Source organism: Talpa occidentalis, unplaced genomic scaffold (genome assembly GCF_014898055.3).
Source record: "Talpa occidentalis isolate TD23 unplaced genomic scaffold, MPIMG_talOcc4v2.1 talOcc4.9, whole genome shotgun sequence".
Lineage (NCBI taxonomy): Eukaryota > Metazoa > Chordata > Mammalia > Eulipotyphla > Talpidae > Talpa > Talpa occidentalis.
Window position 1 is genome coordinate 74584445 of NW_023605305.1, and position 72089 is coordinate 74656533.

General features: G+C 38.9%; 2 protein-coding genes and 1 pseudogene across 2 annotated transcripts; all 3 read left to right on the plus strand.

Annotated features, from left to right (window-relative positions):
- Window positions 1–12773: 12773 nt before the first annotated feature.
- Window positions 12774–13337, plus strand: LOC119236240 (protein transport protein Sec61 subunit beta). Its single transcript, XM_037499976.2, has one exon. The coding sequence runs from the start codon at window positions 12863–12865 to the stop codon at window positions 13151–13153; it is 291 nt and encodes a 96-aa protein (XP_037355873.1). The 5' UTR covers window positions 12774–12862; the 3' UTR covers window positions 13154–13337.
- Window positions 13338–16729: 3392 nt separating this feature from the next.
- Window positions 16730–27398, plus strand: LOC119236830 (cell division control protein 42 homolog; annotated as a pseudogene).
- Window positions 27399–28796: 1398 nt separating this feature from the next.
- Window positions 28797–55967, plus strand: FCRL3 (Fc receptor like 3). Its single transcript, XM_054691545.1, has 13 exons — window positions 28797–28827; window positions 30528–30770; window positions 31223–31477; window positions 31673–31990; window positions 32622–32906; window positions 33136–33414; window positions 39399–39674; window positions 39822–39932; window positions 46473–46500; window positions 54011–54123; window positions 54322–54390; window positions 54987–55018; window positions 55103–55967. Exons 1-13 carry the CDS (start codon window positions 28797–28799, stop codon window positions 55244–55246), a joined length of 2184 nt encoding a protein of 727 aa, XP_054547520.1. The 3' UTR covers window positions 55247–55967.
- Window positions 55968–72089: the final 16122 nt, after the last annotated feature.

Here is a 72089-nt window from a genome sequence, read left to right on the forward strand (position 1 = left end):
GCTGGGAGATGGAGGATAAAAGGCAACTCTGGCAAACTGCCTGAAGAGGAAAGTTGCCATAAAAGAGGACAAGAAGAGAGGAAAGCTCAGAACCCTGCTACCTTCCCCCACCCACAGAGTCAGAACTCTCTGACCAACAGAAAGGAGGAAAAAAAAAAAACAAGAACAAACTACAGATCAAGTGGGACAATGAGTAGAAAGGAACTATTTTAGGCACCCACACCTCGTGAACGGGAACTGTGGAGAACCATGCAGGAATCGCCACGGAGGTGAGCAAAGGGCTCCCAGTGCCATTAGAGGAAGATAAGGACTCCTTGGACACCTACATATAGCCCAAGTCCACCTGGTAAGCTTGTGCAGAAAAGCTGCATGCTCAAAAAGCATACACAGATTGCGGCTGCCCAGGGCCCTGTGCCTGCAATCTAGGTTTGTGGGGAGATGCGAGGGACCCTTCACTAAGGTGAATGTCCCTCACTGAGTAATCAGAAACCAGGCACCCTGACATGGGAGCAGGGTGCAAAAAGCGCCATTACTGAGGACACTGAGCTGGGCTACAGCCCATGTCCTATACCTGAGGGCTTCAGAACTGAGACTCAGGGCACAAAATTTGGGGCATGGGATCCCCACAACAGCAGGGCACAGGGCAGACACAGCAACCCCATGCCATTGAGGTGCTCCACGCCATGCGCACTCTGTTCCCCAGACCCAGGGGGCAAAAAACAATTCTGGAAGGACACAAGGAAAGATCTCTAGCACCACCTAGCGACCAGAACAAAATCACCAACATCCTGATAGTTGGAAACCAGGGATTCCCCCAAATACCCTCAGGCTCTGAGAGAGGTGGGCCACGCAAATGGGGGTAAGAGGGAAAATAAGGTGTGTAGCAAGACCCCATTCTGGAACTGAGAGCCAGGAGCAGGATCTGAGGCATGGGATGCACCATAGCAGTGGGCACTACACAGGGTGATAGACAGCGTTTTGGATCTGATAGCCCTGAAACTGAGACCTAGAGTGCAGAATTCAGGGCACAGGATCCATACAGCTGTAGGCACAGCACCAGGTGAACATAGGGCTGACACAGCACCCAGCTTGAATAAGAGCCCCTGGGTTGAGATGCTTCCCTTCACCCCCCCCTCCATTTCTCAGAGAACCACTGGGAAAAAGTACAGGTCAGCAAGTACTGGCCTCTGGCACCACCTTGTGACCAGAACAAAATCACCAACTAGCTGATTCCCTGTTGGAACTGAGTAAATACAGAGGGAGGGAACTGCAAGGGACAGTGTCCAGCAAAACAGCATCAACACCCTGGTGAAGTTTTGGCTTACCAATGCTGGTTGCAGTCTGGTAAACAATTTCCGACAACCTTAAAGGAGAACTTCAAAGACATGCCCACCAACACCAGCTGCACAACGTCCCAACTCACAGAACTAATTAAAAATCAAACAACAGGGAGAAGAAAAAATATAAATAACCAAGAAAGCCCACAGTAGAAGCACACACTACAAAAAGAAATACAGTCACCAGAGCTCAACAATGACATGGAAGAACTTCTTGGCCTATCAGATAGAGAATTAATGATCATCATGATTAAAAAGCAGAAAGAAAACAAAAAGGAAAAAAATGATTTGAGACAAATAATCACTGAACTGAAGAATGAAATTGAGACCTTAAGAAAGGGAAGAAAAGAAATGCAGGAGAGTAAAAGATTACTAGAGGAGATAAAGAACTCTGGGAAAAACAATGAAAACAGAATTGATGAAATGGAAGAACGGATCAATACTATCAAAGATACAGAAATAAAAAGAGGCAAAAGAGAAAAGGAGAGAGAAGTGTAAATGAAGAAGTATGATGATACTCTTAGACAATTATCAGACTCCATGAAGAGAGGAAATGTAAGAGTTATAGGCATTCCAGAAGGTGAGGAGAGAGACAAAGGAACTGAGAAATTATTCAAGGAGATAATTGAAGAAAACTTCCCAAGCATGAAAAAGGAGACAAATATAGACATACAAGAAGTGAGAAGAACTCTCAATTACCATAATGAAAAGAAAATTACAGCAACACACATAATTGTAAAGCTTCCAAGAGTCCAAGATAAGGAAACAGTAATGAAAATAGCAAGGGGGAAGAAACAGATAACTTATAAGGGAAAACCAATCAAGTTAACTTCAGACTTCTCTGAAGAAACATTACGGGCAAGAAGAAAATGGAGTAACATTTCCAGCACACTTCAAGACAGCAAATGCCAACCAAGAATACTTTACCCTGCAAAGCTCTCCTTCCTCTATGAAGAAAAAATATGGACCCTCTCAGAAACAGAAACTCCAGAAATTCATTACAACTAAACCCCCACTACAAAAAATTCTACAAGAAGCCCTAAATCCAAAACCAACAGAGGAATGAACAAGAAGAACAGAATAAAGCAAGGAATAAAATCACAAAAATGACCAAAAACTGGCAAATACAGATGCCAACATATCATTATTAACTCTAAATGTAAATGGATTAAATTCACCAATAAAAGACACAGAGCAGCAGGCTAGATTAAAAACAAAATCCAATCTTCTGCTGTTTCCAGGAAACACATTTAACCACAAAAGATAAACAATAGTCTGAAAGTAAAAGGTTGGAAAACAATCCTACAAGCAAATGGACCAAAAAATAAGGCAGGAACAGGCATACTTATATCAGATGAAATAGATTTCAAATTAAAAAAGATAAAAAGAGACATAGACAGACACTACATTATGATCAAGGGGACAATACATCAGGAAGATATAACACTCATCAACATATACTTGCAAATGAAGGGGCACCAAAATATATCAGACAATTATTATCAACTCTGAAAAGAGACATTAAAGAAAATACATATATAGTGGGAGACTTCAACACCCCACTCTCACCAATGGACAGATCAAGAAGACAAAAAAATAAACAAAGACACTAGAGCCCTAAATAAAGACATAGAGCTCATGGACTTAACAGACATCTATAGGACACTGCACCCAAAAAAGTCCAAGTACACATTTTTCTCAAGTGTAAGTGGATCATTCTCCAAAATCAATCACATACTGGACCACAAGACAAACATCAACAGATACATGAAGATCAAAATCATTCCAACTATCTTCTCTGATCATAGAGGCATCACACTAGAAATAAATCACGAAAAGAAAACAAGGAACCCTCCCACTTCATGGAGAACCTTCTCCACTTCATGGAGATTGAAATCCACTCTACTGGAAGACCACTGGACTAATGAGGAGATCAAAGAAGAAATTAAAAAATACTTTGAGTTGAGGGGGCGGAGCAACATGGCGGCGAGGAGACGCTGCGAGTAAGATCTCCCATTAAAAAAAGTTAATAGGGAGGAAAAGCTGCAGGTCCCAGTGAGAACCGGGACACGGAAGATAAACGGGTGACGCCAGCAAACTGCCCGAAGAAGAAAGTGGCCATAAAAGAGGACCAGAAGGGAGGGAAGCGCAGAACCCTGCTCCCCTCCCCCGCCCACAGAGGCAGCACTCTCCGACCCGCAGAGAGGAGGAAAACAACAAACCAAAACGGCCAACAAGAACAAACTACGCAGCAAGCGGGACTGTGAGTGGAAAGGAACTATTTCAGCCACCACACCCCATGAACAGGAGCTGTGGAGAACCCTGCAGGATCCCCCGCAGAGGTGAGCTCCGGGCGCCATTAAAGAGGAGACCCCGCCCCCGGGGAGGAGACCAGCACCAGCACACAGCCCCGGGCTGCCCGGTAAACCTGCTCGGAAAAGCGGCGCGCTGGAAAAGCAGGCGCGGAGCGCGGTCAGGATTGCGCGGAAAAGCGGCGCGCTGGAAAACCAAGTGCGGATCGGAATCGGGATCGCTCGCGGAAAAGCAGTGCAGTTGAAAAGCAAACGCGGATCCAGATCGCAGCTGCCCAGGTCCCTGCGCCTGCGACCTAGACTTGCGGGGAGACGCGCGGAGGCCCTCACTGAGTGAGCAGGAATCAGGCGCCCAGGCACGGGAGCGGGATTCAAAAGGCACCATTCCCGCGCCACTGAACTGGGCTACAGCCTGAGTCCTGGAACTGAGGGCTTTGGAACTGACACCCGGGACACGAAATTAGGGGCGTGGGTTCCCCACGACGGTGGGGCACAAGGCAGACACAGCACCCCAAAGCCGTTGAGGTTTACCCTACCATTCCCGCTCTATTTCCTGTCCCACGGGGTGGAAAATCAGCTCCCCAAGGGCTCCAGGAGAGATCTCTGGCGCCACCTAGCGACTTGAAGCCAGCAGAGGCGCCTAGAGGAGCCAGTGGCCAGCTGGGGAGTTAGCCCACGCCGGGCCCCTTCCGACCAGTAGTCTGAGCCCACAGGGGGAGCGAGCACCCACAGCCGGGGCAGACCAGGCGCGCAGAAGAGTGTGCCTGAGACCGGACGTGCAGGGAGTGTGTCCCACATCACCATCGTAGAACAGGGACATTTCTTCAGTAAAGACTACCTGCAGAAGGCTTCCTCAGGAGCCAGAGGTGAGCGGGGGAAGTTCGCCCACGCCAGACCCCATCTGGCCTGCAGTCCAAGCCCAGAGGGGGAGCAGGCCCCACCGCTGGGGCAGACCAGGCGCACAGGGGAGTGTGTCCCCACATCGGCATTTTAGAACAGGGACCTTTCTCCAGTAAAGACTGCTTGAAACTGACAGATGACTCCTGGAGGAACCAGAGGAGAGCAGAGAAGCTCACCCAAGATGCCGACAAGTCCCAACTACACAGTGTCCCAACGCATACGGCAAATTAGAAAACAGACAGTAGGGAGGAGAAGAACCACATGCAACCTAGCAACTCCCCAGGGAAAAAGCACACCACAAAAAGAAAAGCAGCCCCCAGATTGCAACGACAGTAACTTGGAAGAACTTCTGAGCCTTCCAGAAAGAGAATTTAAAATTGCCATGATTAAAAAACTGACAGAAGTCATAAAGGAAAACAATGATAAGGGAAAAATAATCAACGATCAGAAGAATGCAATTGAGTCCCTAGAGAGGGAAAACAATGGTCAGAAGAATGAAATTGAGTCCCTAAAGAGGGAAGTAAAAGAAATGCAGGGGATCAAAGAATTAATGGAAGAACTAAAGAATTCTGGGAAAAGCAATGAAAGCAGAATAGATGAAATGGAAGAACGAATAAGTAATCTTGAAGACACAGAAATAAAAAGAATCAAAACAGAAAAGGAAAGAGAAGTACGAAGGAAAAAGAACGAAGAAAGACTTTGGGAACTATCTGACTCCATGAGGAAAGGAAATATAAGAGTTATAGGAATACCAGAAGGAGAGGAGAGAGATGTAGGAACAGAGAAAATATTCAAAGAGATAATGAAGAGAACTTCCCAAATGTGAAGAAGGAGCTGAAAATTGATATACAAGAAGCAAGAAGAACACCAAACTTCCACGACGAAAGGAAAAATACAGCAAGACACATAATAGTAAAGCTCCCAAGAATCCAGGACAAGGAAAAAATAATGAAGCTGGCAAGAGGGAAGAAACAGATAACATTCAAAGGAAAGCCAATCAGGCTGACATCAGACTTCTCCGAAGAAACACTACGGGCAAGGAGAGAGTGGAGGGACATAGTCAACAGACTCCAAGAAAACAGATGCCAACCAAGAATTCTCTATCCCGCAAAGCTCTCCTTCCTCTTTGAAGAAAGAATATGGACCTTCCCAGACAAACAGAAACTCCGGAATTTCATTACAACTAAACCCTCACTCCAAAAAATACTACAAGGAGTCCTAAAGTCAGAACCTCAGAGGGACGAATAACAATGAAAGAAGGCCAAAAAAAAAAAAGTTATTAAAAGAATAAATAAATAAAATCAAAGGAAAGACAAACACAATGGCAAATACAGATGCTAACATATCAATATTAACTCTAAATGTAAATGGACTAAACTCTTCAATAAAAAGACACAGAGTTGCAGCCTGGATTAAGAAACAAAACCCAACCTTTTGCTGTCTCCAGGAAACACATTTAGCTACAAAAGATAAAAATAGGCTCAAAGTTAAAGGATGGAAAACAATCCTACAAGCAAATGGACCAAAAAAGAAAGCAGGAACAGCTATACTTATATCAGATAAAACAGATTTCAAACTCAAAAAGATAAAAAGAGACCCCAATGGTCACTACATTATGATCAAGGGGACAATACTTCAAGAAGAAATAACACTCATTAACATATACTCACCAAACGAAGGAGCACCAAAATATATCAGACAACTGTTGTCCTCTCTGAAAACAGACATCAGAGAAAACACATACATAGTGAGAGACTTCAACACACCACTATCAACAATGGATAGATCAACAAGACAAAAAATAAGTAAAGAAACCAAAGCTCTAAATAAGGACCTAGAGCAATTGGGCTTAACAGACATCTATAGAACACTAAACCCCCAAAAAACGGAGTACACATTTTTCTCAAGCGCACACGGATCATTCTCCAGGATCGATCACATACTGGGGCACAAGACAAACATCAACAGATACACCAAGATTGAAATCATATCAACCATCTTTTCTGACCATGAAGGCATCAAACTAGAAATAAACCATAAAAAGAAGGCAAGGAACTTTCCTACCTCATGGAGATTAAAAACCACACTACTGGAAGACCACTGGACTAATGAGGAGATCAAAGAAGAAATTAAAAAATTCTTTGAATTGAACGACAAGGAGGACACCAATATCCTAAATGTATGGGATGCAGCAAAAGCAGTAATAAGAGGAAAATACATAGCAATAGAAGCTCACATCAAAAAACAAGAAAGAACTCAAAGAAACAACCTAATCTCGAAGCTCAAAGATCTAGAAAAAGAACAACAAAAAAACCCCAAAACCAGTAGAAGAAAAGAAATAATAAAAACAAAAGCAGAAATAAATGAAATTGAAACTAAAAAAACAATCCAAAAGATCAATGAAACCAAGAGCTGGTTCTTTGAAAAAATCAATAAAATAGACAAACCCCTAGCCAGGCTCACAAAGGAAAAAAGGGAGAAAGCACAAATAAACAGGATCATCAATGAAAGAGGAGAAATCACAACGGACACAGCAGAAATCAAAAGAATAATCAGTAACTACTATGAACAGTTATATGGAAACAAGTTTAACAATCTAGAGGAGATGGACAAATTCCTACAACTCTACAATCACCCAAAGCTAGATAAAGAAGAAATGGAACACCTAAACAGACCAATTACAAGCAGCGAAATTGAAATGGTAATCAAAAACCTCCCCAAAAACAAAAGCCCAGGACCTGATGGATTTACAGATGAATTCTACCAAACATTCAGAGACGAATTAGTGCCTATCCTTCACAAACTCTTCCAAAAAATTGAGAAGGAAGGGACAATACCAAACACGTTCTATGAAGCCAACATTACACTAATACCAAAACCGAACAAGGACAACACAAAAAAGGAAAACTACAGGCCAATCTCCCTAATGAACACTGATGCAAAAATCCTCAATAAAATTTTAGCTATCAGAATCCAACAATGTATCCAAAAGATAATTCACCACGACCAAGTAGGATTCATTCCAGGGACACAAGGATGGTTTAACATCCGAAAATGGATCAACGTTATCCAACACATCAACAAAAAGAAATATAAAAACCATATGATAATATCAATAGATGCTGAGAAAGCTTTCGACAAAGTGCAACACCCATTCATGATAAAAGCCTTGAAATTCTTGGGATACAAGGAACATACCTCAACATCATAAAGGCCATCTATGACAAGCCAACAGCCAGTATCATTCTCAATGGTGAAAAGCTGAAAGCAATTCCATTAAGATCTGGAACAAGACAAGGATGTCCACTCTCACCACTGCTTTTCAATATAATACTGGAAGTCCTAGCCAGAGCAATAAGACAAGAGAAAGACATCCAAGGAATCCAAATAGGAAAAGAAGAAGTCAAACTATCACTATTTGCAGATGATATGATAATATACATAGAGAACCCCAAAAAGTCCACAGAAAAACTAATTCAACTCATCAATCAGTTCAGTAAAGTGGCAGGATACAAAATCAACACGCAAAAGTCAGTAGCCTTCCTATACACAACAAACAAATCTGAAGAAGAAGAAATCAAAAAAACCATCCCTTTTTTATTGAAACAAAAAAAATCAAATATTTGGGAATAAATCTAACAAAAGAGGTAAAGGACCTATACAAAGAAAACTATAAAACACTGTTAAAGAAATAGAAGAAGACACAAAGAAATGGAAAGACATCCCCTGCTCATGGATTGGAAGAATAAACATTATTAAAATGGCCATCCTCCCAAAAGCAATATACAGATTCAATGCTATTCCAATCAAAATTTCAATGTCATTCTTCAAAGAAATAGAACAATTATTGATGAAATTCATATGGAATCACAAAAAACCCCGAATAGCCAAAGCTCTCCTGAAAAAAAAAGAAGGGAATGGAGGCATCACACTCCCAGACTTCAAAATCTACTACAAAGCCATAATCATCAAAACTGCATGGTATTGGAACAAGAACAGACATACAGACCAATGGAATCGAATAGAAAATCCAGAAATAAACCCACAGATTTATGGTCAACTAATCTTTGACAAAGGAGCAAAGACTATGCATTGGAGCAAAGAAAGTTTGTTCAATAAATGGTGCTGGGAAAACTGGGTCGCTACATGCAAAAGAATGAAGCTTGACCACTACCTCACACCATACACAAAAATCAACTCAAAATGGATTAAAGAACTAGACATAAGACCTGAAACCATAAAATATATAGAAGGAAATATAGGCGAAACACTACGTGATTTGCACATCAAAGACATCTTTACAGACACATCACCCAAAGCAGTGATAGTGAAGGCAGAGATAAACAGCTGGGACTACATCAAATTAAAGAGCTTCTGCACAGCAAAAGAGACAATAACAAAAACAAAGACAAACCCCACCAACTGGGAGAACATTTTTGCACCCAACACTAATGATAAAGGACTGATCACAAAAATCTGCAAAGAGCTGATGAGACTCAACAACAACAAAGAAAATAATCCAGTCAAAAAATGGGCAGAAGAGCTAAAAAGAAACTTCTCTGAAGAGGAAATGAAAATGGCCAACAGGCATATGAAAAAATGTTCAACATCACTTGTCATCAGGGAAATGCAAATCAAAACTACCATGAGATACCATCTTACACCAGTGAGAATGGCACATATTAAAAAAACTAGCAACAACAAATGTTGGCGAGGGTGTGGAGAAAAAGGAACTCTTCTGCACTGTTGGTGGGAGTGCAAACTGGTCCAACCACTGTGGAGAGCTGTGTGGAGATTTCTGGACCTACTAAACATAGAGCTTCCATATGATCCAGCAATTCCACTCCTAGGTATTTACCCAAAGGACACAGAAACATCAATTCCAAAGAACACCTGCACCCCTATGTTTATAGCAGCACTGTTTACAATAGCTAAGCTTTGGAAACAACCCAAATGCCCAAAAATAGATGACTGGATCAAGAAGATGTGGTACATATATACCATGGAATATTACTCAGCATTCAAAAAAGATAAACACATGCAATTTGCAGCAACATGGATGGCACTGGAAGGGATCATGCTCAGCGAAATAAGCCAAAAAGAAAAAGAAAAATACCGGATGGTCTCACTCATAGCAGGAATCTAGAAAACTTAAATAAGGGACCAGGAAAACGAATAACTATAAGAAAGTGAAAATCAAAATCAACAAAAAACTACGAACCAGAGACACTTTTAAGGGGGCGGGGGTGGGAGGGGAGAGATTGGGGTCAGAATGGGGGGGGGCTGCAATTGTATGGGGAATATAAAAATAAAATTTATTATTAAAATAAAAAAAATACTTTGAGTTGAATGACAAGGAGGACACCGCTTTCCAGAATGCATGGGATGCAGCAAAATCAATAATAAGAGGAAAATATATAGCAATACAGGCTCACATCAAGAAACAAGAAAGAATGCAAAGAAACAACCTAATCTCACATCTCAAAGAGCTAGAAAAAGAACAACAACAAAAAGCCAGTAGAAGAGAGAAAATAATAAAAATCAAAGGAGAAATAAACGAAATAGAAATTAAAAATCAATCCAAAAGATCAATGAAACCCAAAGTTGGTTCTTTGAAAAAATAAACAAAATAGACAAACCACTAGCCAGACTCACAAATTAAAAAACAGGAGAAAACACATATAAATAGGATTATAAATGAAAGAGGAGAAATCACAAGACTCAGCAGAAATCATAAGAATAATCAGAGATTACTATGAACACTATATGCAAACAATTCAACAAGCTAAAAGAGATGGACAAATTCCTAGAATGATTTTATCATCCAAAGCTGGACAAAGAAGAAATAGAACAACTAAACAGACCAATTACAAGCAGCAAAATTGAGGCAGTAATCAAAGCACACTCCAAAAACAAAAGTCCAGACCCAGACGGCTTCACAAATGGATTCTACCACATGTTCAGCAATGAATTAGTTCCTATCCTACACAAACTCTTTCAAAAAATTGAAAAAGAAGGAATACTACCAAATACATTCTACAAAGCCAGTGTTACACTAATACCAAAACCAAACAAAGATAGCACAAAAAAGAAAATTACTAGCCAATCTCCCTAATGAACACAGATGCAAAATCCTCAACAAAATCCTTGCCAACAGAATCCAACAATGCATCAAAGGGATAGTACACCACGATCAAGTGGGATTCACCCAGGGGCACAAGGATGGTTCAACATATGAAAATTGATCAGTGTAATCCAACACATTAATAAAAAGAAAAAGAAAAACCATATGATCATATCAATAGATGCTGAGAAAGCATTCGACAAAGCCCAACATCCATTTATGATGAAGGCCGTTGAAATTCTCAGGATAGAAGGAACGTACCTTAACATGATAAAAGCCATATACAACAAACCCACGCCAACATTATTCTCAATGGCGAAAAGCTAAAGGCCTTTCCTTTAAGATCAGGAACAAGACAAGGATGTCCTCTCTCACCACTGCTCTACAATATAATACTGGAGGTTCTAGCAAGGGCAATAAGACAAGACAAAGACATAAAGGAATCCAAACAGGGAAAGAAGAAGTAAAACTATCACTATTTGCATATGATATGATGATATACATAGAGAACCCTAAAAACTCCACAGAAATACTACTCAAAATAATCAGCCAATTCAGTAAAGTAGCAGGATACAAAATCAACACACAAACATGAGTATCCTTCCTATACACAAACAATCAATCTGAAGAAGAAGAAATCAAGAAAACCATCCCTTTTATAATTGAAACAAAAAAAATAAAATATTTGGGAATAAACCTAACAAAAGGGTGAAAGACCTCTACAAAGAACATTATAAAACACTGTTAAAAGAAATTGAAGAAGACACAAAGAAATGGAAAGATCCCCTGCTCATGGCTTGGAAGAATTAACATTATCAAAATGGCCATCCTCCCAAGAGCAATATACAGATTCAATGCTATTCCAATAAAAATCTCAATGACATTCTTCAAAGAAATAGAACAAATAGTGATGAAATTCATATGGAACCACAAAAAACCATGAATAGCCAAAGCCCTACTGATGAAAACAAAGAAGAAAGGAGGTAGCACACTTTCAAACTTCAAGCTATACTACAAAGCCATAATAATTAAACAGTTTGGTATTGGAACCAAAGCAGACACACAGACCAATGGAACCGAATAGAGACCCCAGAAATAAAGCCACACTTATATGAACAACTAATCTTTGACAAAGGAGCAAAGAATATGCAATGGAAAACATGAACAGTTTGTTCAATAGATGGTGCTGGGAAAACTGGACTTCCACATGCAAAAAATGAAACTAGACCACTACCTCTCACCATGCACAAAAATCAATTCAAAATGGATAAAAGAACTGGACATAAGACCTGAAACCATAAAATATAGAGAAGAAAATATAGGTAGAACACTACAAGACATACATCTCAGAAACATCTTTAAAGATTCATCACCCAAAGCAGTGATAGTGAAGGCAAAGATAAACACCTGGGATTACATCAAACTGAAAAGCTTCTGTACAGCAAAAGAGACATTAACCAAAACAGAGAGACACCCCGCTGACTGGGAAAAATATCTTTGCACTCCATTCAACTGTGAAGGGGCTGCTCACAAAGATATACAAAGAACTCACAGGGCTCGACAAAAACAAAATAAACAATCCAGTCAAGAAATGGGCAGAAGAACTCAAAAGACATTTCTCCAAAGAGGAAATGCAAATGGCCAACAGGCATATGAAAAAATGTTCAACATCCCTTATAATCAGGGAAATGCAAATCAAAACCACACTTAGATACCACCTTACACCAGTAAGAATGGCACATATTAAATATACAATTAACAACAAATGTTGGCAAGGATGTGGTGAAAAAGGAACTCTCCTACATTGCTGGTGGGAGTGCAAACTGGTCCAGCCACTATGGAAAGCTGTCTGGAGGTTACTCAGTCTACTAAAAATGGAGCTACCAAATTTTTCTCGTCTGACCATGGCCATACCGTCCTTTTGATAGGAATTGGGCCTGTGAAGGACGCCATGATCTCAAGAAAGGAAAAGGAATATCTTTAGTTTCCATAGAGTAATATATCAAGTCATTTGTAGCAAAATCTGTACAGGCATCTATTAGGACAACCCAGGCGTCCCCGGAGCCAACGAGGACCCTGCCAGCGGGTCTGGGGCGGGACCTGAATAGTTTCTCCAGGCCCGATACATTGAGGGCTGCAGCAGTTTCCGGCCAGTCTTCTCAGCTTTCTGCCACCCCACTGCTTCCAGCATGCCTGGTCCAACCCCCAGTGGCACTAACGTTGGCTCCTCAGGGCGCTCTCCTAGCAAAGCAGTGGCCGCCCGCGCCGCGGGATCCACGGTCCGGCAGAGGAAAAATGCCAGCTGCGGAACAAGGAGCGCAGGCCGCACGACCTCAGCAGGCACTGGGGGAATGTGGCGATTCTACACAGAAGATTCGCCTGGGCTCAAAGTTGGCCCCGTTCCAGTATTGGTTATGAGTCTTCTGTTCATCGCTTCTGTATTTATGTTGCACATTTGGGGCAAGTACACTCGTTCATAGATTCAGCTCCATCCATCTGTCTGTCATCTGAAGAAGAAAGGAAAAAAAACCAACATATCTTGGACCAAAAGCATAGTGATTTTCTGTTCATGAGAAATTTTCTGTAAGCTTATTGTTTTACAGGGAACTTAACAAGAATTGATTTTGAAGAATCAATTTTTTTCTATGGCTAATGAATTTTAATTCATTTATAAAAAAAAAAAAAATGGAGCTACCACACAACCCAGCAATTCCACTACTAGGAAGCTACCCAAAGGACATAAAAACATTGATTCAAAAGAGCACCAGTACCCCTATGTTTATTGCAGCACTATTTACAATAGGTAAAACCTGGAAACAACCCAAATGCCCCAAAATAGATGACTGGATCAAGAAGATGTGGCATATATACACAATGGAATATTATTCAGCAATCAAAAAAGGTAAACTCATGCCACTCGCAGCAACGTGGATGGAGCTAGAAGGAATTACTGCTCAGTGAAATAAGCCAGAAGGAAAAAGAAAAATATCAGATGGTTTCATACTTATAACAGGAATATAGGGAAACCAAATAAGACATCAGTGTAAAAAGAGTAATAACAGTATAAAACACAACAAAGCAAAAACAGACAATTATAAATCAGAGACATACTGCAGGGTAGGAGGAGGAGAGGGATCAGAGGAAGAGGGAGGAAGACTGGGGACTGTGGAGATGGTGCACGGGTGGCTTGAGGAAGGAAATTCTAGGGGGACTCAATCTGAGGGGATGGGAGGAAGCAAATATTGTTTAAAAATTAAAAAAAATTAGAAAGGAAAAAAATAAATAAAATAAAAAATCTTCCATTAGAAACTTCAAATGCAGAGAGCTTTACTGTAATTCTATCAAATATTTTGACAGAAATAGTGCCAAATTTACACAAACATTTGCAGTATTCATAAACAGTAGTACCCTACAAGTCATTTTATGAGGCAATTAAAATTTTAATCAGATTACCCTTTGTTATAAAAATTTGTGTACTTCTTTGTAGATTTCTAGGAATTTTATCTCCTTTCTCTTTCTGTTGCCAAAAGTAGCTATTGGGGTTCCCAGAAGTCACCCTCCTTCATGAGCTCCTTTTCAGGGGCCAACATTCCTCATGGAGTTCACCTCACTACACCACTAGTGGGCAGTGGTGTATAATTTTCCCGCAAGATTTAGAAAACACTATTAATTAAATAATATCAATGCCATTGGACATCACAAGTTAAAAAATATTTCTAATTACATTTTTCATTTCAAGTTAAGTACAATAAGCAAATGAGAGGTTCCACAATGAAATTAAATAGTAACATCAGGTTCTCCAATAGTAGAATTGTAATCCTGAGATCCTGTACTACTGTAAACTTCTCTTTTAATATCCATGGGAAGAAATTGAGTTTGATGATTAAACTCTCTTATAAGAAAAATACCAGCTATGTTAAAATAAAAATAAAGCCTTAAATCAAATTATTTTTTGTGAGTTAAAACTACAGGCATTTAAGTAACCCCTCACCCTAATTTCTTAATTCTCCTCATTCTCACTGTGCATGGAGCTGAGATTGTTTAGCAATTACTATCTGAACTGCCTCATGGAGGTTGTATTGGTTCAGTGCCAAGATTCTCATGAGCCACAGTTTTAATGAGTTCGAAGAATTAATATGACATGAAATATGATCACCTTCCTCATTTACTCCTGCTCATGGAGCCCTTCACAACTCTCCTGAGACCCCTGATAAAGGTCGTGTGCCTTTTGCTTATCAATATTCTTGGGTGCAATCCCTTCTTTATAGAAACATACACTGGGCTATAAACAAAGACACCAGAAGCTGAGTTCATGCAGCAAACCATGGGCCCTTAAGGCACAAGCCTTTTGAGCAAGCTCAGTGAAGTTAAAAAGGTGATCGGATAAAACCCTCTTCGATACACAATATGCCTGGTTTTCTTGCCAATAATGCCCAAGTCTGAATGTCATAGGGCCCCTCCTAAAAGCCTAACCTTGTGAATATATGGCCCTCACTTTTTTGTTCCTGTGTTTTTACTTCTGATACATTTAATCCATGTCCCAATTGTTCTCAAAATTCTAGACCTACTGTACCCCAGTTCTTGTATAAATAAAAAAATTCTAGACCTAATCCGACCTTTGGTGCAGGGGAAGGTCTGTGCCTGTACGTAGACCTCTCTACCAGCAGATTTGTAGCCAAGGTGATGGGTCCTTTTTTAGTTGGGTGATGCTCATCTCAGTTATGAATGCCTCACTTCTTCCTCCCTGACATTTTCCAATATGGTGAGCTATTTTACTTCTCCCAGGATGGAGTGATTTAAGGAACAGAGGGGTACAGAATTGGAGTTGCATACACATAGAAGAATATCAGTGTCCCCCAACACAATCACTCATTTAATTTATTACACAAATTAAAAGTGATTCTTTTCAATTAAGTTTTCCAGATTTAGCAAGTAAAACCATGTGACACATTTGAATTTCAGATAATTTATTACATTGTAGCATATCCCAAACAATGTATAAGACATAGTTATAATAAAAATTATTTGTTTATTTCCTGACATTCAAATTTAACTGGGAGCCCTGTATTGTATCTACACTTAGTGTCAGATATTGTGCAAGGTGCAGAGATAATAATGTGAACATGACATAGCACCTGCCTTATAGAGATAGAGAGGGAGATAGAAATTCCATTATTTTTGGCAGACAATAACATACAAAAAACTTCAGACTAACAGAAAATAACTAGAAAAATGGCAACACCAAATTCTTCCTGGTCAATATTTACTATAAATGTAAATGTATTAAACTCTATGATTAAAAGATGAAAAGTAGTGACTGAATTTTAAAAAAGGACCCACCTAAACCCTATTTACAAGAGCCTCACTTTACTTTTTTAAAATCAAGTATTTACTTTCTTATATCATTGTTCTCCCCTCGGGTGTCGTCCTTATAGTTCCCTGACTACAGTAGCCCTCCTAAACCTCACCATAGTCTCTTGTGCTCTTCCCTGCCCTCCCTTGATCCCTCTTCTCTTGTTCCCCTTGCTGTTTGCTTCAAGTCTATGGTCAGCTTGCAAGTTTTGTCCTTTTCCTGACTCTTTGTTCGGTTTTCATATGCTCCACCTATAAGTGAAACCACTCAATATTTTTCTTTTTCCTTCTGACTTATTTCACCTAGCACACTCCCTTCCAGGTCCATCCATGTTGCTGCAAATAGCATGAGTTTATCTTCTTGGATGGTTGAGTAGTATTCCATTGTGTATATATGCCATATCGCGATCCATTCATCTGTTTTGGGGCATTCAGGTTGTTTTCATACCTTAGCAGTGTAAGAGAGTTCCTTTCTCTCCACATCCTCTCCAGCATTTGTTGTTTCCAGCCTTTTTGATATGGGCCATTCTCACCAGTGTGAGGTGGTATCTCATTGTGGTTTTGAGTGGCATTTCTCTGATAATTAGTGATGCTGAACATTTGTCTCTGTTGGCCATTTGCATTTCTTCTTGGGAGAAGTGTCTTTTCAGCTTTTCTGCCCATTTTTTGACTGGGTTGTTTGCTTTGTTTCTGTTGAGTTGTATATGCTCTTTGATATCAGTGTCTTATCAGGTATGTGGTGTGCAAATACTTTCTGCCATTCTATAGGATGTCTCTTTGTTTTGGTTACTGTCTCTTTTGCTATACAGAAGGTCTTTAGTTTAATGTAGTCCCAGCTGTTTATCTTCTTCTTTGTTTTCCTTGCTTCTGGAGACGAGTCCTCAAAGATGTTTCTGAGGTATATGTCATGGAGAGTTTTGCTTATTTTTTTTAATCTATTTTATGGTTTCAGGTCTTACATTCAACTCTTTTATCCATTTTGAGCTGGTTTTTGGGTATGGTGTGAGACAATACTCTAGTTGCATTCTTTTGCATGTGGTGGTCATTTTTCCCAGCACCATCTTTTTATCGAAAAGACTTTCATTGTACCAGTGTATACTCTTTGCTCCTTTGTTAGAATAGTTGACCATATGTGTGTGGCTTTATTTCTGGGCTTTCAGGTCAATCTCATTGGTCTGTATGTCTGTTTTTCTTCCAGTACCATGTTGGTTTTATTATTATGGCTGTGTAGTTCAGTTTGAAGTCTGGGAGTATAATAGGTCTTTTGTCCTCACTTTAAGTCAAGGAAGATTTGGCTATTCAAGGTTTTTTTGTGATTCCATCTGACTTTCAGCAGTACTTGCTCCATTTCTTTGAAGAATGCCATTGAGATTTTTATTGGCATTGCTTTGAATCTGTAAATTGCTTTTACTAGGATGGCCATTTTGAGAATGGTAATTATTCTGATCCATGAGCAGGGGATGATTTTCCATTTTTTGTGTGTCTTCATCTATTTCTTTTATGTGTTTCATAACTTTCTTTGTATTGACCTCCTTTGTCAGGTTTATTCCTGAGTATTTATTTTTTTACAATAGTAAGTGGGATGTTTTTCTTAATTTTTTCTTCTCCAGACTGATTGTTTGCTAATAGGAAGGGTACTGATTTTTGTGTATTGATCTTGTAACCTGCAACTTTGGTAAACAGGTTTGTTATTTTAATTAGTTTTTCTGGGTTCTCTTTATATATTATCATATTATCTGTAAATAATGGTAGTTTTACTTCTTTCCCCATTTGGATTCCTTATATGTATTTCACTTGGATTATTTAAGTTTTCTATTTATTTTTAAATCAAATTTGAGTGATTGTATAGTTCCAGGAATTTTTCCATCTCCTCTAGATTGTTGAACTTGTTTGCATGCAAATGTTCATAGTAATCTCTTTTTAGCCTCTGGGTTTCTGCTGTGTCTATTTTAATTTTTCCTCTTCCATTTATGATCCTATTTATTTTAGTTTTCTCCATTCTGTTCTTTGTGAGCCTAGCTAGTGGTTTCTCTATTTTGCTTACTTTTTTCAAAGAAACAGTTTTTGATTTCATTGATCTTTGGGATTGTCTTTTTTATTTCTATTTCATTTATTTCTGCTTTAATTGGTATTATTTCCTTTCTTCCACTGGCCTTTAGAGTTTTCTATTTTATTGTTGATCTTTTTCTAGTTTTTTTTTGAGTTGGAAGATTAGGTTATTTCTATGAGTTTTTTCTTATTTCTTGATGTGGGCCTGTATTGGTATATACTTCCCTCTTATTACTGCTTTTGCTGTGTCCCATACATTATGGAAGATTTTGTTCTCATTTTCATTCATGTGAAAGTATTTTTTAATTTTTAATTCCTTCTTTGATTTCTTCATTAATTCAGTGGTCTTTCAGTAGTGTGTTATTTAGTCTCCATGTAATGGGGGGGTTCCTTTCTTTTTTTTTTTTTTAAAGATTTATTTATTTATGCATATAAGAGCTGGGATGTAGGTCAGAGATGCGGGGGGTGAGAGGATTCACCAGAAACAGAGTGGGGAGCAGAACAGACAAATCTACTAAAATACACTGCTTAGAGGAGCAGCGGGGGAGACAGGAGAGGTCTGCTGTGCCATGTGGGTCACCTCCCTGGCCTGGGATCGGATTCATGCTGCAGTGGCAGCAGATAGCTTCATTATGCTGCATCTTAACTGCTTGCACCACCAGGGAGGCCCTTGTAGTTGATTTCTAGTTTGATACCTTTATGGTCAGAGAAGATACTTGGTATGATTACAATTTTCATATACTTGCTGATGTGTGTCTTGTGATCCAGTATGTGGTTGATCCTACAGAAGATTCATGTGCACTCTAGAAAAATGTGTATTCAGTTTTTTGGGGGTGCAGTATCCTATTGATGCCTGTTAGAACTTTATTTAGGGCTATAGTGTCTTTGCTTATTTTTTGTTTCATTGATCTGTCCATTGGTGAGGGTGGGATTTGAAGTCTACTACAACATGTGTACTTTCTCTAATGTCTATTTTCAGAGATGATAGTAATTGTCTAATGTATTTTGGTGCTCCTTCATTGGGTGAGTCGTATTGATGAGTGTTATGTTTCCTTGGTCATATATAGGGTTTATTTATGTCTCCTGTCACCCCTTTTAGCTTGAAATTTATTTTATTTGATGTAAGTATGGCTGTCTCTGCCTTCTTTGGGGGACCATTTGCTTGTAGAATTGCTTTCTAACCCTTCATTTTCAATCAATGTTTATCTTCAGAGCCTAGGTGTGTTTCCTGGAGATAGCAGAAGGTTAGATTCTCTTTTCTAATCCAACATACTAGTCTGTGCCTTTTGATTGGTGAGTTTAATCCTTTATATTTAGGGTGATTATTGATACATGGAAGCCTGCCATTGCCATTTTGTTCACAATTTTATGGTTCTATTCTTTACCTTTCTTGGTTCTACCTGTTCATTCCTCTGTTGGTCTGGATTTTAAGGCTTCTTATAATATTTCTTTTTTTTTTTTTTTCTATTCCCATTGTATCTTTTTTTTTTTTAATATTAAATTTTATTTTTATATTCCCCCATACAATTGCAAACGCCCAATTCTGACCCCAATCCTTTCCCCCGCCCCCCAAAAAGTGTCTCTGGTTCATAGTTTTTTGTTGATTTTGATTTTCACTTTCTTATATTCATTTTCCTGGTCCCTTATTTAAGTTTTCTAGATTCCTGCTATGAGTGAGACCATCCGGTATTTTTCTTTTTCTTTTTGGCTTATTTCACTGAGCATGATCCCTTCCAGTGCCATCCATGTTGCTGCAAATTGCATGTGTTTATCTTTTTTGAATGCTGAGTAATATTCCATGGTATATATGTACCACATCTTCTTGATCCAGTCATCTATTTTTGGGCATTTGGGTTGTTTCCAAAGCTTAGCTATTGTAAACAGTGCTGCTATAAACATAGGAGTGCAGGTGTTCTTTGGAATTGATGTTTCTGTGTCCTTTGGGTAAATCCCTAGGAGTGGAATGGCTGGATCATATGGAAGCTCTATGTTTAGTAGGTCCAGAAATCTCCACACAGCAGCTCCATAGTGGTTGGACCAGTTTGCACTCCCACCAACAGTGCACAAGAGTTCCTTTTTCTCCACATCCTCGCCAACATTTGTTGTTGCTAGTTTTTTTAATATGTGCCATTCTCACTGGTGTAAGATGGTATCTCATGGTAGTTTTGATTTGCATTTCCCTGATTACAAGTGATGTTGAACATTTTTTCATATGTCTGTTGGCCATTTGCATTTCCTCTTCAGAGAAGTTTCTTTTTAGCTCTTCTGCCCATTTTTTGACTGGATTATTTTCTTTGTTGTTGCTGAGTCTCATCAGCTCTTTGCAGATTTTTGTGATCAGTCCTTTATCATTAGTGTTGGGTGCAAAAATGTTCTCCCAGTTGGTGGGGTTTCTCTTTGTTTTGGTTATTGTCTCTTTTGCTGTGCAGAAGCTCTTTAATTTGATGTAGTCCCAGCTGTTTATCTTTCTCTTCACTATCACTGCTTTGGGTGATGTGTCTGTAAAGATGTCTTTGATGTGCAAATCCCGTAGTGTTTTGCCTATATTTCCTTCTATGTATTTTATGGTTTCAGGTCTTATGTCTAGTTCTTTAATCCATTTTGAGTTGATTTTTGTGTATGGTGTGAGGTAGTGGTCAAGCTTCATTCTTTTGCATGTAGCGACCCAGTTTTCCCAGCACCATTTATTGAACAAACTTTCTTTGCTCCAATGCATAGTCTTTGCTCCTTTGTCAAAGATTAGTTGACCATAAATCTGTGGGTTTATTTCTGGATTTTCTATTCGATTCCATTGGTCTGTATGTCTGTTCTTGTTCCAATACCATGCAGTTTTGATGATTATGGCTTTGTAGTATAGTTTGAAGTCTGGGTGTGTGATGCCTCCATTTCCTTCTTTTTTTTTCAGTAGAGCTTTGGCTATTCGGGGTTTTTGGTGATTCCATATGAATTTCATCAATAATTGTTCTATTTCTTTGAAGAATGCCATTGAGATTTTGATTGGAATAGCATTGAATCTGTATATTGCTTTTGGTAGGACTTATAATATTTCTTGGGGTGGGGATTTAGTAGTAGTGAGTTTCTGAAGATTTTGTTTGTCTGGGAATGTCCTTGTTTTTCCCTCATATATATTATTACCTTCTCTTATTGCCCAGTGTTTCTTTAGAGAAGTCTGATGTCAGCCTAATCAGTTTTCCTTTATAGGTTATCCGTTTCTTCCCCTTAGACAGGTTCATTATTTTTTCTTAGTCTTGGACTCTTTGAAGCTTTATTACTACGTGTTTTGTTCTAGTTTTCCTTTCATTGTGATAAGTTTACATCTTTCTAGCATTCCATATGTCTATTTTCATTTCCCTCTTAAGGTTTGGGAGGTTATCTTCAATTATTTCCTTGAACAGATTTTTGGTTCCTTTCTCTCTCTCTCTCTCTTCCTGGGATTACTATAACTCTTGTATTTCCTTTCCTCATGGTGTCAGATAATTCTCAAAGTGTTTATTCTTTTCCCTTTGTATCTCTGTTTCCTTTTCTTTTTTGATTTTTTTAAAACTTTTTTTAAAAAATTAATTTATTTATACAAGCACTGGGTACAGTCAGAAGCGTGGGAGGGTGAGAGAATTCACCCAGCCAGAGTGGGGAGCAGAGCAGGCAGAAGGACTGAAGTACACTGCTGAGGGGAGCAGCGGGCAGCAGGAGAGGTCTGCGCGCCATGTGGGACCCTTACCCGGTGGCCGGGGATCAGCCGGGGATTGAACCGGAGCTGCAGAGTCTGCAGGCAGCTTCGCAACCCAGCGCTCAACTGCTGAGCCACCAGGGAGGCCCTCTTTTTTGATTCTTTTTGTATCTTTTGTATCTTCAGGAATACTGATTCAGGGACTCCCCTGGTGACGCAGCAGTTGAGTGCTGGGCTGTGAAGCTGCCTGCAGCCTCTGCAGCGCTGGTTTGATCCCTGAACGCCTTCGAGGGTCCCACATGGTGCGACAGACCTCTCCTGCTGCCCGCTGCTCCCCTTAGTAGTGTATTGCGTCAGTCTGCCTGTTCTGTTCCCGGCTCTGGCTCTGGTGAGTTCTCTCACCCTCCCGCACTTCTGACTGTACCTAGTGCTTATACAAATAAATAAATCTTAAAAAAAAATTCTCATTCATTCTTCCATATCATCTATTCTATTTTCATAGCTCTTTCCAGAATTTTTTAGCTTCTCTATTGATCTTTCAACACCCTGCAATACCTTTATTTTCTTATTTATAGCTTCAGTCTTATTTGCCTGCTTGTTTATTATGTTTCTCATAGCTTTCTTCTCCTTTTCTACATTTTCTCTTATGTCTTCAAGGTTTATTTTTTTAATTTTTGCATGCAAGATCTGGGGTGTAGGTCAGAGGTGTGGGGCATGAGAGGATTCAGCAGAGACAGAGTGCAGAGCAGAACAGGCAGATCTACTGCAATACACTGCTGAGGGGAGCAGTGGGCAAGCCAGGAGAGGTCTGCTGACTCATGTGGATCACCTTCATGGCTGGGGATTGAACTCATGCTGCAGTGGCTGCTGATAGTTTTACAGTGTTGAGACTTAACCCTGTGTAGCACCTGGGAGGGCCTTCAAGTTTTTTTTAATTATGGCAATTTTGAATTCTTCACTTGTCAGGCAGAGAAATTTTTCCCTGTCCATATTGCTGGGTTTTGGAGATTGATTTCCTTAAGTGCTATATTTTTCCTAGGAGGACTTGCTTGATCATTCCTATTTTTCTTTCTCCCCATTGTCTGTTCTTGGGTTTGCTCTACCAGGTGTGTTTTATTCAGGTGCATGTCCAGGCTGCGGGGGCCAGTGGGTCTCTATCTGAGCAAGCTGCTGGCAGAATATCATGGGTGGTTGTGCAGCCTCTGGGTACATTGCATTACTCCTTGACTTGGTAATGGCTGGGACTGGCAGAGTCCTAGTGAGGTTCCAGAGAACTCTGTTGATCTGGGAGTGGCAGATGACTACTCACCTTGAAAGTCATGAGTTCTCTATGCATTCTTTGTCCCACCCCTGTGGTGCATCCCACCTCTCACCTGATTGGTTTTGGGATGGTTGACTCCTGTGGAGAAGACCCTCACTTTAGATTTGAAAATACACATAGGCTGAAAATAAAGGGGTGGAAAAGCTATCCTATGGTAATTAAAAGAGAGCAGAGGGCCTCCCCGGTGGTGCAGCGAATTGAGCGCAGCACTGTGAAGCTGTCCACAACCTCTGCAGTGTGGGTTTGATTTCTGCTGGCCAGGGAGATACCCACATGGCACGGCAGACCTCTCCTGTCTCGCCCACTGCTCCCCTCAGCAGTGCTTTCGGTCCGTTTGCCTGTTCTGCTCCCTGTTCTGTCTCTGGTGAATCCTCTCACCCTCCCATGCCTCTGGCCTGTACCCCAGCTCTTGTATAAATACATAAATGTTAAAAAAAAGAGAGAGAGGGCCTCTCCAGTGGTGCAGTGGTTGAGCGCTGGGTTGCAAAGCTGCCCGCAGCCTCTGCAGTGCTGGTTTGATCCCCGACCTCCGGGTGAGGGTCCCACATGGTGCACAGACATCTCCTGCCGCCCACTGCTCCCCTCAGCAGTGTACCTTAGTCCTTCTGCCTGTTCTGCTCCCTGCTCTGCCTCTGGTGAATTCTCTCACCCTCCCGTGCTTCAGACTGTACCCAGTGCTTCTATAAATAAATAAATAAATAAATAAATAAATAAATAAATAAATAAATCTTTTAAAAAAAAGAGAGAGCAGAAACTTTAAGTCAAAAACTATCAAAATGTATAAAAGAAGACATTTTATAATGCTAAGAAGGCTAATGTACTAGGAAGATAATTAGAAATATGTATGTACCAAACATCATAGCACCTTAATATGTAATGTAAACATTAACAGAATTGAAAGGATAAGGAGAAATAGACAGCAACACAACAACAATAAGAGTCCAATACCCCCATTAATTGACAGAAAATCCAGACAAGACATCAACATGAAAGCAAAGTAATTAGACCTAACAGATTTAATACAAAACATTCTACTCAACAGCAACAACAACAACAGAATACACATTCTTCTCCAGCACACACAGAGGTTTCTATAGGATACATCATGTTAGGTCAAAGAAAAATCTTAAGGAATTTAAGAATGGTATCACAACATTATATTTTTCTGATCAAAATGAAATGAAACTGGAAATCAAAGAGAGAAAGAAAACTGGAAAATTCACAAATATGTGAAAATTGAGCAGCACACAATTGAACAACAATTGGGTCACAGAAGCAACCAGAAAGGACTGGGACAAAATAAAAATAGATTGGACAAATGAAAGCAATAATATGACTACCAAAACTTATGGGCTGTAACAAAAGCAGCAGTAAGAGGAACATTCAGAGTGATAAATGTCTACATTATAAAAGGGAAAGACCTTAAATAAATAAATAACATAATTACACACTTCAAGGAACTAGAGAAAGAGTAATAAACTAGGTTGTCAGAAGGAAGGGGAAAAAAAGATTAGAACAGAAATAAATGAACTTGAGTCTAACAAAACAACAGAAAAACTGATAAAATTTAGAATTGTTCTTTTAATGATGACAATCTCTTTTTTGGTTAGAATCTTATTTTATTTATTTTTAAAATGTTTTTTATTTTATATATTTTTAACATACATCTTCATTTTTGTATAATGTATGCCTTCTCATCTTGTTTATATTCCCCATGAGATTCCTACCACCCATTCACCCATGCACCATCACCGTTCCTTGTGCTCATCCCATCCCTGTTTACTCCTACTCCCTTCTTCCCCCCTGCAGAATGTCTCCAGTTTATAGTTGCTTGTTGATTTTTATTTCCACTTTTTTATAATGATTTTTCCCCTCTGATCCCTTATTTTGATCCTCTACATTCCTCCTATAAGTGAAACCACCTGGTATTTTTCTTTTTCTTTCTGGCTTATTTCACTGAGCATAATGCCTTCCAGCTTCATCCATTTTGCTGCAAATGGCATGAGTTTATCTTTTTTGATTGCTGAGTAGTATTCCACTGTGTATATACCACATCTTAATCTGCTCATCTGTTTTTGGGCATTTGTGTTGTTTCCATATCTTTGCTATTGTAAATAGTGCTGCAATAAACAGGTGTGCAGGTGTCCTTTTGAATTAATGTTTTTGTGTCCTTTGGGTAGATACCTAGGAGTGGAATTGCTGGATTATATGGAAGCTCCATTTTTAGCAGCTATAGGAACCTCTAAACAGCTTTCCATAGTGGTTGGACCAGTTGACATTCCACCAGCAGTGTAGGGGAGTTCCTTTTTCTCCACATTCTTGCCAACATTTGTTGTTGCCAGTTTTTTGATATGTGTCTTTATCACTGGTGTCAGGTGGTCTTTCTTTGTGGTTTTGATTTTCATTTCCCTGATTATGAGTGATGTTGAACATTTTTTCATATTATGCATTCTTTCATATTTTTTCAGTGCATATGTTGGCCATTTGCATTTCCTTTTTGGGGAAGTGTTTTTTTTTAGTTCTTCTGCCCATTTTTTGACTGGGTTATTTACTTTGTTTTGGTTGAGTTTCATCGCTCTTTGTAGATATTTGTGATCAGTCCCTTATCATCAGTATTGTGTGCAAAATTTTTCTCCCAAGTAGTAGGGCGTCTCTTTGTTTTTGTTAATGTCTCTTGCTGTACAGAAGCTCTCTAATTTGATGTAGTCCCAGCTGTTTATCTTTTCTTTCACTATCTTTGCTTTGGGTGATGTGTCTTTAAAGATGTTACTGAGGTGTATGTAATGTAGTGTTTCACTTATTTTTTCTTCGATATGTTTTATGGTTACAGGTCTTATGTCTAGTTCTTTAATCCATTTTGAGTTGGTTTTTGTACATGGTGTGAAGTACTAGTCTAGCTTCATTTTTTTGCATGTAGCAGTCCAGTTTTCACAACACCATTTATTGAACAAACTGTCTTCGTTTCATTGCATATTCTTTGCTCCTTTGTGATGACAATCTCTTAATATAATAATAAAAGAGAAAAATCACATAAAGAAAATCAGAAATGAGTAAAGAGACATTGCATTTGACATAATAAAAATAAAAAGGATCTAAAGAGGCTGTTATAAAAATTATACCACATACAAACTGAATAATTCAAAAGAAATAGATAAATTCCTAGAAATATACAGCCTATCAAGACTAAATCAGAAAGAAACCAAAAGCCTATGCAGACCTATAAGTAGTATGGCATAAAAGTCAGTAATCAAAAAAACTATTAACAAAGAAAAGCTCAAGATCATATGCATTCAGTGATTAATTCTACCAAACATTTCAAGAAGAATTAGCACAATTTCTCTCAAACTCCCCTAAAAAATCGAAGAGGAGGGAACACTTCCAAATATATTTTTGAGTCCAGATAACAGTATCAGAGATTCCACACAAAAACTAAAAACCTTTAAAAAGAAGGAAATTCTGTAATAGACAACAACATGGATGAAACTTGTTGGACATTATGTAAAATCCAAATACTGCATGATTCCACTTATATGTGTTGTCTAAAATTGTCAAGTTCACAGAATCAGAAAATGATTTCCATGTGTCAAGGAAGGAGGAAGTAGGGGATTTCTAATCAAAGGGCATTAAGTTTCAGTTAAGCAACACTAAGCTGTTATGCAACTTTGTATCTATACTCAACAATAATGTGTAGTCAAAATTTGTGTAAGTTGATACTACAATGTCTCAGTGGAGAAGCTGAGATCATCCTCAAATCTGAAATATCTGTAAAGGATATATAAAACTCAGTGATGCAATTAAGTTCATCTTTATGGGCAACAGTATTGTTAAAACATGTCTCTCCACATCCTACACAAACAAGTTTCCATCTGAATATGTACCAACTGCTTTTGATAGCTATGTAGTCAGTTGTGATTGATAGAAACTCATACACTTTTCAAGTTTTTGATACTGCAGGCCAAGGGGATTATGACAGATTACAAATACCAAGTTATCCACAAACAGATCTATTTCTAGTCTTTCCATCGTCATTTGAAAATGTGAAAGAAAGTGAGTGCCTGCCATAAATTACCATGGTGATTTCTTGCTTGTTGGAACCCAAATTTATCTCAGAGATGACCCTTCTACTTCTGAAATATTTGCTAGGAACAAACAGAAGCTCATCAGTCCATAGACCAGACCGGAGTGTGAAGATCTGGATCCAGACCTGAAGGCTGCCAAGTGTATGGGGTGTTCCACATGCACACAGAAAGGAGTAAAGACTGTAACTGAGGAAACCCTATTGGCTGATCTGGAGCCTCCAGAAATGAAGAAGCACCACAGATGTGTGTGGCTGTGAACATCTCTCCAGACAACAGCTGATATTGGCATCAAATAACTAAAAGCAAGGTTTATCAAACTAAAGTTTAAAAATTAAAATTCGATTTTGCAATACTGACAACTTCCCTGCACTAACTCACATGCACCATTGAGATAAAACCCATAGATATGACCCTCTTCCCCTCTCAACACTAGTTAATTTTGAATAACTGTGTATTTTTAGAAAAGTGATCAGTACTAGTTTTTGTTTTGATGTTTCAAAGTATACATATATATTTAAAAACAAGGTATGTTTATGAAGACTCTGCAACAGACTCTGACTGTTGGAAGTTTTTTTTTTTTTTTTTTTGTAAGCAAATGCCTGATTTAAGCTTTGATCAATGGGGCATCCACTTCACAGATGATTATTTCAAAGGAACACATTGCCAGTGTCAGTCCCAACCCCAACACCCTCAGTCACCCAGTCTCCTTGGTGTTAGAGATCTTTGATAATTGACCATTTGGGTTGATAGTTTTTTCTCTTCCCATGCTTAAAATTTCCTCTCTTATGTTTTAAAGACACCAATAAAGAGGGAGTCTGTGAAATGTTAGGACCTTACCTTTTTCCCCAGAGGCCTCTGTCCTAGTCCAACCCACACAGACACACATGACCTTGCTGTGTGGCCCCAGGTGTGCCTTGTGCTTTCTAAGGCTTGTGAACCATAAACCTTATTTTCAAAGCTTCCTGAGGGTCACTTCTGAGAAGGACTTGCAATTATAATAAAAACCGCGGGGTCAGGGCAGTCACAACTTTGGCACAAAACAGTTTTCCCTTTGCACGCTTGTTCATTTATCTCCTAGGTTGAACAGACCTGTGTGGGACTTAGGGCAGCCCTTCTTACTAATCAGCAAATTTCTGTTTTGCCTTTTCAGTAGCTTCATGCCCATTTATGTAAAGCTGTCAAAGCCTTTTGTATCTGCTTTGCCACTTTGACCTGGTGACTCACACCATAAATGTGGCAGAACCCTATACTCCTAGTCAGGAGACTCAAGAGGAACCAGAGATTTGTGTGAATTCAAGGTGATGAAGGGGGTTTCCATTTGAAAAATGAAGAAAAGGCAATCTGAATACTAGCAAATTCTCAGCTAGTATTTTCAAAGAATCTGGGTACAGCTTTGGAGATACTTCTCCTGAGAAACCTGAACTGTTGGAAGATGATCACCAACATCTAAAATTGCAAAGCTGCCAGGGCTGAAACATCAAAGCTTGGAGGAAAGTGGCCAATCAGAACCCAAGGCAAAATCAGATTCTTTTACTTCCCCTTTTAATTAGGCAAACTTCAGGGGTCACCACCTTCCTTTCAAACTTCCTGGTTGGGAAAGAAGTCCTGCTTTTGGCACGAAAGACTCTCCCTGCCCTGGGGCAGGCCAGGCCCCCATGCTGCTGTGGCTGCTGCTGTTGGTCCTGGGTGAGTACATGGGTTGGACTGGGATAGAGGCCTCTGTTCCTCATGTTGCTCACAGGAAAGCCAAGGAGTTCATCTCTACTTGCTATTGGGGTTCAGAGAGAGCTCAATATGGGAAATGAGGGTACTGGGTCCCAGGAAAACCAAAAACCTCCAAATACAACCCTCAGCACAAGCTAAGTATGCACTCATGGCTTTTCATCCATTTCTTTCTTCATCTCATAGGAAGATTGGATTTTTCTTTCTGCCAAACCATAGCTCTAAAATTCCTCAGATAAAATTCCAAGTTTGGAAGTGACTCCCTTCCTGAGATTTCAAGCCAATATTTAACCAGAGATACAAAAATATAGGAGGAACAACTCCTAAGAAATGGGAGAAGATGAATCATTTTTCCAAGTCCTCCTCTGTCTCTGTACCATGAGGTCAGTGGGGGGAGCATGGAACAAGAATGAAGCAATAAGCTGCTAGGTATAGAATAGCAGAGAGATGAGCCAAGGTTGTAGACTTCAGTCATGACATTTTTATAAAATAACTAATAAGTATTTTTGCTTGTTTTGGGACTCTGGCAGCTGTAGATCAGGAGCAAAGAAGTAGGAAGGAAAAGCTAAAGAAGTGGTTATAACTGGATTGTTGGAAAATTTCTCAGGGAGTAATGGAAAGGATTTGTGAAATACTGTTGTGTGCTAATCTTTAAATTTTGGTCCTTTCACAGCTCCTGGAATAGGACAATCAGGTCAGTTCCCCTTATCTCCATTCCTCCTGCTCTCAGGGCACTGGTCTCTGAGGCAGCACAGACTGTCGCTGTAAAAAAGGGCTGCAGGGATGTGCTAACATCAGTGGTGTTGCATCTCTGAGGTCACTCCTGTTGCGATGGTGGGTAGCGGATCCTCTTCTGATTTCTGTTTTTAGTCCTGTCCCTGGTCCACCTCAGGGTAGAGGGAAAAAGCATTTGCATAGTAAAGGGCTGAGGCAGAAGCAAAGAACCTCAGATCTGATCTGTATTCCCTAAGACTTCTCTCTGAATGCCCAAACCTGTGCCAATATCAAAGGATACAGAAATAGCTCCTATTCACAGAGGAATATCTACAGAAAATCCATATTCATCTCCAAAAGGATCTCATGTCATTGCCAACATCTAGTCCCATCAGTCAGTTGCAATTCTCTCCACAAATATGAGTCCTCAAGTCTCCCTTATCCCTTTATTCAAATTCTTTAAATTCCTCAGTTATTGATGGTTTCCAACTTAGATGGAGAGAATTTTGTGCCTTTCCCCACAAAATAGCCAATGAGACAAGATTTAAATGTAGTGAAAGTGAAAAAAATCTTGTTCATGAAATATTAACAACCAAGTAGGAAGTGATTTTTCAGAATCTAGAAACTGCCTCTGAAGTATCTACATCCCAGCCTCACCTCTCCTTTGACAGGAATGCAGAGCACAAAGACATTTCACAATCAGCCCACCCCTAGATGCCCTTAGCATGTTTGCCCCTACAAATCATATCTCCAGAGCTTCTCTGAGCCCACATCAGGGAACTAAGACCTGTCCCCCATGACACCCACCTTCCCACATTTGGGTTGTCTCAGGCATTTCCCAGGATGTTTCTGTCCTAAATGGAATTAGTCCAGGAAAATTCCTAGTGCAGATTGGGCCCACCCTTGTTCTCTGCCCACCTTCCACTGACCTTTTTCTATTTCCTGTGCAGGAAAAGCTCCAAAGGCTTTTCTTCTTCTCAACCCTCCATGGTCCACTGCCTTCAAAGGAGAGAGCGTGACCCTCACATGCAGTGTGCCCCATTCTCCAGCCCAAGGAGTCGTACTTTGGTATCGTAACAATGATTTGTTGAAAAATAGAGATAAAGAGTTCAGAATAAGAAAGTCTGGATTTTACAAATGCAAGACCCAACAATCTTCCCTCAGCGACTCTGAGTATGTGGAATTCTCATCTGGTGAGGAGAGAAGGGGATCTCTGGAATGAAGCCCTGGGCAGCGGGTCTGAGGGCTGGGTTAGTGCGGGGAGCTCTGAAAGAGCTGTAAACAAACAAGAGGATTTTCAATGAAAATTAGGAAACAGGATAGCTTTGGGATGATACATTTTCCATCTTCTCTGTCCAGAGAAGTGTGGGTTACCCAGAAGTCACCAGGCAAAAAGGGACTCAGTTCACAGAAAGCTTCGGTATAAAATTCCTCTTTCGTTAAAAGATATGTATAGGTATTAAGGATATTTCCTGGAAATTAGTTTACTCTACTAGGACAAAGGAGAATTGAGCACTGTGGTCACACGGGACTGTTATTGGACACCACTTGCAGGCACAGACAGGACTGTAGCTCCTTCCTTGTGGGCAGGAACAGGATCCTGAAGGAAGAAACAGCCAGGGCAAATGAGTGTGTTCCTTTGCAGACTCGCTGATCCTGCAGGCTCCATACCTCGTCTTTGAAGGAGAGGATCTAATTCTGAGATGCCAGGTGAAGGAAAAGAAAACCAATGAAATAATATACTATAAAGATGGAGAAACACTTGGTACTTCTAATAACTTGGAGTTCATACTAAAATCAGTCCCCCCAGGCAATGGCAAGTACCATTGTGGAGTTCATATAAAGGGGTGGTTTTCACCTAAATATGAAGAGTCAAAACATCTACTGATCAAAGTTCAAGGTAATGGGACACTTCCGTGGACAACAGGGCTCAGCAGGAAAACAGGGCAAGGTGGTTGAGGGAGAGAGTTTGCCAGAGGAAATCCCACGGAAAGCCTTTTATGACCCTGCCACGGGAGGGAGACAGAAGGTGGCTCTGTCTTCAAGGGGCCTGCAGCTCTTTACTCATGCCAAGAACATAGGTGCTTCTGTTTAGGAGCCCTAAGGACTGTGTGTTTCTTCTCTCTAGAGCTGTTTGCACATCCTGTGCTAAGAACCAGCCCTTCCCGACCCACAGAGGGGAGCCCAGTGACCTTGAAATGCGAGACTCAGCTGCATCCACAGAGATTAGGCATTCAGCTTCAATTCAGTTTCTTCAAAGCAAATCAGACCCTGGGGTCAGGCTGGAGCAGCTCCCCAGAGCTTCAGATCCCCACCGTGTGGAGTGAAGACACTGGCTCTTACTCTTGCTGGGCACAGACTGAGACACACAGAGTCCAGAAGAGAAGCTTCAGATCCCTGATTCAAGTGCAGAGTGAGTATCCCTGGAGCTCCTCCAGGGTCGAAGGAGGGAGGGCAGAACAATGTTGTCTCCTGCTACTCTGGACAGTAATGATCATGTGCAGTCTTTGGAGGTGCTGCCATTTGCTGACCTAAACATACGATAAAATAATTGGAAAAGAGGAAGATAAATATAAATTGAAACAGTCAGATAAGAACATAGGGGGATGGAGGTGAACCTAGAAAAAAGTCTTAGAGTACAGGAAAGGAGGGTTGAATTCTGAGTAAAGGTCACTTCAGAATAGAAGTGACACTCTCGGTGTTTCTCTTATATTGTGGTCCATCAGTGCATCACAGATTCCCTAGAGAGGAATGTCTGTAAAAGGTGAGTGCCATGCACATTAAGTTTAAGTTTAAGTTGCATCAAAGTCCTGATGCCTACATTCCCCAAGATGGAATTGTGTTTCTGGAATTGTCCCCATGGGGGGGGGGTGTTGCTCCCTTCATAATAATATAGACAATTATTTTTTATTTTTTTCTGCCTGATTTGGACACATGCCTATTCCACTTGCTGCCTTTGACTTACCCATGGCAGTTTCAACTTTCTCCTTGACTTTGAAGTCCCTGTTATCAGGACCCTCACCTGTCACCTTGTGCCCTCCCAGGAGTTCCCGTGTCTGATGTGAGTCTAGTGGTCTGGCCTCCCCAGGGACAGCTGATTGAAGGAGGAAAACTGGTCCTTGTCTGCTCAGTGGCTAAAGGTACAGGGACCATCACATTCTCCTGGCACAAAGAGGGCACATCAAGTCTGGGGAGAAAGACTCAGCATTCCCTGTCAGCTGAGCTGCAGATCCCTTCTGTGACGGAGCACCATGCGGGGAGGTACTACTGTTCAGCTGACAACATCGATGGCCCTATACTCAGCAAATGGATTACAGTCACACTCAAAAGTAAGTTCCCATTTCTGTTAGGCTTGGCTCAGAAGTCAGTGATAGGTTCTCTGTCAGCTAACCAAGAAATGAAAAGAGTGCAAAATAAGTTGAAGACACCTTATTTCTCATGAATAGGACTGAGAAATGATGAAAAATTCAGGATTACTCCTGTTTGTAAGTTCCTTAAGAAAGGTTTTGAATTTGTCATGGCATCAGAGTTTTCAGACAGCCTCTTTTACTCCCCCAGTTCCAGCATCCCGCCCTGTCCTCACGCTCAGGACTCCTGGGGCCCAGATTGTGGTGGGGGACCTGGTGGAGCTTCACTGTGAGGCCCAGAGGGGGTCTCCCCCGATCCTGTACCGGTTTTATCATGAGGATGTCATCCTGGGAAACAGCTCAGCCCTCTCTGGAGGAGGCGTGTCCTTCAACCTTTTTCCGACCCCAGAACATTCTGGAAGCTACTCCTGTGAGGCTGACAATGGCCTGGGAGCCCAGCGCAGTGACAGAGTGACTGTCAACATTCTAGGTGAGTAGGGGACACCCAAAGCAGTTATAGCCAAGAACAGGCTTTGTCTTCACTCAAACAGCTCTTTTGGGCTGTTTGCTGGTGTGATAGCCCGGCCAACTCCCAGGAGTTGGGACTCTTCCTTCTAACTATACACTCGGCAACTTAGGCAATTTCTTTGTTTCCTCTGGCATTGCCATCAATAGTGTCAGAGTCCACACAGTCTTTCTCTTAGAGGCACAAAAACTTTCTAGAATACCAGCTATGCAATGGCTCCACAATTTCTGACAAGGAATCATCATATAGAACACTTTATTGAAAAGTGACCAGATCATTCCTTGGCAAGGCTTTCTGCTCTACTCCCATCCAGTGAAATCCCTGCTCAACTCTGTGTAACTAGACAGAGTTTATGGACACCCACAGCCATGGGAACACAGCTTTCTTATTGTAAGGTGGAGGCCAGGGCAGGGATGGGGCAGAAAAGGGGAACTTGAAACTGCTGCCACCTGCATCCCTGAACTGGCTAGAGCCAGGCCTAATAAGCAGCAATAAAAGAACAACCAGTTCTGAGAGAAAAGCAACTTCTTTGAAAAGCAACTTTGAAAAACAACTTGACATTCTCCACCTCCAGCCAAGGCCAGACCCTGCCCTATAAAAGCTTACTCTCATGCCCCAAGGGGTTTTCTCAATATCTCCAATCAAAATTTTTTTTCACCAGGGACACCGAAGCATCTTATATTCCCTACTTCCAGCACATGCTGGCAATTAGTGACATGTTCATCCATTTACAAGACACCCTTAGTCCAAGCCATACTTATTCCAAAGTGCCAGCATTTGGAGGGGGTTGGGGTGGGGGCAGAACACTAGGATACAGGAAACTGGCAGTGATGTCCCATGACTCAAAACTCTTACATGCTCTGGATTTGCCATGACTTCTTGCTCTCCAGCGACTCCAAACTATGAGAATACTTAGGACTTTTTGGTGAGTAACAATTTTTCCTCCAGGCCAAACTTGGGTTATGATTTAGGTAGTATTCAAACCCAGGAGGGCCAGACTGGGTGCTGAACCTGGTGCTTTCAGTCTTGAATAAGAAAATATCTATTTGTGTTGCCTTAAACAAATCTATTTACTATTCTCTCCTCAATTTTCTCACTTTTAAATTAAATGAGCCAAGTAAATTACTCCTGATCACACACCACTCTCATTCAAGAGTATTGCACATGCACCCCAAATATTTATTATGTACATGTACTACTTAATATACACTTTATAAATCACAGAAATATAAATTAAGATAAAGTACATATTTTTATAATGAAAATATAACTGCTTATTTGTTATCCATGATAACATATAATATTATGATTACTCCCCACATAAGGCTACAATATTATTTTCTGTATAAGCTACAATATTATTTTAAAATATACTTCGAATCTTTGACTAAAATGGTAATCATATGTGATTTTTTTAAAAAAAAAAACTGTTGTACAGTTATTTGAGGTGTGATTATGAGTTACTTGCTCCAATTGGTCGCAGTGACTGTTATTGCTTAAAAAGACATCTTGTCAAGACATCCAGAGCCAGGTGGATGCAGAGCATCACTGGTTGTTCCTACAAGTCCATAGTACCCATTTTTCAATTCCATATGATAATTATGCAAAGATTTCCATTGAAATTTGCTTAGTGAATTTCTATTTTTATTGATGATAATATGTTATTCTTATAAGTGGGAAGTAACAAATATATTCAAACTTGGAAGAATTGCAATCACTGCATTGTTTCCATAGACTTTTAAATATTCATATATAGATTTTTGGAGTTAATAATTTTTTGGCAAAAAGCACACAAAAATGTAAATTTTTAGACAATCATTTTATAAAATATATCTCCATAACATGTTTATTTAGAAAACATTAATAACAGGAGTGGTGTTCAAAGGTCTTTTTTTTGGTGTCTGACTAAATATTATATTATTGATAATTATTGATCACCAAAAAAAAAGAAATAATGATCTTTCTTCATAGAGAAACACACAGATAATTTTACATTTAGTCCTCTTTTTTGAACTTTGCCACAAAATGATTGAAAAACTTCTTTGTGTTACAGAAAGTGTTTGCCATCATTCCCCAATCTCATTGCAAAGCATTTCAAAGATGCTACTATTTAAGATAAAATGACCCAAAGATGCTACTATTTAAGATAAAATGACCCATAATATTACCCAAGTAGCCAACCAAAAGGCCAGTTTGCTTCTGTATGTTGAAAGTGTACAGTGGGAGGTGCTGCCCCACTTCTCCCATGTGACCCCTCTGCCTTCACAGGAACTCCCCGCTGTGCTCACTGCATTGAGACCTGTGGCCTGAGTAGGTGTGTCAATGTGAATGTCAGTAAAGCTGAATTTATTTCTTACTTTCAAATTAAAAACTAAACATTCTTAAACATTCCCATGTTTTCTCCTCATACCCCAATGGACATGCTCACACTCCACCTACTGAATTTGATGATCATCATGGGGTGGTTTAGCCCTAGAGGTCTCTGATCCTTGGAACTGACCTTATAGAATTTTAAGTTTGGTGAACCCTGGAGGAAGAAATGCTCCCTGCAGGGAGCCCTAGAAGGATCCAAGAATCACTGCTCCTAGCACACAGAAGCCCAGGAAATAGGAGGCTAGAAAGATTCCAGGGACATGGTAGAGTAGGAAACTCCAGGAATATGTCTTCCAACTAGACACTAATTGCAGACTCAGTATGATGTAATTATCTTGGGACTTTGAGGTCTACTGAAGGCTAGCAAATACCTGGGGAATGCCTGGACAGTAAACTGCAGTTAATTTCAGTCAACTTCAGCACAGTAACATTATCCCATCCCCTCCCATTTTGGTATTGATTTCACTATCAGATTATATCTGACTTTATCAGATTATATCTTTATACATTGTGTGTCTCCAAAAATAAAGTGATAACTTTTATTTATTTTATTTTTTTTTTTTGTATTTTAGAGCCTTGTTTTATTTTATTTATTTTTTTCCCCTGGGCTTTAAGAATTATTTCATTTATTTATTTATTTATTTATTTATTTTAAAAATAAATTTTATTTTTATATTCCCCATACAATTGCAATCCCCTTATTTTGACCCCAATCCCTCCCCTCCCCGCTCCCCACCCCCCCCATAGAGTGTCTCTGGTTCATAGTTTTTTGTTGATTTTGATTTTCATAAAGTGATAACTTTTAAACCCATTACTCTCAGATACACAAATGACCAATAAACACATGAAATGATGCTTATCATTGCCAATTATTAGGGAAATGCAAATCAAAACTATAATGAAATACCACCTCACATCTATTAGGATGACTAATATTAAAAAAAATCAGAAAATAACAAGTGTTGGCAATGATATGAGAAACTGAAACCTTTATGAATGGTTGGTAGGAATGTAAAGTGGTGTCACATTTATGGTAAACAAAAAGGAGAGTTCCTCAAAAAAGTAAAAATGTGGGGCCTCCCTGGTGGCACAAGTTGTTAAGCACAACACTGTGAAGTATCTGCAGCCTCTGCAGCACAAGTTTGATCCCTGGCTGGCCAGGGAGCTACCCACATGGTGCAGCAGACCTCTCCTGTCTCGCCTGCTTCTCCCCTCAGCAGTGTTTTCAGTCAGTATTCCTGTTCTCCCCACTCTGTCTCTGGTGAATCCTCTCATCCCCTGCACCTCTGGCCTGTGCCCCAGTTCTTGTATGCATAAATAAATAAACCTTTAAAAAAATGGAACTACTATATGATCCAAAAATTCTACTTTGGGTTATAACTGCTCCCCTACCCCTCCAAATTGAATACTGCTTCTGGAAGAGACAGTAATATGCCTCTATACATAGTAGCATTATTCATAATAGCTAAAACATGGAAGCAAACTACATATCCATCAATGGATAAATGTATAAACAAAATGCAGTTTATATTTATAATGGAATATTATTTAGGCTTAAAAAGATAGGAAATTCTGATATATGTCATAACATGGATGAAATGAGGATTTTATGCTTGGTGAAATGAGCCTGTCATGGGGAGACAAATACTGTATGATTCCTCTTATACATTTATAAAAATAAAATAAAATAAAATACTTCAGCCAAAAAAGGGGTGAGGATGAGCATGAGGGAAGTATTGTAAAATACTAGTTGTTGAGATTTTCAGTCATGAATAAGAACATTCTAGGATCTAAGTGCCACATGACTGTAACTGTCAGTCCTTAATTAGATCCTCCGTATTTGCTCAGATTAGAGCTTTACCGTCCTCACCTAACAACAGAATGGGAGTTTTGTGGGTTTGGGGAGTTGTTAAGGAACCTTATTGTGGTCAGCATTGGACAAATTTGTGTGTATCAGTTCATCACATTGCACAATGCATAGCCTACAGTTTTACATGCCAATTATATTTCAATAAAGCTGGAAAAAAATCTTAATCATTAAATCTGGGTGATGGGCATGTGGGGCATCATTAAAAATAATTACTGCTAAAAAATATGTTTATCATAGTCAAAATCATAGAGTCAGAAGGTAGAATAATGGCAGCCAGGACCAGGGAGAGGGGTGGGGACAGGGAGTCAGTGGGTATAGGGTTTCAGATTTATAAGACAAGCCTTCTGAGGATTGAAGGTGTGATGGTTGTACAGCACTGCGAATGAATGTATTTCCTACCACCAAACTGTACACTTGAAAATGGTTATGGTGCTAAATTTTATGTTATGTGCATTTTAGTACAATAAAAATAATTGAAAGAAATAGGAGGCAATGATGCCGGTGTAAAAGCACCTCGAGATGCACAAAGTCCATACAAAGATTTACTGGCAGGTCCTCAGCATTCTGCTCAGGCTACTTTAAACTGTGAGGGATGTAAAGAAAGGTCAAATTCAGGCTGTGTGCTGAGGTTTAGCAGAAACATGCACTTCCAAAAGCAGGACTGGGCAGTCAGCATAAGGTATATTTTTAAGCTGAATTATTCCCAGTCAATAAATGGTCCCCCTGCTCCATCCCTATTAGCTCATCTAAAGACTGGAAGCCAAGCTGAAAGTCCTCCTCCTGGGCTTGTTTCTGGCCCTCCCCTCACCATTTAGCATAATCAGCCACCCTGCAGATCAACTTCTACAAATATTATTTACTAATTATCCTATACATTTAAAAAAAACAATGATTACCTATTCTTTCCCCCTGTCCTATTTCTATAATCTTCAATTAAAATGGAAATCACTGTTTCTGTCACTGCATCTGGGTATTTTTGTACTGATCTGATTGAGTTCATCCACCATTTATTGAGGAACAGGTCAGGCAAATTCCACCAAAAATTAACCAACAGATAAACCCACATTTTTTTATGAAACTTATATTCTATTGGGGATATAAGGGGAAGGAGATTACTGCTAAATGCTATGTAGTTAAAACCTAATGCTCTCCAGCTGAGGAGGAATGCGGGCCTACTTAAGTTGGAAGTCTAGGTTGAAAGCTAAGATTCAACAGTCAATAAAGTATAGAAATGAACCTTGCTTTTAGTTATTTCCACTAATAATAATAATAATAATAATAATAATAGCTAAACCTTATCTATCACTTTACATACATGATTCATATTAAAGTAGATTGAGATATAAGTATTATTAGCTCCATTTTACAAAAGAATAAACAGACTCAGCAATTAAAAAGTTTTAAAGCATCAAGATCACAGAGATAACACCTGCCAGAGGTAGGATTCAAATTATGGTTTTCCTACTAAAAAGGAAGGCAGAATATTTCCTTTTTTTTTTTTAAGGTAACAATTTACAAAACTGTATGACATCAGTCTTGGTGAGGTCTTTGTGGACTCATATACAACGGCAAGAGGGACACAAGTGAATATAAACAAATGAGACTATATCAAACTAAAAGGCTTCCTTCTGCACAGCAAGCAATTCCTTATCGAGTTATTTTGTTTATACAATTAAAACTGATGATGAACTATTTTTCTCCCCAGTTCCAGTGTCCCGCCCTGTGCTCACTCTCATGGCTCCCGCCCGGGCTGCAGTGGGGGATGTGGTGGAGCTTCACTGTGAAGCCCAGAGGGGGTCTCCCCCCATCCTTTACTGGTTTTATCATGAGAATGTCACCCTGGGAAACAGCTCAGCCCCTTCTGGAGGAGGAGTGTCTTTCAACCTTTCTCTGACTGCAGAACATTCTGGAAACTACTCTTGTGAGGCTGGCAATGGCTTGGGGGCCCAGCGCAGTGAGATGGTAACACTCAATTTCCCAGGTAGGTTGGTGTATCTGGTTATAGTTTAGTCAAGAAATATTTTTCCAACAGATTATGCAAATTGATCCAGCGCTAAAGAGATTTTGAACATGGCAACAAGAACTAAACTAAATTTGCCACTTGAACTAAACAGCTCTTTCAACTTAGTACCTCCTAGGAACAAAATAACCCAAATCACCGTGGGAGTCGTGGGGGCCCTGCTGAGCCTTGCAGCTTCTGCTGCTCTGGTAGGACACCTCAGGACCTGGAAGAGATCAGGTGGGTGTCTTCGCCTTACTCTGTGATGCTGTGACTTTTACCACTGCTGAAATAACATGGACTGCATCCTGTGTAGGGTGGACTAGACCCTCAGTTCTACTCACCACCACTAGTGACAGAAACAAGAACTCCAACTCTCCATCAAGTTGTTATTCCATGTGTTTAATTTGAGATTTAAATCAGGTAGCAGAATTGTACTTTCAGTTAAAAATTAGAAAGGTAAGTATTTATCCCAGTTCAAACTTACGGAAAACAAGAAGAAATGAAAAATAAAGACCTATATTGGTAAGATCTACCAAAAAAAAAAAAAAAAAAAGCCAGAGATGCAAACCATAAATTGAGGTATATCAGAATACTTGTCAAGCATAGTGACATTTGGATAAAATTAATAGAGAATGCTGAGAATGAAGTTAAAACTTCATTTTCTGATTGTTGCTTGACCATAAAAATTCAATTGATTTTTCATTGACTTCATATCCTAGAACTTTGCTAAACACATTTATTAGTTAATTGGTTTAGTGGATTTTATCAGATTTTCTACACAGGTGATAACATCATTACAAATAAAGATAGTTTTACTCTTTCTTCTCCAATTTGAATTCCTTTTATTTCTTTTTCTTACTTTAATGTGCTGGCGCAGACCTCCCACAATGTTATATGAAAGCAGACATCCTTGTCTTGTTCCTGCTCTTAGGGAGAAAGTATTCAGTCTCTTAGCTTTAAGTTTGATGTAATCTGTGGATTTTTTTGGTAGATGTTTTTATTAGGCTAAGGAAATTCTCTATTATTTTTAATTGCTGAGAGTTTGTATAGAAAAAGTGTTTCTGCAAGATTGAGATGCTCATGTGATTTTCTTTTCTTGTCTTGACATGGACCCAGCCCAACACTATAGAGACTTAGAATTTTGAATGTTGAACCCACTTTCATTCCTAGAGTCATACTCACTTGGTCATAACTTTTGAATATGACTTGCCAAGTTTTGTTAGGAATATTTGTCTCTATGTTCATGGGGTATGTTATTGTTGTTCTGAATGTTTGTTGTCAAGTCAGAATTTACTTAGCTACCACTTCCAGTGTTCTTCATTCCTTTTTTTTTGTATACCCATATTTACTTCTATATGTAAAGTGTACTTTTTATAGATAGCAAATAATCAATTCTTGCTTTTTATTCTATATGACAGTCTCTACCTTTTTACTAAGACTTTTATGCCATTTACATTAATGTGATTATTGATAGAGACATATCTATTATTTTGCTTTTGTGTTTGATTTGCCCCATTTGTTCAATTTCCTTTTCCTTTATTTCTATGTTTTCTATCAGCTGAGATTTTTTAAATTCCATTTTATTTCCTTTATTAGTTTATTAGACTTGTAACTCTTTGTCTTGTTATATTAGTGGTTGTTTCAGGGTTTAAAGTGTGCAAATATCATGTATCACATTCTGTCTTCATCTGTAGTATAAGATTATTGCCACATATATTCCATTTTCCCCCTTCCAGGTATATTGGTATTATTTTTTGCAAACAATTAACTTTTGAAGCGAGTTAGATGTGATTTAAATTTTGTTATGTAATTTACTCATGTAGTTACTACTTCCAATGTTTTATCCTGTTTTGTTATCTATATTTCTAGTGATATTATTTCCTTTCTGCCCCAAAGATTTCTTTTAACATTTCTTGTCACATGGGCCTGCTGGCGAATGATATCAGCTTATGTACATCTATGTATGTTTTTATTTTGCATTCATTTGGGAAATATATTTTTCCTGCCATTGAATTTTTCATTTAAGTATTTAAAAGATGTTGCTCTGCTTCTTCTTCTTCTTTTTTTTTTTTTTTAAGATTTATTTATTTATGCATATAAGAACCGGGGCACAGGCCAGAGGTGTGGGAGGTGAGAGGATTCACCAGAGATAGAGTGGGGAACAGAACAGGCAGACTGACTGAAATACACTGCTGAGGGGAGCAGCAGGTGAAACAGGAGTGGTCTGCTGTGCTATGTGGGTTGCTCCCTGGCTTCAGTGTGCTGCAGTGGCTGCAGATAGCTTCACAGTGCTGTGCTCAACCCCTTGCACCACCAGGGAGGCCACTGCTGTCTTCTTGTATGCATGTTTTTTTAGAAATGTTTGAATACTTGAACTCTTTTGTTCAATACTTTGGGTGCCTGTAAAGTTTAAAGTCTTTATATTTTGAAATATCTAATCCTTTGTCTCTCTGTGTGCTGTAACATTGTATCCCTTTTTTCTATCAGGGCAAATATTTCTGTTTTCTGTTTCTTGGGGCTCATACTGAAAATCAAGCAAATTAGCCAGCAAACGTTAAAAAAATTGGATCTCAATTTAATGAAAAACAGTATATATTTTTCTTACCAATGCTCATCAAGCATTGCCTTCTTACCCTTTTTTCAGATGAATCAATGAGCCTCCAGTTTTAGGTTCCTTTGCATGAAAAGTGGAGCCAATATTTTATAATTGATATTTTAAAGCTACATAGTAATTCTTTATTAACACTACATATAAAATTGTGTATACAACTTAAATATACACACACACCAAAAGTACTAATCCCAATAGTACTCATGAAAGTTGTCATTCATTTAGTATATTATATGCAATTTTATAGTTTATCTAATTCTCCCAATTTTTCAATAAGTTCAGTAGAATTTCATCAATATTACTCCCATCATACTAGAAATTTTAAAATATGGAGATTTCAGAAAGTTAAATAACCTTTCAAATTCATTTAAGAGTCAGAGCTAGAACTTAACTGATGTCTCCTTAATCCTTGAGCCCATATACTATCCATTATACCTTGATCATACCTCCTTCAAAATTACTTTTCTATCTTAACATGTATTTGAGTTATCAGTTATTTATCAGTATTATTCTAAGAGCACAGACTTTAGAACCTCAGTGTTGTAGTGGATTGTGTCCAAAAAAAACCTGATTGCTCAGTCAACACAACACCCAACACCACCAGGGAAGGAAAGATTACCAACTGTCATTTTATGTCATTTTATGATCCAGGAGGGTAGAAGCCCAGGAGATTCCATCTTCCAGATTGAGGTGTATTGTCATTTTTAAACAGGAAGTAAGGAATTCTGATAGTCTACCAGTCAGAGAGTCTCTGTCTTTCTCATCTCAAAGTCTTGCCTATTGTACTTTCTTCATGCAAGGTTTACCTTTTTATTACTGACCAGTCTTCTTGGGAGGGAGGAGTTCAGTCCTTCAAAATGTTTATGAAAGTGAAGAGCTCTGTTCCATATCCTGAGTGTACCCTAGTCTAAGTGTATCCAAGGAGTGTGATAAACCCACTATTAGTTGACTCTATAGTTCAATTCTCTGGGTTTAAATTTCAGTAAATTCAGTTACTAAATAAGTGATAATCAGACAAGTAAATCAAACTCTCCAAAGTCCATTTTATTTAACTATATAATGGTCATAATAATAGCTACATTTTAGTTGTTATTGGACAATCTATGAAAACAGTTTAACACAGTGCCTGAGTCTTCAGTGAATATTACCTTACTATAAGTAGTGACTTTCTGGATCTATTTTTCTCTTACAAATGATGAGATAGACTGACTCTTAGGAGCATTCTGAAAATGATCTAACCTGCCCATAACTGGTTACTGGTTGATTTGAACTGTAGTTTCCTCAAGGAGAAAAATACAGTCTGAGATCATGCTCACACACCTTTAGTTGAACTCAGATGCCTGTTCCTCAAAACAGGGTTTTTATACAGTACCAGTCATTTTTCCAGGGAGGTAAGCCTGAGTATGTTTACTTTGGGCATTAACTTGTATTCTCTAAGGCTGGGGAGACAGACATAGAACCACAGAAAAACAGGTAAGGATAAAAATGGGAAGTTGGGAGGAGGTTTTTAATGGGCCGGCCAGAAAGATTTAAAAATTTCAATGCAAAACAGCCAAATTTATTTTATTTTATTTTATAATTTTTGCATCATTTTTCATTTTTGCACAATGTATGCATTTTCATCTTGGTTACAGTCCCTATACAATTCTCACCCCTGCTTATTTTGACTCTAATCCCTCCTCCCCACCCCCCTGTAGTGTTTCTCTGGTTTATAGTTGCTTGCTGATTTTGATTTTTACTTTATTGTAATTAGTCTTTTCCCTGGTCCCTTATTTAGGTTTTCAAAATTCCTGCTATGAGTGAGATCATCCTTCAGTATTTTTCTTTTTCTTTCTGGCTTATTTTGCTGAGTATGATCCTTTCCAGCTCCATCATGTTGCTGCACATTGCATGAGTTTATCTTTTTTGATTGCTGAGTAATATTCCATTGTGTATATGTACCACATCTTCTTGATCCAGTCATCTATTTTTGGGCATTTGGGTTGTTTCCATAGCTTAACTATTGTGAATAGTGCTGCTATAAGCATAGGGGTGCAGGTGCCCTTTTGAATTAAAGTTTCTGTGTCCATTGGGTAAATAACTAGAAGTGGAATTGCTGAATCATATGGAAGCTCCATCTTTAGGAAGTTGAGGAATCTCCACACAGCTTTCCATAGTGATTGGACCAATTTGCTCTCCCACCAGCAGTGCAGGAGAGTTCCTTTTCCTCCGCATCCTCACCAACATTTGTTGTTGTTAGTTTTTTTAATATGTGCCATTCTCACTGGTATAAGATGGTATCTCACTGCAGTTTTGATTTGCATTTCCCTGATTACAAGTGATGCTGAACACTTTTTCATATGCCCATTGGCCATTTGCATTTCCTCTTTGGAAAAGTTCGTTTTAGCTCTTCTGCCCATTTTTTGACTGGATTATTTACTTTGTTTTTGTTGAGACTCTTCAGCTCTTTGTAGATTTTTGGGATCAGTCCTTTATCAGTAGTGTTATGTGCAAAACTTTTCTCCCAGTCAGTGGGGTGTCTGTTTGTTTTGGTTACTATCTCTTTTGCTGTACAGAAGCTCTTTAATTTGATTTAGTCACAGCTGTTTATCTTTGCCTTCACTATCTCTGCTTTGGGTGATGAGTCTTTAAAGGTGTTACTGAGGTGTATGTCATGTAGTATTTTGCATATATTTCCTTCTATATATTTTATGGTTTCAGGTCTTATGTGTAGTTCTTTAATCCATTTTGAATTGGTTTTTGTGCATGGTGTGAAATAGTAGTCAGGCTTCATTCTTTTGCATGTAGCGACCCAGTTTTCCCAGCAGCATTTATTGAATAAATGTTCTTTGCTCCAGTCAAAGAAGATTCGTTGACTGTAAATCTGTGGATTTATTTCTGGATTTTCTATTTGGTTCCACTGATCTGTGTGTCTGTTCTTGTTCCAATACCATGCAGTTTTGATTATTATGGCTTTGCAGTATAGTTTGAAGTCTGGGCGTGTAATGCCTCCATTCCCTTCTCTTTTTTTTCCAGGAGAGCTGTGGCTATTTGAGGTTTTTGGTGGCTCCATATGAATTTCATCAATATTTGTTCTATTTCTTTGAAGAATCTCATTGAAATTTTTATTGGAATAGTATTGAATCTGTAAATTGCTTTTGGTTGGATGGCCATTTTGATAATGTTAATTCTTCCAATCCATGAGCAGGGGATGCCTTTCCATTTCTTTGTGTCTTCTTCTATTTCTTTTAACAATGGAAAAACTGCCAAATTTTTAAGGAAAATGAAATAGGCTTCCATACTAGACTTACATGTAATCATCTAGTCATCAACGTGTCATTCTTTTAGTCCTCAACTTGCCATTCTTTTAGTCATCAACTTGACATTCTTTTTGTCCTCAAAGTATACACTTTAATTTGTATAGTTGTTTAATATCCTTATTGAATATTTTCAACATTCTAGGCACTGGGAGTATAAGGTAGTTAAGACAAGGTTTGTAGCCTCAAGTAACATACCCTTCCATGAAGGTGAAAACTAGAAGCAAATCTAGAAACTGATGATTAAAATACAATGTAGTAATTTTTACATCTCAGGGTTTTAATATCATTTGCTATTGTGTGCATGGAGACTGGTCACTCAATCCAGACTATTGACATCTGGGATAGCTCTGGAGGAGGAAAGACAAGTTGGAATTAGATCACAGAGAAGGAAAGGAGTATGGAGAAAAACATACGTACCCAATATTGTTGGAGTGGATTTTCAAGGATCACAGATAAAGAGAGGTCAAATTTATTATGTAGTCCTAACGACTCATATTTGTGTAAGAATTCTATATCAATTTTTGTCCCTCCTTTAGGTCTCAGTCTCCTTACTTCTATCTCACAAGACTGCTGTTATGATAACAAAGTGGCAAGGGGGAAGCACTTGACCCAGAGCTAAATATTAAGTTGTCTCTCTCCTGCTACTCAGTCACAAATACATATAAATGGTATTACTATAACTGATTGAATAATAACTCAGCATAAGTGTGATTTCGGGCATGACATGATGGGTAGAGCTGCATGTCCCCTAAGATTTGCCATAGCTGAGAACTAAAATGAACCTGAGTTCCGGGAAAGGACATTCTACCATAGAGCATGTTATCCATGCAACTCACTTACCATCTATGTACTTTGTTTATTTTTCAGGAGGACTTTCTGCACCTGGCACACCTAGGTGAGGTCTCTGCTTTTTGATTCCCAATATTTTCATAATTTATTTGTATACCCACAAGATAGGAACACAGTATTATGTACATTAAAGTATTTGACTAGATTTTCCAGTAAAATGTTCACATTCTTATCTGAAAAACAGTACTGTGATAAAGGTTGTTTTCAATCATATTTGTGACTAACACTCATTTCTACATACCTGTACATGGACTTCCTGTAACTTGCTGTCCAATCTAATTTATCTGATTTTTTAAATGTGCTCCAATAGAGAATTGACCACAGTCTTAATGACATCAACATTCAGAGGGTTGCAGTTCATTCATTCACTTATTTCTTATTCTTCCATTCATGTAATTATTTCAAAAGTAATTATTGAATTTCAATAATGTTCAGTTTCATAATATTCACGAAAGAAGAAATGAAACTGGGAAAATATAACACTGTTCCTGAAAAACCTTTATGGTATCTTTAAAAAAATTATTGGAGTAACATTATTTTTGAAGCTTATATGGATTTCAGGAATGCAACATTCTATTTATTTTTTTAAAGATTTATTTATTTATGCATGCAAGTGCTGGGGTATAGGACAGAGGTGTGGGGGGGGCGGGTGAGAGGATTCACCAGAGACAGAGTGGGGAACAGAACAGGCAGATTGACCGAAGTACACTGCTGAGGGGAGCAACAGGCAAGTGAGGAAAAGTCTGCTGCACCATGTGGGTAGTTCCCTGGCTGGCCAGGGATTGAACTAGTGCTGCAGAGGCTGCAAACAACTTCATAGGTTGCATCTTAGCCTGTCGTACCATCAGGAAGGCTCAGGAACACAATGTTTTAAATCAACATTTGTACAAATTATGTTATGATATAACAATATCATATCACCACCAAAAGTCTAGTTTCCATCCTTCAACATATAATTGACCACTTTTACCTGATTTATCCACCCCCTCTCACCCTTCCCCTTCTGGTAACCGTATCTTATGGGCTAAAATTTTGTTTTGGTTTGTTCATTTATTTTCTTGGCCATATAGGAGTGAAATACAGTCTTTGTCTTTTCCATTTGATGTATTTCACTTAGCAATATAGCCTCTAGGTCAATCCATGTTGTTGCACATGGCAGAGTTTCATCTTTTTTTTTTTTTTAAAGATCTATTTATTTATTTATTTATTTATTTATTTATTTAATTTATACAAGCACTGGGTACAGTTAGAAGTGCGGGAGGGTGAGAGAATTCACCAGAGCCAGAGCGGGGAGCAGAGCAGGCAGAAGGACCGAAGTACACTGCTGAGGGGAGCAGCGGGCGGCAGGAGAGGTCTGCGTGCCATGGGGACCCTCCTCCGGTGGCCGGGGAGCAGCCGGGGATCGAACAGTCACTGTAGAGGCTGTGGGCAACTTTGCAACCCAGCGCTTAACCGCTGTGCCACCAGGGAGGCCCAGTTTCATCTTTTTTATAGCTGACAAGCATGCTATTGTGTATATACTACATCTTCTTTATCTGACTCATCTGTCCATGGACATTTAGGTTGTTTCCAGTTCTTGGTTATTGTAAATAACCAAGATGAACATGGAGGTGGATATCTCTTCAAATGAATGTTTTTGTACTCTTCAGATAAATGCCCGGAAAAAGGATAGCTGGATAATATGCAATTTCCATTTTTAATTTTTGAATAATCTCCGTACTGTTTTCCATGATGACTGTAGCAATTAACATTTCCACCAAGAGCATATGATTGGTATCTTTTCTCCATATCCTCACTAACATTTTTGTCTTTTTTATGATAATCATTCTTGCATGAATGAGGTGATATCTCATTGTTATATGATTTTCATTTCCCTAACAATAAGAGAAAATAAACATCTTAATATCTGCCTGCTGCCATCTATATGTCTTCTGTTTAGATCTTTTTCTCATTTTTGAATTGAATTTTTGTTTTCTTATTGTTGAGTCTTATGAATTCTTATAAGTTTTGGACATTAATTCTCCTTATCAATTGTTAATTTTGCAAATATCTTTCCCCTCTCAGTATGTTGCTTTTTCAGGTTTTTTTTTTTAGGATTTATTTTTATTTATTTTATACATAGAAGAGCTGGTGTGTAGGCCAGAGGTGTGGGGGTTGTGTGGGAGGATTCACCAGAGACAGAGTGGGGAGAAGAACAGGCAGATCTACTGAAATACACTGCTGAGGGGAGCAGCAGGTGAGACAGGAGAGGTCTATGCTATGTGGGTAGCTCCCTGGCTGGGGATCGAACACATGCCACAGTGGCTGGTGGTAGCATGATAGTGCTGAGACTTTAACCCCTGCACCACCATGTTGCCTTTTCATTTTAATGACAGTTTATTTCACTATGCAGAAGCTCTTTAATTTGAGGAAGTCCCACTTGTTTATTTTTGCTTTTGTTTTCCTTCCCATTGAGGTCCCCAAAGTCATCTCTAAGGGTTACATCAAGGGATTTATTCCTTATATTTTCCTCCTTTGTGTTTTATGGTTTGGGGTCTTGCATTCAAGTGTTTAATCCACTTTGAATTAATTTTTGTGTATAGTGTGAGATAATGGTAGAGTTTCATTTTTTGCATGTGGCTGTTCAGTCTTCCCAACATTTTTTATTAAAGAGACTTTCCTTGCTTCATTTTATGTTCTTAGCTCTTTTGTAATAAAGTAGGTGTCCATATGTACAAGGATTTATTTTTTGGCTCTCAATTATATTCCAGTGTTCTGTATGTTTATTTTTACTCCAATACTATGCTGTTTTGATTACTATCACTTTGTAGTATATTTTTAGTCAGGGAGCATAATACCTCCATTCCGTACTATTTTTTTCTGATATGTTGTTCCCTTAATCATTATGTAGTGTTCATCCCTGTCTCTTGTTATCTTGAAATATGTTTTGTTTGATATAAGTATGGTTGTTTCTGCCTTCCTTTGAGTCCATTGGCTTGTAGAATTGTTTTCCACCCTTTGCCTTGATCCTGTGCTTATCTTTGGAGCTCAGGCATGTCTCCTGGAGGAAGTAGAGGTTGGATTGTGTTTCCTAGTTCAACAAGATGCTCTGTGTCATTTTTTTTTTTTTTTTAAGATTTTTTTATTTTACTCATTTGTACAAGCACTGGGTACAGTCAGAAGCGCGGAAGGGTGAGAGAATTCACCAGAGCCCGAGTGGGGAGCAGAGCAGGCAGAAGGACCAAAGCACACTGCTGAGGGGAGCAGCGGGCGGCAGGAGAGGTCTGCGCGCCATGTGGGACCCTCCTCCGGTGGCCGGGGAGGGGAGCAGCCGGGGATCGAACCGGCGCCGCAGAGGCCGCGGGCAGCTTCGCAACCCAGCGCTCAACCGCTGCGCCAACGGGGAGGCCCACTCTGTGTCTTTTAGTTGGTGCAGTTAGTCCATTCACATTTAGAGTGATTATTGATTTGGTTCTTTTTTCTCAGGACCGTTTTGGCTACTTGAGGTCTTTTCCATTTACAAATAAATTTTATAATATTTTTTGTTTTATTTCTGTTTATAGTGCTGTCAGATTTTGAAGGTGATTGCATTGATTCTGCATATATTTTTCGGGTAATATGACCATATTAATTATACTAGTTCTTTCAATTCATGAACCCAAAATCTCTTTCCATTTCTTTATGTCTTCTGTTTCTTACAGCATTTTCCTGTAGTTTTCAGTGTTCAGTTCTTTCATCTCTCTGGTTAAATATATTCCTAGTTACTTAACTCTGTTTGACATGGTTGTAAATGGTATTTTCCCCCTCTGATTTCTCCTGCTAGTTCATTGATTGTATATAAACATGAAAGATATTTTTATATATTGACGTTTTAGTCTTCACTTTATTTGTTTTATATTTCTAATAGTTTTTTATTTGAGTCTATGGGCTTTCTATGTATATTATGCTATCTGCAAATAGTGATGTTTTCCTTTTCCTTCTCTAATTTGGATACTTTTTATTTCTTATCTAGTTGTCCTAAGACTTCCAATACGTTTTTGAAAATATCCTTGTCTTGTTCTTCATCTTAGAGGAAAAGATTTTCATTTTTCACCATTGAATATGATGTTAGCTGTGGATTTGTCACCTATGGTCTTTATTATGCAGAGGTATATTTCTTCTAGCCTCATTTTGTTGAAGGTTTTTTTTTTTTAAATCATAAATAGATGTTGAATCTTGTCAAATACTTTTTATGCATCTATTGAGATGATCATATTCAGATGAGTTTTTGTTCTTCCTTTTGTTGATGTGTTGTGTCATATTTATTGATTTTCATGTGTTGAACCAACCATCTTTACATCCTGGAATAAGTCCTACTTGATATGATTTTTCTTCAATGAATGGCTATATTCAGTTTGCTAGTGTGTTGTTGAGGATTATTTCATCTATTTTCATTAGATACCCTGTTCTACAGTTTTAATTTTTTGTAATGTCCTTGTATGGTTTTAGAATCAGGGTAATGAAGAGTTCAATAAGGATGGGTATTAAATCTTTGAAATTCACAGTGAAGTCATGTGATCCTGGATGTTTGTTTTTAGGAAGCTTATGATTAGCTTCCATTTCCTTACTTGTGATTAGCCTGTTCAGATCTTCTGTTTCTTCCTGAATCAGTGTTGAGATGTTGTATATTTCTAAGAATTTGTCCATTTTTTCTTGATTGTTCAGTAGTTGCTATATAAATGTTCTTGGTACTCTCTTATGATCCTTTGCATTTCTGTAGTATCCGTTATCACTTCTTTGCTTTCATTTCTGATTTTATTTAAATTTTCTCTCTCTTTTTTCTTTCTGGCTTAAAGATTTGTACATTTTTTCAATCTTCTCAATTAACCAGCTCCTTTGTTTTATTGATCTTTTGGGTTGTGTTTTTGATCTCTATGTTGTTTCTGTTCCAATTTTAATTTTAATTTTTGTTATTTCTTCTGACGTTTGGCTATATTTTCTCTTATTTTTCTAGTTTAGGTGTGAACTTAGATTTTTTTTTATTTGGGTTTTTTTCTCTTGTTTCCTGAAGTAGATCTCTGTATCTATCAACTTTCCTTTTTAGTACCACTTTTGCTGCATCACATAGATGCCAATAGCTCATGTCTTCATTTTCATTTGTCTCCAGATATTTTTCATTGCTTCTGTGATTACATCATTGACCCAATAGTAATTTAATAGCGTGTTGTTTAATATCCACAAATTTGTTTATTTCCCCTCTTTCAGTTTCCCATTAGCTGGGGGTGCATTTTCCACACCTTCCACTTAAGTATTTTTATAGCTTAAATGACTCTCAAAAGGAGACATAGTATATACTTGGGTTTTGTTTTTCAGTCCATCTAACCTACCTGCATGATTGGTGAGTTCGGTCCACTTATCTTAGTGTGATTATTGCTATTTCCATTTTATCTTTTGTTTTTGGTTCTTATTTTTTTCCTTTGTGTTGTATTGGCCACTGACTCATTTGGAAGTTTCTGTGGCGCTTTCTTTGTTTGGACACTAATTATGGTTTGTATTTCTGTTCTAGGTTTTTTTTTGTGGTTATCATGGTTATCAGTTTTTGTATAGACTGACTCATACTTCAAGTAATCTGTTGTTTCCTACTGATACTATTCTATCTTCTTGCCTATACAGTTCTTATTCTGTTATCTTTTTACTTACTTTGTCATAAATTATTCTTATTTATATACTGTGAGATCATTAGGGTACCTATCATTCTTTTTAATGTTTATTGTCTGTTAACCTTTATTCTATAAAATTAGTGTTAATTCCCATATAGAGTGTTAATTCCCATAGAGTTGCAACATTTTTTTAAAGATTTATTTATTTATGCATACAAGAATTGGGGTATAGACCAGAGGTATGAGATGTGAGAGAATTCACCAGAGACAGAGTGGGGAACAGAATGGGCAGATTGACTGAAATACACTGCTGAGGGGAGCAGGGGCAGGTCAGGAGAGGTCTGCTGTGCCATGTGGGTTTGTCCTTGGCCAGCTGGGGATTGAACTCATGCTGCAGAAGGTGTGGATTCCTTCATAGTGCAGTGCTTAACCCCTTGTGCCACCAGGGAGGCCATAGAGTTATCACCATTATTATTTTTTGGTGAACTTTCTCTTTTTTTGAATCTTATAGAAGATGTTTTGCAATAATTCTTGTAAGTGTGGTCTAATAGTGGTGAACTTCTTCAACTTTTGTCTAGGAAAGTCTTTATTCTTTCTTACATATAAAGGAGAACTTTGTGGAATAGAGCAGTCTTGCATGGTAGAAGTTTTTATCTTTGAGTATTTTGAATATTGCATTTCACTTTCTCCTGGCATGTAAAGTTTCTGCTGAGAAATCTGATAATATCCTTATGTCTTTATGTTACATAATTCTCCCTGCATATACACACACCTTTAATGTTCTTTATTCATCATTGACTTTTGATTTATTTGTTATTGACTTTGGGCAATTTTGCTATTATGTTTTTAGGTCTCTTTGCATTTAGATAACTAAGTATTCTGTTAGCACTTTATATTTTATTCCTTCCTGACATTTGGAAAGTTCTTAGCTGTTATTTCTTTGACTAAGTTCTCTGCTCCCTTCTCTCTCTCTTGATCTTCTGGGATACCCATTGTCCTTATGCTGCCTTTCCTCATGGAATTCAATAGTTTTTGTATCATTTCTTCATTTTTTAACAGTCTGTCTCTTTCACCTGAATAATATCTTGGTTTCATCTTCAAGCTCACTAATTGTTTTCTCCCTTTGGTCTGTTCTATAGCACTCAGTATTTACCTTCCTCTTTGGATTCCCAAATCTAAAACTCAGATGCTTATCAACTGTTGGTGTACTTCAAGACTCTGGTAACAATCTGGCAGAAGGCAGTTGAAGGGGAATTATAGTTGAGAGCACTTTCCTTTACACTTCTCCTGGGATCCAAATCCATGTGTTTTACCTCAGTTCTGCTGCTTTGGGATGTACCTGAAACAAGGTGCACTGATTGGGCTGGCAGCTCCACAATCTCTTGCTCCCTGTCTACCTCCTCCACACATCCCACTCCATCCATCCTCCATCACACAGATATATTATGGGGTTTTGAGCATATGGATATATTTTCATCTATAGTTAATACATTAGGTGTGGATTTAATAGGAGAAGTAGAGGACGCATTTTGTGCTACTGTCATGGTCCTTTATGGTATCTTATTGGAAATGTAGATTGTCATAATATGCAGTAGAAAATAGAATAATATATGAATAAAGACAAATATTAAGTTTGTGGGAATGCAGACTTTATGTACCAATATTTAAGCAATTTTTTAAATAATAAAAGTTTAGGCAAGTTTTGCTCTATTAAAGAACCTCAAGGCCATGTAACTTTTGTCCTCTGTCCTTGCTTCTGTTGGCATTCTTTATAATGTTGCCTTGGACTTCATCTTGTGCTGAGCATGTGAAAGCATCATGGAGATTCTTAGACTAAGCAGTCATAATATTTTTCATGTTGGGCTCTTCCTGGATATTGATACCCTGTATAACCCACCAATGCTTTTCTCTCTTGTCTCTCCCCCCACACCTTCACAGTGCCAATGATTGTCAGGAGCCTTCCCTGTCCAGGTCTGCCATCACAGCCCCACCAGTACCCACCCACAATGAGTCACCAGTCCTAATGGAACTGCAACCAGTATATAGCAATGGTGAGAAATTCTTAAGGGACAGAGGGTGCAAGGAATGAGCCAGGCAGGGAGGAGAGATTGATTAACAGTGCCTGGTCAAGTCACATTAAATTTAAAAATGACACTCCTGGCAGTGTGTTGGGGATAGAATTTGTGGCTGGGAAGAAGAGTCTAGAATGTGCACTCTTGACTAGTCATCAATGACCTATTCCCTCACAGTAAATCCTGGAGATTATGGCTTGGTTTACTCCCAGATCTGGAACATCCAGCAAAAAAAAGAAAATTCAGGTAAAGAAGATTCTAGATAAGTAAAGGTGAGGTGGTGGTGTGTTGTCAGATCTAGCAAGGAGTCTTAGATCAAAGAGGCATCTCAATATGAATTCAACATGGAAGAAATTAACTACTCCTTTCACATTGCCAATCATATAATCATATCCATCCCTTTTTACTTGTCTGTATTACACCATCACTTCACAAACTCTTGGGTGACAGACACTGTAATTTTTCACTAATATATTGGTAATATCTAGTGTGATGTTTTGAAAACTATAGGATCCTTCAAATACTTTTTGAAGTATTTGAAGAGTGAATGAATGTAATTGCTAAATTAGGTAAGAGGGACACTCTGCTGGGGTTTTGATGAACGGTTGAGAAAGAAGGAAATTGTCAGCAAAGTTATTCTGGGCATTTGGTGGGCAGGGGAAAGGATTTATTAGTGTATATATGGGGAAAATACTTTGTGAGTACTTAGAAGAGTTCAGCAGAGAAAACAGTTAAGAGATGAATCAACAAAGGAAAGATTGGCTTGGAATGCATTATGGGTAGGTTGTAAGTTGGAATATATCACTCAGTCAAAAACATTTTTTCCTCCTTTTACCCAACAGCAAATTCACCAAGGATGCATCAGAAGGATAAGGTGGGTCACATTTCTGGTTTTCTTTCCTCCTGTTCTTCCTTGTTTGTATTTAAGCACTTCTTGTTTTTGTGCTTTTTCTACCAGGAACCCACAATTATCTACTCAGAGTTGAGGAATGCACATACAGATGACTTTGCAGGGCAAGCGTTCAGTAGCGGCAGGACCCATGAAGATGCTGCAGAAAACTATGAGAATGTCTCATGTGCGTTATTGGCCTTGGACCACTAGCCTTATAACCAAAGTCCCCACCAAGACCCTGTTTTCTCCACATACCTTCCCTCTGCCTCCAGGACTCTTTCTCCAAGGGAGCTGGGCTGTAGGGGCCATGAGCCTGTGTGTTTCTCTAGGAACAGTTTATGCAGCTATATTCTGTTCACATGTGAGACATATATGAATATAGGACATGGCAGGTGGAAGATGAATTCCTCAGTCTATGAAATAAAGGATGAGAAAGAAACAAGAGTGTAATATAAGTGTGATGAGGAGCTTTTATATTATACTTCTGCATAAATAATTCACTGTAAATATTTGTCTCCTTTTTTGTGAGGTTCCTGGTGGCATTGCTGATGTTCTGTTATACATGCTTGGTCCAGGCACCAAATTAGAAATGGCCAGAAGGATTAAGTCTATCTACATACATACAATTTCTTCTTAAAATTTACATCAGTTGTAAGATTTTTAAATAACTCCATCCATTTAATGGGAGATAACTTCAAAATTGTTTGACAAGAGTTATGATCTGAATTGTGTTCCCTCAACATTCATCTGTTGGAGCCTAATTCTCACTGTGACTCTAATTGGAGATGAGGTCTTTAAGGAAGTTATTAAAGGTCAGTGAGGTCATATGACAAGTCCTGATCCAATTAAACTAGTGTCCTTACAAGAAGTTGAAGAGATGCTAGAGACCTCTCTCTCTCTCTTTTTCTCTCTCTCTCTCACTCTCTCTCTCTCATACACAGAGGAAAGACCATGTGAGGACACAGCAAGAAGGCATCAGTTTACACAACTCAAAGTTTGTCAGAAAGAGAGGACTCAGTCTCATCAGAAACCTTGGATTTCCTGCTTCTAAAGATGTGAAACAAATAAATGTCTGATATTTAAGTCACATGGTCTGTGGCATTTTATTATGGCAACCTCAGCAGTCTATAGATTTATACCCAGATATGTAGAGGATAAATGATTCATGATAACAGATAGATGAGATAAATACAGATATAGTACCCACACACTGTCTCCCCAACCCATGCAGAATTTGTGTCCCTTAAAATAATCCTCTCTCATGGGATTAAATGCTCCCTCTATTCTAGCGGTTTTACTGTTTAAGTATTCAACATCTACTATTTAAAGAATACAGAAGCATCAGCACCAAACTTGGAAACCCAGCTGAGCCAGTGACTCACATGAGTCATACGGCAAAGCTCAGTATTACTGGGGAGTCCTCATGACCTGAGCTGTAGTGGAGGTAGAGAGGCAAGGCAGCCACCAGACTCTAAGGAGCACATCTACCACTGCCCAACGACTCTTCAGTCATTCCTCAATTGACTGACAAATATTGAAAGTTTACTACTGAAAAAAGTTTTTAAAGCAAGTCATTATGCTTAAGATTCAGGAAAAATGACAGAATCACTTTTATTCCTAAGATCAGGGGATGCAGGAAAGGAATAACTGGAATTGTTAGTCTCTATCTGCTGCAGGGGGCCTTGCTGCCCCAGCCAGAAAAGACACTGGCAAGCAGCGAAGTTAAAGGGCCTCACACCGTGGGACCGAAGCTAAAGAGACTCATACCTTGAGGCTGAAGATTCCTTGTGCCTCACACCGTGGGGCTGAAGATCTAACATCCCTTTATTTTTTGTTCTTGGTCATAAAAAGAGAAAAATTTCCCAGAAAGTACATTAGGCAATAAATTATATACATCAGTATACTGCAAATAAACGGCATGGAAAATTATCTGTTTAGAAATTAGTTATTAAACAATTTGGCTCACTTGACAATGGGAGACGATTTATGGTACATGCCTGACAAGCAATCCAGTGCAACAATTATAGTAAATCCTTCTTTTGCTTTTTTAGAAGTTTCCCTTTTTATTTAGAAGTTTCTTAGGAAAGTTTTTAAATAAAGTTAGAACTGTGTTAAGAAGTTTCTAGGTAGAAAAAAGTTCTGATAGCTGAGTAGCAGCTGGTCTCCGGCTGAAGGCCATATGAATAGAATAGTCTTCAGATGCTTAGGCTTTAGCTGATAGGGATGCACTGGTGGCTATCCACTGTCTTAGGTAATTGTCTAGCTGAAATAATAAGTTTTAGTGTTAGGTTTGGTTTTTTATCTATTAACCTTGAAGGCTACCATTTAGCTGGGACCCGTGGGAGCCAGTAGTCCATGGGAATAAAATACACTAATTGTTTCTGCTTTGCACATGATAATGTATTTTTTTTCTGCTTACTAAAAATGAATAAATAAAGACCTGCTGAGTCTCTCGGCAGAAGATACTTGCACCCCATCCAGTGTCATTGTCTCCTCACTACCTTACCCCCATCCCCTCAGCCCTTAAGTTTCAGCCCCTTACAGGTCGCCTAGGCCATCTCATCCTTTCAGGAACCCCTGACACGACATTTTGCCGGGGGCTGGTGCCCGGCATCTATCACCCTGTATTACACTAAACATTTTGTAGCTCTGAAAACAATAGACCTTAAGAAAATTGTATGTTCACTGTTGATTAATGCACATCAGCTGACGTGTCGACGAAATTGATTTTGCACCAGCTACTGTTCTTGACTTTAATTGACACAAATGATGCTTTGGAAATCTTGGAAATAAATCAAGCATAGAAATACTAAGCATATGTCAAAATTGATGCTTTCCTTTTGAGTATCAGAGCTTACAGAACAGAAAGTGTACAGTAAAATAAATCTAATTTGAGGTTTTTGATCTTAGACTAATGAATTACTTGCAAGATAACTAGCAGAGGGAAAGATTATTTTCATCTTAAAGAGTAAGTACATATTTTATTATGAAAAAGGGACTTTATGTGTTTTGTGACCATATTTGTCAATACAAAATTGAATCCAGAATGCATGCCTGGCCTTGGGAGAGAACAAGGAATTCAGGTGGAATATGTTTCTGGTTCAAATTTTGCTCCAAATGCTCTCACTGAGGAGAGAGGAAACACCACCAGGTGCCAGCTGAGGAAAATCCATCTGAAAGAGTGGTGTCAAGTGACAATGTTTCTTTACCGACTTAAGAGAGAGAAAATCCCTAGAGGAAAAAGGATCAAGGAGCACCCCTGGGCAGTGAGAATGACCCCATAGGAGCATGTGTCAGTGGTGCAGGCTATGCCAAGGACTGCAGCCTCCACTGCTATGAAGGAGAGAATCAGCAAAAGCCAGCAAGAGATGGACACCAAAGGGACTCTACAGGGTATGTAACAGTTTTGGCATGTGGGAATCTGCCTCTAGGTCCTAAAACTGACAGCAAATAGTACTGTAAGAATTCACAGAGAACCTATGGGAGGTTTGGAAGAAGATCCAGGGGTAATTCATGTTTCCAACTTGTCAGGAGATAACATTGGAGAAATCAAAATTTACGTTATTTCTGTAATTTTTTCCTTGCATTAGAACAATTTCTAATTTGATGGTTCTAATGCTAGTGGTTCCAGGTTTGTTTTTTTTGTTTTTTGTATTTGTATTTTTGAGGGAGGCAGGCACTGCTCATCTGCTTGCACTGGGCTAAGATTGAAGGGATTTACAGGAGTCTGGGAAAAGGAGGGGCCGGTAGATTTTGTGAACACTAACCCAGCCAACAGTGGTCCCAGGCGTGTCTGCTCAGCCACTGCCTAGCAGTCAGTGTTCCTTATGGTTTGTGTGCTAGGACCTGCAAAGGGGAGCCCCAAGAGCCTGGGTAAGGAAGAGAAGCTGCCTTTCAGGACTACCAAGCTATCCAGGCTGCAGCCCCAGGTGTGTGAATTCCAAGCCCATGCAGCATTTGGTGCTCCTTAGGGGAGGCAAGGAGTTATGGCATCAGTGATTGTGGGTTGGCAGTGGGCTAGGAGCCAAAAAGAAGCCCAGGAGTGAAGCAAGTGCTTTTTCAGGACTGCAAAGCTAGCCACCAACAACCCTAGCTGTCAGCTCAACTCCCACCTTGCAGGTAGTGTTCTTTCTATCAGCAAGGAGGTGCTTAGGGAAGCCTCAGGAATCCAGGTGGAGGAGAAGTGAGTGTTTTGTGGGATGCCAAACTATGTGCTAGCAATCCCAGGTGTGAGCTCCATAGGGGCTCAGTATTCCCTATAGTAGGGGAGCTCACTGAGCTGTGGTCGGCTGGGCAGAGCCAAAGGGAAGTAGGGCCAGTTTCTGTAACTGACAGAAGTTTAGGCTTGGTGAGCTGGGAACAAACTTTCCTGTTTCTCCTAGGGGTGGGGATAGGAGTCTTCTCCCACCATGTCAGGCTCTGAGAATTTGCAGGGCTCCAAGGTCCAACCTCAGTCTCTAAATACAGGGTGTGTGTCAGGGGGAGGTTCCCCTTACTTCTTTGCAGTAGTTCTAGAGACACATGCCTCCAAAATCCCAATCCTCCTCTGCCTGTTCCCCACTTGGGCATGGCAGCCCATGGCTGTGTACTCTGCACAGCTACCTTTGCTGTTCCAGCCTCCCTCTCTGGACTCCACCCCGGCCAGTGGCTTGCGGCTACCCACCTTCAATAATGCGGGTGTGTGGGCCATCAGGGATTCTCTGGTGAAAAGTTGGTGTGAGATGTAGGGTACAATAAGTTGCTTTCTGAGTGTCTTTAGGCATTTTCCTGACATGGCATAATTTGCCGTGTTTTCTGGGTGTGTCCCAATAACCTGATGTTTAACATTTGAAGAGACTGCAGTACTCTTTCTTCAATGGCTGTATCATTTACTTACCAGGTTAGTGTATAAAGTATTTGTAATGTTAACTTCTCTTTCATTACTAATATTGCTGGTATATTTGTTCTCTTTTTACGTTTGATCTGCTTACCCAAAATTTCTCAATTTTGTCAAAGTAAAAGCTTTGTCTTGTTAATTGGCACTATTTTTTTTTCAATATTGTGGATTTCTGCTTTTTTATTACTTCATTTCTTCTAGTTATTTAGTGTGTGATAGACAGAATTCTTAGATGGCTTCCCAGATTCTTGTCCCCAGTGGCATGCATCTTCTGTTCTTGAGTATGACTGGGACTTGTGAATATAATGGGATTTCACTCCATTAGGCTACTAATAATTTTCTTCTTTGGCTAATCAAAAGGGACCTTTTTTTAGGCTATCAAGTCAGGTAAATCTTTGAAAAGAGGTAAAGCATCAGCGAGATGTTTCCTTCAGGCCTCAAACAAGGAAGGAGCCGCCATGTTGTGAGCTGCCTGTGAGAAGGGGTGTTCCTAGGAGCTGGGGTGGTCCCCAGCCAACAGCCAGCAAGAAAAATGTCAGCTATGCAATTGAAAGGAAATGAAGGATGCATTGAAGTGTCACTTTCTAGCCTCACGTCACTCTGAGGATTTAGTTAGTTGACACTTTGATTTCAGCCTGGTGAGACCTTGAGTAAAAGGAGGGTCCCCGGCTCTTGTGAAAGTGTGCCAGATGCAGAGGTCAGAACTGAGATAATGAGCTTTTGCTGCTTCATGCTACTAAAATGTGGTGACTGGTTACATAAACAATAGGAAATGAACACACTGTGTCTACTCTGCTCCTATTTCTCATTTCTTAAGGTGGCACCTGTGTCACTCATTTAGACCTTTATTCTTTTCAAATAGAGGCATTAAAAGCTGTTAAGTTTTTGGGCCTCCCCGGTGGCGCAGCGGTTGAGCGCTGGGTTGCGAAGCTGCCCGCGGCCTCTGCGGCGCTGGTTCGATCCCCGGCTGCTCCCCGGCCACCACAGGAGGGTCCCACATGGCGCGCAGACCCCTCCTGCCGCCCGCTGCTCCCCTCAGCAGTGTACTTCGGTCCTTCTGCCTGCTCTGCTCCCCGCTCTGGCTCTGGTGAATTCTCTCACCCTCCCGCGCTTCTGACTGTACCCAATGCATGTATAAAACAAACAAATAAATAAATAAATACATAAATAAAAATACATGCCTCTTTAAAAAAAAAAAAAAGCTGTTAAGTTTTAATAGCTGCATCTGACTAGTTTTGCTCTTATTGATATGGTTAGAGTTGGGCTTTTAGCTTCATTGGTTTTTGGTTTTCTTCTGATTTTAATATTTCTGTTCACTTTTCCTGGCTTCCGCTAAGTTATTTGTATATCTTAGTAAGCTATTCAGTTTTACACGGCTTCTAATAGTCATTATAATTTTTCTTTGACTCATTATTTAAAAGTGTATTTTGGATTTTCTTATATTGCCTAAATACAAATATATCTTTGATATTGACTTCTAATGTAATTATATTACGATTGAGGAACATTCTATTATTTCAGTCCTTTTAGATTTATTGTAGCTTGTTTTATGACGTAGCATATGGTTTATCTTGGGTGAACATACCATGCACATTTTAAAATAATGTGCACTCTGTTTTTTTGTAGTATACTGTTGCATAAATATCAATTAAACCAAGGAAACATGGAATATATCCACAATGGAATATTACTCAGAGATCAAAAAAGTTAAATTCATACCATTTGCAGCAACGTGATGGAGTTGAAAGAGATAATGTTAAGTGAAATAAGTCAGAAGCAAAAAGACAAATGCCAGATTGTGCCACTTACGTGTGGAATATAGAGAAACCAAAGGGTCAGATAAAGACATACTTAAAACTAACTCTTGAAAGCTCACTGTAGAGCTGACACATCCAGAGGACGAGGGGGTGAGGAAGGGGTGACAACAAAGAGGGGGAGTGTACTGGGTGATGGTGGTGGACTGTGGCTGACTTGGTGGCAGGTGCCCTATGGTGCTGATACAAGAGGGGGGATCCTATAATTCTGAAATACCAATAATAATGTAAGCCATTATTATTTCCATAAAAATAAATAAATAAAAGAAATTGAAGAGTGTTGTTCAAATTTTCTTTAACTTCATTGAATTGTTTTTTTTTTTTTTGTCTAGTATTCTATCAATGGCTGAAAAACAAATGTTCAAATTCCCTACTATGATTGTGGGATTATCTATTTATCCCTTCTACCATCAATTTTTGCTTCATGTATTTTGAAATTCTGGTACTAGAATTTCCCTGTTGGTGCAGGTGGTTGAGCACAGCGCTGTAAAGCTGTCCGCGGCCCCTGCAGTGTGGGTTTGATCCAGGCGAGCCTGCGGGCAAGAATCCCACATGGTACGGCAGACTTCTCCTGTCTTGCCCGCTGCTCCCCTCAGCAGTGTATTTTGTCAGTCTGCGTATTCTGTTCCCTGCTGTCTCTGGTGAATCCTCTCATGCTCCTGTGCATCTGGAGGGTCCCCCGGCTCTTGTATAAATAAAAAAAAAATCTAAAAAAAATATATATTTTTCTGAAATTGTCCCTTTTATCATTACAAAATAATCCTTTTTTATGTCTAATAAAGCTCTATCTTGAAGTCTATTTTATCCAATATTAAATTAACCACACCAGCTCTCCTATGCTTGCTATTATTTATTTCTTTATATTTCAAGTGTGATTTTTTTTTAAAGATTTATTTATTTATGCATACAAGAGCTGGGGTGCAGGCCAGAGATGTGGGGGATGAGAAGATCCACCAGAGTGGGGAACAGAACAGGCAGACTGACTGAAATACACTGCTGAGGGGAGCAGCAGGTGAGTCAGGAGAGGTCTGTTGTGCCATGTGGGTAGCTCTCTGGCCAGCTGGGGCTTGAACTCATGCTGCAGAGGCTGTGGATTGCTTCACAGTGTGGTGCTTAACCCCTTGTGCCACCAGGGAGGCCCCTCAAGTGTGGTTTTGTAAGCAGCAGCATTATTCATTCAGATAATCTTTCTTTTCATTAGTGTTTTACATTTAAGGTAGCTATTGATATGTTTGAATTTGTTTCATTTTTTTGTTTCCTATTTGTCTCCACATTTTTCCCCTCACATTCTTTTGGATTTTAAAATGTTTTCATTTCTATTATAATGTATTTATTATCTTTTTAGTGATATAATTTTGTACTATTTTTTAGAGAGGATGTTCTAGAAATTGAAATATACATTCTTACCCTTCAGGATCTACTTTCTCCACCGAAAATGTAAAAATCTTGAAACCATATAGATAGTTTTATATTCCTGACTCTTAAACCCTTTACAGCATAATTGTCCTAGGTATTGCACTTCATATATTGAGAAGTCATATAAACAATTTTATTTCATTGTTACCATTAATGCTTTAAGTAGTCAACCATGGACACAGTGAAAGAGTAAAATAATATATTCAAAGCATTGAAAAAATAACCTGTCAAGCCAATTTTCTACAACCAACAAAATATCCTTCAAAATGGAATGCCAAATTTGGAAAGATATCTTAAAGAAAACCTACAGACCTTCTGAGAGAAGGCTGTAACTCATTCAAATAATTATTCTCCTTTAAATAATGCGGCATTTACCCAAAGGACACAAAAACATTAATTCAAAAGGATTACCTGCACCCCTATGTTTATTGCAGCATTATTTGTAATCTCTTGGACATTAGAAACATACATTATGTTGTATAGATTCTGTGTTTTCTTGTGTTCATCCCAAGAATGTTGATGTTTTGTTTTAGCTGGCATTTAACCCAGTTAGAGCCAGTTTGTAAGCTCTCTCTTTTTTCTGTAGATGGTGGTTCAGACTTTAAGTCAATCCTTTAGCTTTTTGCTACACTCCTTTGAGACAGTCCTTTGCATGTATGGTTCAGGTGCAGGCCTGAAACTTGTGCATGATTCATACAGAAAATTAAGGGAAATCTCCTTTTGCTCTCTCTTTTCTAGAATTCTTCTCTTTCTTTCTTAGCTACAACTGACCTGGCTCTGCCCTTTAGTTTCTCTGTTCAGAAAGACAGGAAGCTTTCTAATCAAAGTTTTAACCACTTATAAATTCCTCTTCAAACTACAAACTGTCCTTGTGTGAAATCTACGAAAGAGTGAAAAACTCACCCTATGCCATTAACTTCAAATTTCAACTCCCCTTCACGGTCTGCTTGCTCTTTTATTCTTCAGAATACGTAGGTAGTTATTTTCTTATTAAGCAAGCGTTTGTAATTGTTATCAGCTGGAAAGCATTTGTAGTGCATTTTCAAAGTCATATTTGAAGTGGGCTTCCAGCTTTACCACAAACTGACACACTTCCACTTATTCACTGGTCCAAGAGGTCTGAGTCACTAGGATATAAGCACAAACGTACATATGATTTTTCATACTTGGGCTCCATTCTATTAAATACTGACTTACTTAAAATATTTAGACAGAGCCTCCCTGGTGGCTTAGGGGTTATGTCTCAGCAGAACTCTGCTATGGCCTGAGTTTTGTCCTGGCCAGGGAGGTGACCCACATGGCGCTGACCTCTCCCGTCTCCGCCCGCTGCTCCCCTCAGCAGTGTATTTCAGTGGTATTCTGCTCCCCACTCTGTCTCTGGTGAATCCTCTCATCCCCCACACCTCTGGCCTGTACCCCAGTTCTTGTATGTGAAAATAAATAAAATCTTTTAAAAAATTTAGATATATTTCATGTCTTTAAATATGCATCATTTAGATGTATTCTAATTATCTAATACACAGTAGAGATGTATCCCCAAATTTCAATTTTTTCTCTTTTAATAAAAACTTTGAGAGGAAATTAATATGCCTTTGTGATTATTTCCTCACAATCCTAATACAGAGAAGCTTTACATCTTCTATTTCTTAAAACATTGTACATAAATTTCAACTCTAATGGCTTAATTTTTTTATTTTTATAAAAATGATAGAAATTATGTTTTATTGCTTACAATTTTTGTATGATATCAGTGAAACGGACATCAATTTATGTGTTTTAGTCAGTGTTCTTTTTAAAAAGTCATCTGTTTAGAATAAGAATTTTATGCTTCTTCCAGAAATTAGAACCCTCTTTTCCAAGTGAATTATATGAGTACTTTGCGAAGTAGGGATAATAACCTATTATCCATTTTGTGTAAGGTAGACATATATGAAGGCCACTTTCCTTGTACTTTTGTTTATGATATTCTAATATGCCAAAGGTATCTGACAGGGGTTAGATATATGTTTATTTGCTGAAGTTTCCTTTTCTAATCATGGATTAAAGGATATAATGACCTTTGCTGAGACTTCTCTAGATTTTTCTGAACACAAAACCAAAACTGTCCTGAGAAATGCCCATGAATGAGCACATCTCCCATTGCCTCTCCAAAGTAGAGTGTCGTGATGATCAAGACCTCTGAAAATTAGTTGTCTGAGAAAAAAATTAAAGACAGTAACTGTCAATGGCAAACAGTCCAACAGTGAAGAATAGCTCACATCATAAAGTTACTGCCTTAGAGAAACACAGCCCTTGGGTCACGCAGTCTAGAAAATAGCTACATTTTGCAAATGTGATTATGGTGGAATTTGGATTGAAGCAATTATTTGTTTTTGCTGTGTACTTATAGGGGAATACTCTTAATATGCAAGCCCAAACCAATACCATGTTGATGAGTAAAAATATTTGTATTAGTTGATAACTGACAATGCAGCACCTTCATGCATGTCACTTTAATGTCTCAGCTTCCAGTACTGTCATTTTTGTAGATGGAATCATTTTTGTGAACTGTTATTCCCTGAAAATTGTAAATTCTTCTCTCCCCCTTTCTTAGATTGAAGGAAGCTGAATGGACCTATACAAGCCATTGTGAAAACCTATCTTTCCTTTCTTCCTTATCAGGGGATAATTAATTCTACTTCAACAATGGCTATTTCCTCAGTGCCTCAGCTAAGACAGGGCTGCTTTACATATGGTGTGAGGAGTAAAAAAGGAACTAAGGGAAGTAGGTACAAAAGGAAGAAGTAGTGGTTACTGAGAAACTTGTCAGAGAGTTGAAATAGAAAGAATTGGAAATAAACATTTGCACAAAAACCTCTGGTTTCTTCTTTTGGTTAGTTCCAGGCAGAAGAAAATGATATGCCCCTCTTCATGATCTCCACACCGGCTTGGCGCCTGGTCAGTGCCCCAGCGACAGAAACACTTGTCTAAGCTGATCCTCTCTAACAGCTGTAAGAGTGTGATGCCCTGTCCTGTCCAAGTTATTCCCTGAACCCATCTGTGTCCTGGGAATTGCCAGGACAATCAACCATAAAATATATTACTGGAAGGACTTTTTTTTCTTTGGGTTTTGTTTGTTTTTTAAAATGTTATTATATACTCAATAGTGTAGTGTCATGTTTACATACTGTCTTTAAAAAGTTTATTGAAGTAAATTGGTTCATAACATATAAGTTTCAGGTGTGCATCATTAAGAATCAGTATCTGTAGCTACAACGTTAAGTGTACCACCTAAAGTCTCATTCTATCCTACAATTGAGTCATGCAATTGATATATTTTACCTCATTTACCATCTTTCTTAGACCTTCCCTCTGGCAACTACCACTGATTTAGTTTTCTTTTCTTTTCTTACATTTTAAAAGGACAGGTTTCTTAGGAAAATGAGAAAAAGAGAGGCACCTGCATTGTCACAGGTGAGCAGGAGAGCTACTGATTTGGTTTTCAATCTGAAATTTCAATTTTATTTAGTTCATTCATTTGTTTCTTTATTGCCATATGTGAGTGAAATCAATGCAGTGTTTGTCTTTCTCCACCTGGTTGGTATCACTTAACATACTACCTTCTATAACCACCCATATTCTTGTAATGGCAGAATTTTAATCTTTTCTATAACTGAGCAGTATCCATTGTTTATATATCCCACATCTTCTTTATCAAATCATCTATTGATGGGCACTTGGGTTGTTTCCAGGTCTTTGCTATTGTAAATAATGCTGTCATAAGTATGGGGGTTTGCATATGTCTCTTAGAATTAACATTTTTGCATTATTTGGATTAATACCCATAAGCGGGATAACTGGATTGTAGAATTTATTTTTAATTTTTTGAGGAATTCCCATACTACTTTCCATAATGACAGCACCAACTTACATTGGGAAAGACATCTTGATAAGTGTCCAGGAGTATTGACTGAAATAAACGATCCACCATGGAGGTACTCTTTCACATGAAGCCTCCTTTTTATATGAATCTATGTCCCCTTTATGTGAGTCATAACATTGTCATCTGTGGGCTTCAGTGCACTGACCACCTACTTACCTGTGGACCTGGACACACCCTGGGATATTTGTAAAGTCTACGTGACCACTAGGACTCACTGGGTGGAGGAGCTGGAGTGTATAGTCTCTGGAACTGAAGTGTTACAATTTGGTGTGGCCTTTTCATTCATTTATTTCTTATATATGCAGCCTTCATTTTAAATGCTTTCCCACATAAATTCATTTAATAATGATGAAGAAGTGAAACTTTCTTCTCAATTTGAGATCCAATATGTGTTGGAACATAAAATTGTATTTGTAGAGTGTGGGCTGAGTAAAATCTATGAGGAACCACGTGAAGAATAGATAAGTGGTAAACAGGGAACACTCTGTTGAAAGACATCAAGTAAGCTTTTGGATCCTAAAAGGAGAATAGATGGGATGCCATTCTCTTTAACCCCTCATGATACTAGCAATTACAAGAGAGTAGGGATTACATCATCTGTTCAACAACACCTACTGCCAGTGAATTATCACTCAGCTATGAAACTCAACATGAGACATAATAGATAAAGAGTAGGAAACTGCTAGATGAATGAATGAATGAAGTTCCCCAGACATAGAAACTAGGAAAGTTTGAACTATTATAAAGAGGTATCAAGTCTTAACGTCCGTGCTTGTTTCCTCCTCCAGTTTATCCATAACTTTGACCTATATTTAAGCAGATCTATACACAAAAGAACAATTTCATTTCCTTAGGAACCACAATAAAAAAAAAATGCAATTAGCAAACAACAGTGTCCTCACCTTCCCCTTTTCACAATGTGCTAGGCCTTGGTCATTGGTGCCACTGTGGATAGCCTCTGTCCTCAGGTCTCAGTTGTACCATTAATTTCTAAGAGAAGCTTCCTCTGAGTCTTCTGGAGCAGGACCATGTTGCTGTGACCTTGGCTGGTGGTTCTAGGTGAGTGGACACCCTGTGTAGGACCTGGGTGGGGTGGAGGCTCTGTCTTTCCAAAACACTAGTCTCAGATGCCCATGACAACTTGCCTCACACTCTGCCCTCAGTCATTCTCTGGGTTTGAGGGGACTCTGTAAGCTTCCCTTTGACATTTTAATTAGAAATTTATTATTTCTAACTTTTTAATTAGAAATTTATTATAGTAGCACAGAAAAATAAAAATGATAATAATAGAAATTCTAATATTTATGAGTGCTGACTAGTAGTTTACATGTGTAAAATATTTTTATCTTTACACTAATACCACGTAAGATCTGCATGAGAATTGAAAAATATATGGAAATCCACTAACCATGTCAAAATTCTAAATAAGAGAAATTATGTGTTTACAACAAGTGCCAGAGATATTAGAATAGGTATTAAAAATCATCATCTAGTCATAAAACAAGAATTGCTCAAATAGGAACAGAAGAATAATTACTTAACATGACATGAAATATTTGTTATAGATATTACAGAACAGCATTAAAACTGTCATTCAGGGCCTCCCCGGTGGCACAGCTGTTGAGCGCAGAGTTGCAAAGCTGCCCGCAGCCTCTGCAGCGCTGGTTCGAACCCCGGCCACAGGGCGAGGGTCCCACATGGCCCGCAGACCTCTCCTGCCGCCCGCTGCTCTCCTCAGCAGTGTACTTCGTCAGTCTGCCTGTTCTGCTCTCCCCTCTGGCTCTGGTGAATTCTCTCACCCTGCAGCACTTCTGACTGTACCCAGTGCTTGTATAAATAAATAAATATTTAAAAAAAAACCCTGCCATTCAAATTGGAGCTAGAAACGAAGTGCTTGCTATCCTTATCATCTGTAATAGTTTGACACCAACATTAGTAGCAAAAGGAAAAGCCATATATCTTGAAATGCAAGGTTAAAAATGCATTACTGTTTTTGGCTTATAACATTATTCATCCTTTATTCAGTCCCATCATATTTTCTTGGCACTGCTTGCTTGCTATTGTGAAATACACAGCCTCCATTCTTGATTATATCATGTAGTGGCACAGTTAGAAATGACTAAATTAGGAATTAGTTAGGAATACTCAAGAAAAATATGCAAAACAATGAAATCCTTGAAAACTAACCATAACCAGTTTGAGATTAGAGTAAAGAATTTCTTCACTACTTTCTTCCTACTCCTAGGAATACATACTTTCTTCCTACTCCTAGGAATCTACCCAAAGGACACAAAAACACTAATTTGAAAAGAAACCTGCCCCCCTATGTTTATTGCAACACTATTTACAATAGCCAAGATAAGGAAACAACCCAAATGCCCCCAATTAGACAAATGCATCAAAGAGTTGTGGTATATTTATAGAATGGAATAATCCTCAGCAATCAAAAAACGACAAACTCATGCCATTTGCAGCAACTTGAATGGAGCTGGAAGGGATTATACTACCTGAAATTAGAAGGGAAAAGATAAATACTGGATGGTCTCACTTATACGTAGAATATAGAGAAACCAAGCAAATGGTAAAAAAAAAAAATTGAAAACTAGAAAGCTGACAGTCGAACTGAGGCATAAAACAAAGGAAGGGGACAGACAGGAGGGATGAACACAGGGAGTATGGTGATGGCTCACAGAGGATGTCGTGGTGGGAGAACTATGGGGTTTACAATGATGTAAGAAAAAATTTTTAATTAATAAAAAAAAAAGAAATTCCATCCAAGTGTGGAAGGGACCCAGTGGACTATGGGGAATGACTGTGGGTACCTGGATGTTGGGTGTGGTGTGAAAATGATGCAGTTACAAATGACTTGTCTCTCAGATATGGAGAGCTGTGTGGAGATTTTTTGACCTACTACACATAGAGCTTCCATATGATCCAGTAATTCCACTCCTAGGTATTTATCCAAAGGACACAGGAACATCAATTCCAAAGAGCACCTGCACCCCTATGTTTATAGCAGCACTATTTACAATAGCTAAGCTTTGGAAAAAACCCAAATGCCCAAAAATAGATGACTGGATCAAGAAGATGTGGTGCATATACACCATGGAATATTACTCAGCATTCAAAAAAGATAAACACACGCAATTTGCAGCAACATGGATGGTGCTGGAAGGGATCATGCTCAGCGAAATAAGCCATAAAGAAAAGGAAAAATACCGGATGGTCTCACTCATAGCAGGAAACTAGAAAACTTAAATAAGGGACCAGGAAAAAGAATAACTATAAGAAAGAAAATATCAAAATCAACAAACAACTATGAACCAGAGACACTCTATGGCAGTTGGGGGGCGGGAAAAGGAGGGCTTGGGGTCAAAATAAGGAGGTTGTAATTGTATGGGGAATATAAAAAATAAAAAATAAAAAAAAGAATTAACAAGTTTGTCTTTCCCATATTTCTTGCAATTTCCCCCTTGTTTAACAGGTTTGTCTTCTTGCATTCCAAGGAAAAGGGAGTTAAACAGCAGTTGTTGAGAAAAGCAAGCTGGCACCCACCTGTCTCTGTGCAGACCTCTTTCCCCTCCCCTTTGCAGACCCTTATCCATCTTCCCTTTTGTTTCCTTTGTATAAATACCCCTACCCTCTGCCAAAGAGCAGGATGGTGGTCTTTCAGACATGAGTCTGCTGCCCTCCTCATTTGATGACAAATTAAACCACTTTCCTTTTCCTCAAACTCTGTTTCTTTTTATTGGCCGAGGGAAACTGAGGCCAGTGTTCGGTATCAAAAACACACATATGAAGAGGTTTGAACACATAACTGAACTTTACATAGTGTTGTATACTAATGACCTCAATTTAAAAATACAGTTAAGAAACACAAAAGAGCAAACTAGCAATAAAGTAGAAAAATAGAAGTGATGCAGGTTTTTTTTCAACCTATAAAAAATCTGTAAGACTGTATAAAGAAAACATCAGTGAATGAAGATGTGGCATTAGTCTGTATAGGCTCATGATAGTAGAAATGTTACAAAGATGTCAGTGCTTCCTACGTTGATTTATAGGTTTTATATAATTTCAATCAAACTATTGGTGGAATTTCCCTTACCAATGGAATTTTCCTTAAAATGCAATAAAATGTTCACAAATGTATCTGGTAAGAATATTGACAAGAGTATCACAGAACAGATTTTTTTTAAAGATTTATTTATTTTTATACAAGAGCTGGGGTATAGGCCAGAGGCGCAGGAGGGTGAGAGGATTCATCAGAGGCAGAGCAGGGAGAAGAACAGGCAGACGACAGAAATACACTGCTGAGGGGAGCAGCAGGCGAGACAGGAGAGGTCTGCTGCACCATGTGGGATTCTCGCCGGTCGGCTGGGATCAAATCCGCACTGCAGAGACTGTAGACAGCTTCACGGCGCTGCGCTCAACCTGCTGCATCACCTGGGAGGCCCAAAGAACAGATTTTTAAAAATAATAATGTTGAAGGGCCTCCCCGGTGGCGCAGCGGTTGAGTGCTGGGTTGCGAAGCTGCCTGCAGCCTCTGCCATGCCAGTTCGATCCCCGGCTGCTCCCCGGCCACCAGAGGAGGGTCCCACATGGCGCGCAGACCTCTCCTGCCGCCCGCTGCTCCCCTCAGCAGTGTACTTCAGTCCTTCTGCCTGCTCTGCTCCCCGCTTTGGCTCTGGTGAATTCTCTCACCCTCCCGCGCCTCTGACTGTACCCAGTGCATGTATAAAAACAAAACAAAACAAACAAACAGACAAATAAATAAATAACATGCCTCTATAAAAAAAAATAAAATAAAATAAAAAAATTTTTAGAAAATAATAATGTTGAAAATCTAATTCATATATTGAACATTAGTGGGTGAATGGATAAAGAGTATAGCTATCTAATTATATATAATTATATCACATATTATATGTTCTAGTTCAAAGCTCTCCAACAACTGCTTACTTGGTCACAAGTTTCACAAAAACCATTGTTTATTCCCCAAACCTAACAGAATGCCTGACACATAGC

Bases quoted from the DNA above. Each gene is read 5' to 3' on its own strand.
- FCRL3 (XM_054691545.1), top strand. From the start codon at position 28,797: ATGCTGCTGTGGCTGCTGCTGTTGGTCCTGG. The intron at 31,991-32,621 runs GTGAGTATCCCT...GTGCCCTCCCAG, and splicing joins ATCCCTGATTCAAGTGCAGA to GAGTTCCCGTGTCTGATGTG. The intron at 46,501-54,010 runs GTGAGGTCTCTG...ACACCTTCACAG, and splicing joins TCTGCACCTGGCACACCTAG to TGCCAATGATTGTCAGGAGC.
- LOC119236240 (XM_037499976.2), top strand. From the start codon at position 12,863: ATGCCTGGTCCAACCCCCAGTGGCACTAACGTTGGCTCCTCAGGGCGC.